Source organism: Helianthus annuus, chromosome 12 (assembly GCF_002127325.2).
Source record: "Helianthus annuus cultivar XRQ/B chromosome 12, HanXRQr2.0-SUNRISE, whole genome shotgun sequence".
In the NCBI taxonomy this organism is placed as follows: domain Eukaryota; kingdom Viridiplantae; phylum Streptophyta; class Magnoliopsida; order Asterales; family Asteraceae; genus Helianthus; species Helianthus annuus.
This window is the reverse complement of record NC_035444.2, coordinates 146,623,247-146,695,335: the sequence shown is the minus strand read 5'-3', so window position 1 is coordinate 146,695,335 and position 72,089 is coordinate 146,623,247. Positions and strand designations below refer to the sequence as shown.

Sequence of the window (72,089 nt, the reverse complement as noted above, 5' to 3'; positions counted from 1 at the left end):
TGAATTTATACCTCTGATTGATCTTTTGGCAGCCCCGAAGCTTTGTAATGATAGAATATACTCACTAGAATATGTGATAAAAATTTCATGAAGTTTCGTTATCGTATGAGAAAGTTATGGCCAAAACCGTACTTGAAGGGTTAAAAGCGTCAACGTCGAATTTCATGACTTTTCGGGTGAGCGCAAAGTTAACCGAGGACTTTACCATGTTGGTAAATGTCCCAAGGTTCCTAAAAATCAAGTTTGGGGGTCTAAGAGTCAAAATAAATGGCCAAAACCTCGTATACGAAGACCAGGGACCAAACTGCAAATGTTAAACAAACTTTTGGGCCTGCAGACCCCAGGCGGCCCGCCTGGGCTCCCTTAAGCGGGCCGCGACCCACTGCCAGTACCATAAAATCGCAAACAGAGCTATTTGGGTCCATTTTTGTGAGTTGTTTACAGCTTGCATCACCTCCCAAGCCCTCCAATCGAATTACATGCAATATGGGACACCTGTAGCACTCTTACAACATCTGAAACACATTAAAATCAGATCAAAGCTTCATAATTTGGGTCTTGTGTTAGAAACCAAGAACTCTTGCAACTTCAAAAATTCACAAGGCAACTTCTGGAGCTTTCTGGACGACAAGGCTACTTCATAGTGATCTCTAAGCTTCATTAGGACTCTTGTAAGCATTCATAACCTTCTCTAATTCGTTCTAGCTTAGATTATTAGCCAAAAGTCAATCTGTCGTAACTATAGTTTGACTTTTCGATTAAACAAAAATGGCTCAGCAATTTCTCAAATTGAAAGTACCTACAAGTTGGTATTTATGTGGGAAACAAACCCTCAAAAGGGTATTTTCTGATTCCCACTCTAAGCATGATTATTGTCGAGTCAAAGTTGTTCTTAAAAAGTCAACAGAACTTGTTTTTGCAAAATCTAGCATAAATAATAATGTAGATGACATGTAATCAGTTTGATCATCAAATAAACTTTATAATGAATGTAAGAATATGTTTTATCATAATCAACTCGACAATCTTGGGTATAAACTCGGATCGGAACCGAAAGTCTTATAAAATGACTTTTTCTTTGACTCTCGATTCAGATCCGTGCATGCATGTTTGAGATCTGCATTAGAGCTTATTTTGGACCATTTTTATTTATGTGCAACTCTCTGAGATTTTAAGACTTGGTTCAACACTTGTCCGATTCATATGCATGTTACCGGTTTATGCTTAAATATGACTATTTTGCCCTTTTTGCTATAAAACGTGATTTTTGGAAAAGTGAGAGAGTAGAAACCTTTATTACTGATTTATAAACTTACACCGAAAATTTGATATCAGTTGGAGGTCCAGATTTAGAGTTATGTCCGATATCGTAAATCTAAAGCTTTATGTTAAATAAACGACGTAATTAGCATATAACCTATTTAAGCCCACTTTTTGATACCAAACTTTTTACCAACTGATGTTATATAATATTTTGGGATTTTTGAAGATTTTTATTTAATTTTTGGCTGGTCGTATCATAGGTCTCTAAGTTCGATTCGGTTAATACCGGTTTTGACCTTTTAAGCCATAAAATGAGTTTTATAAACCTTTTTGACCCAAAACCTTTTTCTACTGATTTTATTTGTTAAATAAAATATTTTGAGCATTCTGGAAATATAAAAATATCAGCTTTCCTTTGAAAACCCGGAAACGGCTCTAAATCGCCTATTTTAGCGTTTTAAACGCCTAGTATGTACTATAACCATGTTAAGCGTATAAGGGTTATACCTGCTGATGTATTTAGCATATTTTTATATAATAACAGTAAGTATAAGTTTTTGAACTCAGGTTTCCAGTTTTGACATTTTTAGCCCTTGTGAAATTACCAAAATACCCCTAAGGTGCATAGTTTGGTTTTAAATGATAAGTTTTGTATATGGGTCATACCCTACTGTTATAATATGTCAAATTAAGTATATTTACTATATAAATCAGACCTGTAACTCAGATTTCCAATTTAACTCTTTTATAATCTTTTAAATGACCAAAATGCCCTTATGAGGCGCAAATTGAGTTTAAATCCGTATGAGGCAAAATAGAAGTTATCTTACTGATATTATAACATATTTAAAGCATATTATCTCAGGGAACTTGCATATGACTCTTATGGTTACCCGTAACGCTCTTTTAGCGTTCGGTTCGGTTTATGTAACTAGTTTGCATAAATTGACCGAAACGGGTCAAACATTATCATTTTTGTCTCAAAATCCGGAATGTATTTAGCATACCCAAATTATACAAGTATTTAAACTTTTCGGGTCTAAATCACATTCTATCCGGTCTTCGCTTAATCGTGCGCTTGAACCGTATCGTCCTTAAAACTAACCGGTCTAAGCTTAGGCTTAAATAAAGACCCGTTAGGAATCTAATAGGTTATTATAAACCTTTGTTCCAGAATAGGAGACCCAGTAAAAGCTACCTCCACTTGCTAATTGTGATTCATACTTACCAAGGTAAATACTTTTAACTTATTTTCCCTATACGGGCTTGGGGTAAGGTATATAAAATACCGCTTGGTCCGGCATCGAATTCTTTAATCGTATAGTGGTTAAATTTATTGAGATGACCTTGTTTTGAATGTGTTTTATTACTTAAAGCCTTTGGGGGGTTAACGACCATGTCCCGGATATCCTTGGCATCATCTTACGAGATGGCCACGACCTGAGCACGGGGTGTAGGCGTACACCCGTCAGTGTATAACTCTATATTGTGGTGTGTCTATTAATCTTTAACCCGGTCTACGGATCGGGCTACTGAACGCGGAGTAACATGTAAATCCATTACAAGATTATATTGCATAATTATCCCAAGTTATAAAAATATTTTATGCCATGTGCATTTAAATCAATTTTCAATCATTTTCAAAATGAGTCAGTTAAATTGTATTTACCAGTGTAAACTGACATATTTTCCCAAAAGGTTAAGTGCAGGTACTACACGTAATAGGCTGGCTGTCTTCTAGAGCGTCCACAATAAGTCTCGCAAGCTTGGACGACAATAAACTGTTGAACAATATCTTATTTTATTTTGATCCGCCTGTGGATCCGTTTCAACTACTAGTGATATTTAATATTACATTCTATTAAAGTTGAAATGAATCTATCTTTGCTTCCGCTGTGTATTTATACATTGTGTTGTTTGTCTATGATGATGCCAACTACGTCACTATACTCCCCACCGGGCCCACCGGTGACACGTGGAAATTAGGGGTGTGACACGGGTCCTTATTTGGTTGGGCTGGGTATGTAGGTTGGCAGCCCATAATGTGTAAGTGAGTGGTCTCGACTCACTAATACATATTTACACATATATGTATACTACATATATATATAACTTAGTGCAAGCGTCACATAGAACATCATGATAAAACACAACTTTCATTTAATAATATATACACACGCATTGTCACTACAAGATATATGCTCGGGAAAACCCAGAGTGTCACAATAAAAGATCTATCAGAGTTTACCGATCAAGAATGAAATATGTACAAAGCTGAAAAAATGATGATCAGTTTACTTCAACAAGCCATCAAAGAAGACATCTTCATACTGCTTCAGCATGACAAAACATCGAAATCGATTTGGGATGCTCTTCGTGTGAAATTTGAGGGTAGTGAGAACATGATTAAGTGCAAGAAAGCATTGCTCAAGAAAGAGTTTGATCTGTTCAGTAGTTTACCAGGAGAAGATACGAAGAAGCTGATTGAACGATACTACCACTTAGTGCGATCCATGTCAATGCTGAGTATTACAAAAGATCGTGAAGAGTGGGTAGACAAGTTAGCCGATGCGTTACCGCAGAAAGAGTGGGGAACCTACTTGATGATTCTGAAAAATACCGAGGTTTATGACGGGTTAACGATTTCTCAGTTCATTGAGAAGATTGAAAGTCAGGGTTTGGAACAGCAAAAGTTCGCGACGATGAACAGTCTAAGTGGTCAACAGGATGTAAAGATGTATTACAAAGGTAATATTCCGGTTCCGGAGGCTAAGAGAAGTCCAAAAATCCAGACTACATTTAGTGCTGGGGATTCAACGGAAAATGTTGATCAAAATTCAAACAAAAGCAGTAGTGGATTCTCGTCATTTCCAAGTGTTAATCCAAAGGAATCAACTACAAATTTTTATTCTCAAAGCACAAAGACAGGAAATGGTTATGTGATTCAGTGTAACATCGCATTGAATCTTCCAGAGGGTCAAAGTTTTTCAGAAGAGGTTGCAAAAGATCACATGGCTCTTCTTAGATCAGTGTTGCTATCTTATGAAGGGTTAGTGGCTGGGCGGATCGGAAATCCTATGCTCACAAAAGAGGATTACGATCAGATAGACGCCGAAGAAATGGAATTAATGGATATCAAATGGTGTCTAGCCAGTGTTCTTAGACGAGCAGAAAAGTTCAAACTGATTACCGAAAGAAATGACTTTCTTGATGCACATGTTTCTACTTTAGGTTTTGATAAATCTAAAGTTACTTGTTTTCGTTGCAGGGAGAAAGGCCATTTCAAGAGGGAATGCAAGAATAGGGAAGCTAGTGGAGCTCAGAATCCGTTTGGAAAAGACGATTACTACCGGAAAGCCATTTATCAGCAAGTGGGTCAGCAACAACTACAAGAACCGCAGGTGGCTCATGGTAGAAAGATCGAGGATTCTAAGAGAGCATGTTTGGTGGATTTTAACTGGAACGACTACATATCACCAGAAAGCAAAGTCTGTTTAGTCAATCAGGATGATGAAAGACTACCTGTAGGCTTTAGCTGGGATATGTTTGTTGATGAAAAAGGAGAATTCAAAGCGTTCATTGCTAAGATTGTTAGAGAACCAGATATGTTTGCTACATGGATGAAGTCTATTGGTGAGACTGTGAAGAATGTGGAGAAAGATTCTGTTTCATTTGATGAAAGCTCAGAAAATGCTGATGAAAGTTCATAGAGTTCAGATGAGAGTGTAAAAAGTGATGATAGTTCAGAAAAAGAAATTGTTTTTGATAAAACTCCATCTGATACTGGTTCATCGGATGATAGTTCTGAAAAATCTGTAGAGTTTGATCAGTCACCAACTGATGATAGTAGTGACGATGAAGAAGAGAAACACATGAACATTGCAAAATCTCATCTTTCTCCTGAAAGTTTTCATTTCTATTTTGCAGATCGATTGGAAAACTGAAGGAAAAACGAGCTGCAAAAGAGCAAAAAGAAATGAAGACTGAAAGTGTTGCTGAGGAGATTGTTGAGACTGAACAGGTTAATGAAGCAGGAAAGGTGACTGGAACTGAGAAAGTGATCGAAGTAGAGAAAGTTGTCGAAGTTGAGAAGATTATTGAAGTCGTCAAGCCATGTTCAAAGTGTCTTGAACCATGCAAGGAATGTGCAGTAAAAGATGAGATGATAGCTGAATATGAGAAGAAGAAAGAGCAGTTGTTGTTCAATCTCAACTATGTAAAAGAATCTTATGGTGTCTTGAACAAAACCATAACTGGTCTTCAAAAGACAAACTCTAAAAGAGAACAAGCTTTGACAATGATGAATGCTGTGATGATGTCGAAGCAGAAAGCTATCAACTTCTACATCAAAGAGAGTGCTAAGTGGAAGCAAGAGTTGGAAGCTGAAAAGATTGAAAATGAGAGAATCAGAAGATTATTACAAAGCTATTCTAGTTCTAATTATCTTATTGATCGAATTTATCCAACTGTTGCAGGTATGGAAGCTTTTCAAAACGAGAAGTCAAAGAAGAAAGATACTGGTAAGAAACCGGGTGTTAGCTATAACAAGTGTCCGCCTCCGATCTGGGAAGGGTATTCTCCTAGAAAACCAAACGAGGAGCAACTTGAAAAGGCAGTCAATATAAAGCTAAAAACTGATACTACTGATGAATTACCAGAAAACATTGACGTCACGTTTACCTCGTCTGACACTGATCATGAGTCTGAGTTAATAAAAAAGGTGGTCGATCAGGTGTTGGATACTGATGAGGAGTCTGAGTCAAAGTCTGAATCTGGAGGGTCAAGTTCGTCAGTCAATGGTCCAAAGTCGTCGGTTAAACGGTCCTATAGTAAAGAGTTTTTGATATCCAAATCGAATTTGAATGATGAAACATTCGAAGTAGTTTATACTTTGAATGATTCTGACAAATTATATTACAACAAAGAGTTTCCTATAATGAGTGTTGAAAAGGAATTGATTAACAAGACTTTCAAACTAATAGAAATTAGTGTTCCAGAATTAAAAGTTTTGAAAAATCTTGAAAAATCTAGAAAGTACACTTCAAGAGTTCAACAACTTTTAAACAAGAAAAAGGGTTACAATTCTGGTCCTAGTTTTCAAAAGAAACCAAACCAAAATCGTAGCTACAAAAAGAAAGGTTTAGGTTTTATTCCACCAGAAAATTATAAAAATGAGAAAAATTATAAAACAAAAACAGAATTTGTTTCAGGTGGAAGTTCAAAAGATGAACAGAAGAAACCGTTCTGGAAACAATCTAACTAGGAGTTTCTTGCTGAGAAGAAAAGGAATGGAACTGGAGTGTTTCATCCAAGAGAGACTCGCACTTGTTTCAAATGCAATGAAGCTGGTCACATTGCATGGAACTGCCCGAAAAATGCCAAGACAAAACAGGGAGTTTCTGGGAAATTGAAAGAAAAAGTTGTTGATGTTGAACCACCAACCGAAAACGTTAAAATTTTTGAAAACTCAACTTATGAGGTTGGTGAGTGTTCTAAAAAGAATCTTTACAAAAAGAAAGCAAAAAACAACCAATTGTGGGTTGTTAAGAAGGTTAGTGAGAATGTTGGCGATGATTCAGTGAATGATGATGAATTTCCATCACTGAAGTTTGAAGAGATTAAGCAAAAAGTTGGTAAGGTTGAGATCTCGGATCAGTTTTACTCCGAGAAAAATGAGTTTGATGTCGAGAAAACATTCAATGGGAATGTTAAGAAAATTTTTGGGAAAATGCTTAATGGGAAAGCAAAAGGGGTTAAAGATTTTTACGCAACTAAAAAGGCAACATTTAACCCAACTGAACAAGAGCTTAAAGAGCTAAAAACACCCAAGGTTGGTCAGACTTGGGTGGAAATTCTTTTCCCATGAAACATCTGACTATGCCAGAGATCCCAAGTTTGTAATTGCGGATCAGGAATCGGCATCATTATAGTTTTTTAATAGAGTGTTTTTGTGAAAGATTTGAAAATTTTTGAAATTTTTACAGGTAAAGGACTACGCCAGAGCTTCCAGGTTGGTAAGTGAGAAGCAGGAATCAGCATCTTACAATTGGTAAATGATCTAGTGTATATGTTCTATTCCTACACTGGACATTGGTGATGGGTTTTACAATTGGTACAAAGGGTGCATACTTGCATATGGTAAATCAGGGACATTAATTTGTACTTGATCTACTACAAATGTTTGATGAACAAAATGATGAACCATATCCCTGGTTATTAATGACGATTCTACAATTAGTAAAAACAAACTTATTTTCCAGAAAAATCATTTTGATTAAAACAAACTAAAGTGTTTTGAAATCTAAATGAGAAAATAGTTTGTTGAAAGGGGGAGTTCTGATTGTTTATGCCTAATGGATGACGAATTGATGCGATTCGAAATCAGTTGTCACTTTTTCTGTACAGTTTGTTTTGAATTTTCTGTAATTAGGTCAAGAGCTTAGAAAGTTTTCGAATTTCCTTTGAAATGTGTTTGCATTTTAGGGGGAGTAGAAAATTCAGAAAATCCAAAAACATTAGAAAATTTGAAAAAGCCAAAAACATGATAAAATGTAAAAAGAGTTTTGTTGTGAAAAAGAGGAAATGATAGTACATCAGTAGACTGTCACAACATGCTAAAGAATTGAAATGTAAAATGTGATAAACAATCTCACTGTGGATGTGCCAGTAGATTTTTGCACATTTAGTAGATTGTGACGAGATATAAACCTAAAAATTCAAACTTGCTTATTCTGTGGGTAACAATTTCTTGGATATATAGGTAACCCCTGAAATCTTGTTTGAAAGGTCCCTTATTCTGAGATACTAGGTCTTTATGCTCAGTGATATCTGGGGTATTATCCCGGGACTTCTGCTGTATGGAAATACTGACCTAGTCCCCGGATAATGCTTTTTGCAAATGCTTTGAAATATAAGCTCGCCCTCAGCAAGTTGATTAAACAATAAAATTGATAGTCACTGCTGTTGTAACAAAAGATCCTCTAAAGGGGACACACCAAAAGTCGAAGTCGTCATCTCTCTGCGTATACGGAAGTATCGACCTGAGCTCTCACGGCCCTCGCAATTAACCCCTGACAGATATCATCTGTGGTACACTCACCTGTAAGACTGAATATTGGGATCTGGATACGGGAGTATATTCAAGTAGTGGGACACGCAAATAAGTTTAAGTTTCTAAGACATTAACATCGTATCTCGAAACAATTGAACTTTGTGTGAAAATTTAAGTGTACAAATATACTGACAATCTAGGTGAATTGTTTAGAAGCTTAAAATGAAATGAAGCTTAACGGTGTTAGTGACTTGTCTCATAAACTGATATGATCCTCTTACACAAACTCACAAAAATATTGTCTGTAAATATTTACTTTACTGCATTTCTTTACTTTACAAAATCCAAAAAGATTTTCGGTGTGTTTTAGCATAAACTTTACAAAATCCAAAAAGATTTTCGACAACTGGTATTGAAAAGCTGATTTTCAAAATCCCAAGTGCTAAACATGATGAACAAAATTTGAGGGGGAGTGTGTACTTTGAAATTAATTGTTTTCAAAATCTAATCTTACAATTGGTTCATCAAAAATCTTTGTTTGTTCTGAGGGAAAGTAAGTGTTGGTGCATATATTTGAAATGTTTAAATGTGTAAAACTTACTGTGAGGTAGAGTTTATGCAGGTTAAGTATAAGTTGGGTTATCGATCCTGAGCAAAGCTAGAGTCAAGTTTCGATCTTGAAACAATCTTCTGAAGAGCCAGGTCATTCGATTCTGAGAAGCTTGTGAGAGCTAGGTTTCGATACCTGAGACTCTGTGGATAGAGCATGTGCCAGGTTTCGATTCGGAGGACAAAGCTTGAGCCAGGATAAAGATCATGTACTTGTGAAAGCCAGACAACGATCCTGAAGCAGATGATGTTGAAGAACTAAAGGAATGCCAGCATATCGCAAGGGGAGTCTGAAGATGTACAAGAGAAGAGAGAGTGAAGCCCAGAGGCTGATCAAGACTGAAGTTTGAGAAGACTCGACACAGTCAGACTCGTCAACATCTGAGGGGGAGTCTGTTGGTGCATACATCTGTCGACTTCGTCTTGTATCGAGTCTTAGATTTCAATGTATAGATCAGGGCACATTTTACGAGAAAATAGGAAGTCTTAGTGTGTTGGAAGTTTGATTTCGCTCATAGGGTTAATTTCCCTCCTAATGTCATGTTGGTGATTTCGAGCGAAATCAGAATGTTGTTGATTTCGCTCCAACTGACATGATGTCGTCTCGAGCGAAATCAGAACCCTATATATAGGGTATTCAGGAGTGAAATCAGCAGTTAGAGCCTTGTATTCCATGCCGAAGTGCTGCCGGTTTGAGGATTGAATGTAATTGCTGTCAAATCAATACAAACAGTGATTTAAGTGAAGTGCAAGCTGTTTCTACCTTTGTTTCTTGTTTTCCGCACCTGAAACACAGTAAAACTCCTCTGAACGACTCATTTGGGCCAGTCGCACGATCCTACACATACGTTAAAATAAAGTCATACATAAAATGTAAAGGTGAGCATACAAGTTTGATATAGCATATAGAGTTCGAAATAGTTTACACATAACCAGCACGTACACAGAGGAAAACGAAGCATGTTAATTATCGACATGGATCTATCGATACCAATGACTGTGGGTTGACTGTCCGAGACAGTTCGCAATACATGATTACCACCGTAATCCATGCAAGTAATTGTCCTTAACAACCCCCGTGTGAACGGGTGCTGAGTCCAAACTATAGTACTACGTCGTTAAGGCAGGTAGACAGCATTCCACGTGTAAACATAACAACAAGCATTCATTTAGTTACGTAATACATGCAGAATGGTTAGCGTTTAAATAATTGAGTAGTGTGTTCGAATGTGATTTTAGATAAGTAACGTATGTAACACCCAAAAGTGCTAAAGCAAAAAGGGTTCGAGTATACTCACGGCGATTGATTGATGGATTAAAGGGAGCGCTTGAGAGTAGGGTTAGCCTGAATAGTACGATAGCATAACGATGAGTAACGCGTGAAATGGCAACAAGTGATGATGGGTCGAACAGCCTGGTCGATCGAACTGTAGGTTCGATCGAACGGGTTGTTCGTTCGGTTAGACAGTCCGTTCGGACAGCCTGTTTGATCGGCCGATAGGCTCGATCGGTTGGACTGTTCGAGTGGATTGTTTCTTCCTTTGAGTAGGATGTGTTTGTGTATGATGGCTTGTCCTTTTGAAGTTTTCGTTGTAGTATTTGAGAACATTGAAGTGTTCTTACCTTTCAGGTCGATCGATCGAACGGGCCATTCGATCGGCCGGCTTAACCGATCGGTTAGATACTTCAGTAGTAGTCCTTAGCAGGATGTCACCTGATCGAACAGCATGTTCGATCGGGCGGCACTTCAATACGTCGAACGAGTTGCAAAATCGATTAAGGGTTGAAGCATAGTATCTCATGATCCGATGAGTAATGTTATCGAACAGCTCGTTCGATCAAACATCACTTCGTTCAATACTATACATCATGAAATTGTCAAAGTGTGGGGCCATGTGCTAGCCGATCGGCTGACATGTCCGATCGGTTGGGATGTTCGTTCGAACAGCCTGTTCGATCGGTTAGCATTCTGACCTGTCGGCCTGTTCGTCTAACACTTGTCTGTTCTGATTGTTTGACGTTATATCGAGGTATTTTGGCAACGAGCTGAACCATGGCGCCTTCGTTCTTACTTGTTTCCCCTGCTCGGACAGGAATCACCCAAGTCCGGCTGGTGAACGCTTCGGAACGGTAGTTTAACGTCTAACCCGAAATCGGTGAACCTCGTAGATAGAATCCAAATCTTGAACCACACAACCATTAGAATGAGTAGTGAGTTGGCTCAAGCTCCGTTTCTACCGGTTTGAAGGCATTGAGTGTAAAAGAGTTGAAAGAAAGTTGGAAATCTTTCTTTCAATCCTTCATATCATGTAAATGTTCAGATCTGTGATAGATCTTAGTTTGTTTATGTGGAAATCGGCTAGATCCAAGTGATTCTTGGTGGACTGAGGCCAAAACATGAAGTTCTTGAAGAACACCCTGATGACATCATCCTAGAATGCTTAGATCTTGATGATTTCACGGTTGGAAATCAAGATTTGAAAGCTAGAAAGGTGTAGGAGCATATATTGTTCAAGAAAGTACAAGGTTTAGGATGAAATCTTACCGGGATTGAGAGAAATCTGAGAAATAGTGAAGAACACGAGCTGGCCGGTCAGAGGGTTTCCAAAAGTGGAAAGAATGACAATGACAGGCCTATTTATAGGCTTCCAAAAGGGGAAAGGGCTGGCCGATCGGCCAGGCATCCCGATCGGACAGCCTGCTCGATCGGACAGTCCGTCCGATCGGCTAGGCTGTTCGATCAGCTAGGAGCCTGATCGATCCACAGCCTGTTTTGAGCGTTCGGTGCGACGATTTCTAATATTTCGATTTCGATTGAAGACAATACGAATACGATAGAGTTTCCTATTCAAATTACTTTTAATCCCAACCACTATATCTACATACAAGCATCTACATTCCATATTTGATTTCGATTTCGATTGAGTTCGATTGAGTTTCGAGTTTCGATTCGATTGATCACCACACATAGCATAAAGAAAACACGCACAGGTAACACATAAGGCACACACACGCGTAATATAACACCAAATTCGCATAATTCGAGTTTCGAGTTTGATTGATGGTTCGATTAGCTTGATTATTGATTGATTAACTTTATCGCATTGTTGCTTCCTACTATTCACAGTCGTAAAGCGTTCACGTCGATTAAACATTCGGTTACTTCGATTCCTTGGATTGACAACACTTACTCCACATAATACAAAACATAAAATAGACTTTTTACAGTCAAAGAAGTCAAACTTGACTTGGACTTTGACTTTGACTTTGACATTCAAAAACACGGGGTGTTACATGTCAGCCCATACGTAAGCAACAGACTGACACCGCAGTAGGACGTGGCTTCATCTCCACAACCGACAAGCCTGACACACCTGCATAAGGGCGGCACGTCGTCAGTTTAGCCACTCAATTACCCTCCTTCACTCCTCAGCTATAAATACCCATCCCAAACCAGGTTTGAGGTATCTCTTCTCAACTCTCTCACAACTACTACTATCGCACACTTTGCTTCTCAAGCAAATTACTGATTCTCACGCCGGAGAGTGGTAACAAGGAGCATCCCCCACCCCTTCCTCCTTGTTACGAGTCACGGTGTGTTTTCCTTGTGCAGGAGACAGACCAGCGGACGATCCAGCCACCGATCCTCGGAAAGAAGGGATTAACCCTACTTGACGAGACCAGTGAATTAACCTATCTTGGTTAACCACTGTGTCATCACTCACATATGTATGATATCTTACTGATGTTACTTGATAAAATAAATATTTTTACTGAATATTTTAGACCAGAACCTCAGTTTGCTATTAAACCTCTTTTATAGACATTAAAATGACCAAAATACCCTTACGGGGCTTAAATTGGTTTTAAATTCATTTTGGGCAGAATCATTGATATTCTACTGATATCATATCATATTTAAAGCATATTAACTTGTGAAACTTGTATATGACTCAACCGGTTACCCATTATGCATATACGCATTCGGTACGGTTTATGTAACTAGTTTGCATAAATTAGCTGAAACGGGTCAAACCTTATCATTTTTACTTCAAAATCCAGAATGTATTTAGTTTACCCATTTTATACAAGTCTTCATACTTGTTGGGTCTAAATCACATTCTATTCCGGTCACCGCTTAATCTTGCGTTTTGTACCGTAAACTTTTCCTTAAAACTAACCAGTCTAAGTTATTACTTAAATAAGACCCGTTAGGAATCTAATAGGTTATTAAAACCTTCGTTCCAGATTAGGAGCCCAGTAAAATCTACTTGCACTTGCTGATTAGAATATATGGCTGAGTATAATTTACATTTTTAGCTCAGGTAAATACTTTTAACTTATTTTCCCTTAATACGGGCTTGGGATACGGTAAATTATTACCACTTGGTTGGGTATTGAATATTTAATCGATTAGTGGTTAAATCATTGAGATAACCCGTTTTAATCAGTTTTGTTTAATACAAAGCATTTAGGGGTTAATATGACCGTGTCCTGGATATCCTCGGCTCATTCATTTGAAATGGCCACGACTTAAGCACGGGGTGTAGGCATACACCTCACAGTTGCGTATGTAAAACGGTATCTCACTCATGAGGAAACTTCTTGTGGGCTTATACTAGTGGTGTGTCTATTAATCTTGTCTCGGCTCTTCTATTCTGGGCCCTGAACGTACGACAAACATATAAATCTATATACAAGATTATTTTAAATAATTGTCCCAAGTTATAAAAGACTTTATGCCTTGTGCATCCAAACCAATTTTATAAACACTTTTCAAAAGAGTTAGTTAATTGTATTTACAAGTGTAAACTGACGTATTTTTCAAAAAGATTAAGTGCAGATACTACGCGAAATGGGCTGGAAGCTCCTGAGTATTAGTTAAAGAGTCTTGCAAGCTCTTAATACTTAAAGTCTGTCGAACAATATTTTACTTTATGTTTTAGATCCGCCTGTGGATCCATATACAACCGTTTGTATAATATTTAATTATACTTTGTGATTCGGTTTGTATTAATATTTTACTTTCAAGACTTCCGTTGTGCATTAAACTGTGATTATTTGACTATGATGATATCAACTACGTCACAATACTTCCCATCGGGCCCACCGGTAATACGTGGAAATATCAGGGTGTGACAGGTTGGTATCAGAGCCAACATTGAGGGAATTAAACACTAGCCTTTTGTGTTTAATCTCAATAACACAGTTTGCACATTCCTTGACTTCCGAGTCTAGGCAAAAGACTTAGGACTAATCCTAATCTTAAATTGTTTTGTTCTTTTTATTTTTGTTTTGACAGGAATAGAAGCAAACATGCCACCTAGAGTGAGAGGACATGGAGGACGAGGAAAAGCACCGATCTTAACTAGGGACGATCACGAAGCTGGGCCATCTCACCGGCGCACACCATCTGCATCACTCAGATCAAGTCCTCATGAAGACTGGAGGACATACCTCGAGCCCGCGAGACGCTCTGTCACGCTTAGCTCCTCACCATCTTATCATCATTCCTTTGGACCACAGTAAGAGGACGAGCCTAATGACTCTCACCATTCTTACATTCCTCTACAACGATCGGGTTCACACCATTCCTTCCAGAACCCGACACCTTACTTTCAGAGCCGGTTCAACCCGATGAACCAGATTGAAGAACCAGAGGGTCAAAACCCTTTGGGACCGGCTGGCCATTTTCCAGAGTACCAAAACATGGATGTGGACAAAGATCCAGATCCTGAGATGCCGCCATCTGGGACGCCGACGCATCCCATTGAAATTTCTAGCGGATCATCTTTTCATGGTTCGCCTTACAGGGGCCCTGATATGTGGGCCGAAAGATGGGCTTCATACAAGTGGGAGTATACTCCCCCTCACCGCAACTCGCCACCACACCAGCATGTCCCTTCTGAGGACCCACATTTCCAGGCGGTCACGCCGCTGCCACCACCAGCGCCAGAGCAGCCACCGCCTCCCAAACCATCGAGGCGACGAAGAACTGCACGGATGTCCATGCTTGGGGGTTTCCATTTTCAGCACCCCCCAACACTCCAGCAACAGCAACTACCCGCCGCTCTATGAAGACACACAAATGGGTGGGCCTTCAAATGCAGTTTCTGAAGTCGACTCTGCACCAGTCGAACCAGCACCATAAATGGGTTATGAAAACCCAATTCCTTCTTACCCAGGTGCAGCTGGGTACAACCCGTTCGAGCAGCAAGCTTATTCGGGTTATAATTACAACAATGCCCCTGCCGTTGACCCATACATTGAGGCAGCAAACTACAATGCTCTCTACCCTGGACCCTTTCCAGCTACGTACCCAACTGGGTACCCTGCATATGGGTATCAATACCCACCGCCTCCTCAACCTCAGCAGCAGCAGCCGCCGCAGCCTCCACAAATTCAACCACCGCAGCAGTAAGAAATCCTTCAAAGGTTGCATGAGGTGGAACAAAGGGTAGACGAAGAGCGTAGGAGTCGTCGCGGTCTTCTAAAGGGTTTGGCAAACCTCATTAAGGGGAAGAAGAAGAGGGTTTATTAGAAATCCTCATTTATTGTTTTGTAATTTCATTTTCAATTAAGTCCCTACGTGGACATTTCATTTATGTATTTGGTCCCTACGTGGACTTGTCTTTCCTATTTTAGTCCCTGCGTGGACAAGTTAGATATTTAAAGTCATATTTAGGGCAACTATTGTACTTCTTAAGACAATTTATGGAATGTTTCATTTTAAAATTTTTATTTGTCATTATATGCATGTACTATATAAAACAAATCAAAATATCATTCCAATTTACAATTGATCTGCCATTAAATATTAAAAGAAAATCTTGAGGGTATAACCTAGCCCATATGTTGTCACGACCCCCGACCCACCCTGGACGGAATCGGGTGCCGTGAGCAGTCCCGTGGTACCGGTGATTATTTTTGAAAAATATTGCAGCGGAATTTTCATCAGGACCGTGAGTTAGGAAAAATATCAGAGTTTAGAAAACACCGGATTTGATTTAAATAGATGGGATAAATCCCTATTTTAAAAAGATAAGTTTTATTTTATAAAACAATATTTCTTTAATAAGCCATTTCTTGATGCCTTTCAGTGCCGTATCCAGCCTTATGATAATTACCTGAAACATGTTTGAAAAAGGTTTTGTCAGCGGGAAATGCTGAGTGAGATCATTCCATTTTTATAAAATATATTGTTATACCTTACAGTATTAAGGTTTTATATTTATTTGCATTTACCTTACTCAATCAGTATTTTGTCACATAATGGCAATTCCAATATAACAGCAATAATATCACTCATTGGTTTACTTTCATCCAATAGTGAATTAATCAATTAACTATACTTTACTGTTATTCAATTTATCTGTCATTAGGCGATTCCCATGACTGGGTCATATCACTGTTCATAACACTGTTGATCATTCTTTCAACTAGTGTTCCTGGACATTATCACTGTTGATCATTCTTTCAACTAGTGATTCTAATTATAACACTGTTGATCATTCTTTCAACTAGTGTTCCTGGACATTATCACTGTTGATCATTCTTTCAACTAGTGATTTTAATTATAACACTGTTGATCATTCTTTCAACTAGTGTTCCTGGATATTATCACTGTTGATCATTCTTTCAACTAGTGATTCTAATTATAACACTGTTGATCATTCTTTCAACTAGTGTCTTTGGACATATCACTGCTGATCATTCTCTCATATAGTGACTTTGGACATAATGATGTCTCATAACATTACCTTGTCAATATATATTATCTATAGAACAAAATCATGCAATCCAGAGTAATGACATTTCATATCAATTATTATAACTTATCAAAATATGTTAATTCACTAATTGTAATATCAGGGTATAGTAACCTGACTAAAAGTATTATACTTGACTATTTTATTATGGTATGTATCTTTTAAATTTATACATAATAATTTAATGTTAAGAATAATATTAGTTATAATTGTGGTCATGCTAACTTCCTGGGTAATAGTAACGAGCATCAAATAATGTATATTACCTCCCATACCAGTAGTTATTTATAAAATATAATAACTTAATCACTGTAAGTATAACTGGTAACCATTTAGGATTTTAGAAAGCATTTTGTAATATAATTGTTTCACAAAAGGTGATAAAACTGTGATAAAGGAGTATGGACTCACAAACGGTGAGAAAAGAGAAATGAACTCACATTGCAGATTTCTACGGGCAAAGTTTAGTCTACAGATATCCTTGATATACTGCTGATTCAATTTGGGCAGAGTCTAGTCTACTGATTAGCCTAATTCACACAAACGGGTTTGTAACTAATACAGCAATTACGACAATTCACGAGATTAAACCTTCACAACAATTAATCAGTGCAATACTCGATAATTCAATCGGATTCACAACGAATAACAGAGCATAGTCCGAATTCGAACAGCACTCTAATATTCAAGTCGAAATCACGACGAATAATCAAAGTATAAGCTCAATTGAGCAGCACCTGGACTATCGTTGGATAGTTACAATCGATCGGACGTTGAATCGTAATAGCGATCGAGTTATTACCCTGATTGCGGCAGCGTTTCGAGGTTTGTGTGTGTTAATTGTGGTAAACAGAGCATAACTCCGTGTATAATTCGACTTTTAACGTCGATTTTGTGCCAGAATTCAAGTCCCAACCTCTACTATTTATACACGAAATTTGACCCTGTCGCGTAGCGCGAGGGGTACCCCCCATGGGCGTCGCGCTACGCGAGGGGTAACCTAGTTTCTATAGGTAGCCACGTCCCTAACTAGGCTTGCTGAGTTGATGAAATTGTAAAATTCAAAACGGCCAACAAGTTATTTAGATAATCGTAACTAGGGTTTTGCCCCCCCCCCCCCCCCTGAGTTTTAGGGGCCCTGATCCTGATTCTGATTGTTCTGGAAATTTTAGGGTTAGTGCAGAGTTACTTGGGTTTCTCAATTAGGGTTTCCTTAATAGCTAATTACCATCCTAATTATGGATTTTAGTGACAGTTGTTACATATGTCATTTTAGACATGGCCATGATGGTAAAAACCTTTTTAAGATGCAAATCTTTGTTAACATCTGAAAACATGTTAGCACTCCTGGCAAATGTGATTCGATAAAGTCACACTAGTCATCCTTATATTGGATTTTTCCAATTCCTTGTCTAACTTGATGATTTATACATCCATTAGTGATGAAGTGCCTACGGGCCATATTTACAAATGACAGTGTAGTCTATGACTTCCTGTCAAGAAAAGGTGATGAACTATGTTCGAGCCTTAATGCCTCGATCCTATGAGATCATGGCTTATAAATTTAAAACTGTCCTCGTGACTAGACCTTTTGTGCCACTTTAATATCCTTAATGATTTATAACTGAGATTAATTATAATGAAAATTAAAATAAATATGATTAGCAAATTAACTAATATGGTCTATGTTTACCATGGTTAATGAATCATCGAAATTGATGATTCCATAATAAACTTCTGAACAAATTATTGTCAATTGTTTTATAGCAATCAAGCTTCAGCATGTCTAAATCAGAAGAGGTTAATAGTCATCCAAGGGAGAGAAATGATACCACCAGAATAAATGTAGCTAGTGCAGATCTTCAAGCATTGATAGACAATGCTGTCACTAGAGCCAAGGCAGTTCAAGGAACCAAGTAATACTCGCACAAAGACTCAAACTGTGGCTCATAGTAAGCCCCCTTCTAAAACGCATGAGTCAAATAAGGAAAATTCTCGTCACTCGTTGAATCAGAAGAGTCTCCCATCTAAGCAAATTGTACTTAATCAGGAACCACGTGTTAAGACTTGTTCTTACAAATACTTCATCTCTTGCGAGCCAAGGGACTTTTCAGGAGAAAAAGGAGCCATTGAATGTATGACGTGGCTTGACGAGATGGATACTGTAGTAGATATCAGTGGTTGTGCAGAACAAGATATTGTGAAGTTTGTTTCACAATCATTTAAAGGGGAAGCTTTGGCTTGGTGGAGGTCGTTAATCCAAGCCACAGGGAAGATGCCATTATACAACTTGTCTTGGGAACAATTTGTTGCACTGATTAAGGAAAACTTCTTTCCTCAGCATGAGGTAGAGAAAATCGAAACTGACTTCTTGACTCTGGTCATGAAGAATTTGGATTGTCAGGCATATGTGACGAGTTTCAACACCATGTCCCGATTGGTTCCTTATTTGGTCACACCGGAACCAAAGCGCATAGCACGTTTTATTGGAGGCCTGGCTCCAGAAATCAAGGGTAATGTGAAGGCTTCCAGACCTACCACATACAGGTCCGTGGTGGATCTGTCTCTATCTCTCACACTCGATGCAGTCAGAAATAAGTCTGTCAAGGCTTCTGATGAAGGAAAGCGGAAACGGGAGGATGAGAGTTCTCATCGCTCCGATAAGAAAAGAAAGGGAAACTCTGAGCATAGGAGGAGTTCTGGGTTTAAGGACTCCCAGCAGTCAGGTGAGAAGCCTAAGTGTAAAACCTGCCAGAAGCACCATTTATGGAAATGCAGACTCGAACCGCAATCGCAATCGCAATCACAAACGAAGCCTAAAGTTTGTGGGATCTGCAAGTCAAAAGAGCATAGAACTTTGTGAAGGATGCAACCTGTTATGGTTGCAATGAGAAGGGGCACATAAGGACCAATTGCCCTAAAAACCCAAAGAAGCTTGAAGAGGCCAAGAAGACCAATGCTCGAGTCTTCAAGATGAATGCTCAGGAAGCAGTACAGAATGACAATGTTATAACAGGTACTTTCCTTATCAATGATGTTTATGCTAGAGTTTTGTTTGATTCTTGCGCAGATAAGTGCTTTGTAGACAATAAATTTTGTAAACTGTTAAATCTGCCTGTTAAGACTCTAAGCATAAAATATGAGGTAGAATTGGCCGATGGTACCGTAGAGACTGCTTCAACAATTTTAGATGGATGTTTTATATCCATTAGGAATCACTCTTTTCCGCTATCTTTGCTTCTGTTGAAATTGGCAGGATTCGATATAGTGATAGGCATGGATTAGTTATCTTTTAACCAAGCACAAATTGTATGTGATAAGAAGCAAGTGGTTATCAAGACTCCTTATGGTGAATCAGTTACAATACAAGGAGATACGTAGTACGGATTGCCTAAGCAAGTGTCTATGCTTAAGGCATCAAAGTGTTTGAAGAAAGGTTGTGTCATTTACATGGCAGAGGTGACTGTAGATGAGCCAAAGCCCAAGATTGAAGATATTCCTGTCATTTATGAATATTCAAATGTTTTTCCTGAAGAATTACCTGGTTTACCTCCAGACAGGCAAGTGGAATTCCGGATTGATATCATTCCTGGAGCAGCACCAGTTGCAAGAGCACCTTATCAGTTAGCACCGACTGAAATGAAAGAATTAAGAACACAGTTGGATGATTTGTTAGAAAAGGGTTTTATTCGACCTAGCTCATCCCCTTGGGGAGCGCCGATTCTATTTATGAAGAAGGATGGATCAATGCGTCTATGCATTGATTATCGTGAGCTGAACAAAGTTACAATCAAGAACCGATATCCATTACCCAGGATCGACGATCTGTTCGATCAACTTCAAGGGGCAAGTTACTTTTCAAAGATCGAATTGAGGTCGGGATACCATCAGCTGAAGGTCAGAACCAAAGATGTAAATAAGACTGCATCCAGGACTCGATATGGCCACTATGAGTTTTAGTGATGCCTTTCGGGCTCACTAATGCACCTGCAACATTCATGGATCTCATGAATCGCGTTTGCAAACCATATCTAGACAAGTTTGTCATTGTTTTTATTGATGACATACTTATTTATTCGAAGAATCAAGCCGATCATGAAAAACATCTCCGTTGTATTCTTGAACTTTTGCAACAAGAGAAACTTTATGCAAAGTTCTCTAAATGTGAATTCTGGCTCCGAGAAGTCCAATTTCTTGGGCATGTAGTGAGTGAGCGTGGTATCCAGGTGGATCCCGCTAAGATTGAAGCGATTATGAATTGGCAAGCACCAAAAACACCTACAGAGATTTGCAGCTTTTTGGGTCTAGCAGGATACTACAGACGTTTCATTGAAAACTTTTCTAGGATTGCTGCACCTTTAACTTCGTTAACTCGCAAGAATGTAAAGTTTGACTGGGGTCCCAAGCAACAAGAATCTTTTGAGATCCTCAAGTAGAAATTGAGCAATGCCCCTGTGTTGACATTGCCAGAAGGGATTGAAGAGTTTGTTGTGTACTGCGACGCATCGCACACCAGTATGGATTGTGTACTCATGCAGAGAGGCAAAGTCATTGCCTATGATTAACATCAATTAAAGGTGCACAAAAAGAACTACACCACTCATGATTTGGAATTGGGTACCGTTGTATTTGCACTAAAACTTTGGAGACATTATCTATATGGAACCAAGTGTGTGATTTATTCTGATTATAAAAGCCTTCAGCACTTGTTTAATAAAAAAGATCTTAACATGAGGCAGCGTCATTAGATGGAGACTTTGAATGATTATGATTGCGAAATTCGCTACCATCCAGGTAAAGCAAATGTTGTTGCTGATGCTTTGAGCAGAAAAGAAAGAATCAAACCCATTAGGATCAACGCTAAAAGCATCGAATTAAGGAACAACTTTAATGAAAGGTTGTTAGCCGCTCAGAAGGAAGCTATATTAGAACCTAACTTTCCGAATGAGAAGTTAGGCGTAACTATTGATCAATTGTCTTGTGGCAAGGATGGAATCCTTATATTAAATGGTCGAATCTGGGTTCCAATCCATGGAGGACTCAAAGATGTGATCCTTCAGGAAGCTCATAGTTCAAAATATTCAGTCCATCCAGGCAATGATAAGATATACCAGGATCTAAAGGCAAATATTAGTGGATAGGTTTGAAGAAATCTATAGCCACTTATGTGGCTAAATGTCTGACGTGTGCACATGTTAAAGCCGAGGACCAGAAGCCATTAGGTTTACTGCAACAGCCTGAACTTCCCACTTGGAAGTGGGAAATGGTAACTATGGATTTTATCACTAAGTTACCAAGGACGAAGCATGGGAATGATACGATTTGGGTCATAGTAGACAGGCTGACCAAGTCAGCTCACTTCTTGCCTATTAAAGAAACGTACAGCTCCGATAAGCTAGCTCAACTGTACGTGGATGAGATAGTATCTCTCCACAGAGTGCCAGTATCTATTATCTCTGATAGGGATACTAGATACACATCTCATTTTTGGAAAAGCTTTCAGCAATCCTTAGGCACTCGTTTAAATTTCAGCGCTGCTTATCATCCTCAGACGGACGGACAAAGCGAGCGTACGATTCAAACGCTTGAGGATATGCTTAGGGCTTGTGTTATTGACTTGGGTGGAAGTTGGGATGACCATCTTCCTTTGATTGACTTTTCATACAATAATAGTTATCATTCGAGTATCCAAGCCGCGCCTTTTGAGGCCTTGTATGGAAGAAAGTGCAGAACGCCAGTTTATTGGGCGGAAGTTAGAGAAGCCCAACTGTCAGGACCTGATATAGTCCTGGAGACGACATACAAGACTGTTCAGATCCGTGATCGTCTCAAAGTTGCCAGGGATAGGCAAAAAAGCTACGCATATATGAGGCGTAATGTAACACCCCGCCCCGATTAGGGCTGACGTGTTACACAATTCGGTAATCAGAGACAATTAATAACTTAATTAAAACATAAATTCCATAGGTTTAAAAACAAAAATCCCCAAAATGGCATAACGGTCTCGACAGAAAAACATAAGTGTCTAAATTTATTGAATATAAGGTTTTATTAAACTCCTTGTTCCAACTCTAGCTTTTTATTATCACTCTTCACACATTTCCCCGATTTCCCTGAGTACCTGTTTAAGACATAATAAAAAGAAACAACAAAAAGAAACGGTTGAGCCAAAAATTGCCCAGTAACGGAGAAACAATAGCACTAACACATAAATGAAAGAAGAAGTACACTAAACACTTTAACAATGCCAACAATACAATATGCGGAATGATCACTGATGAATACCATAAAGGTATGTTAGAAATACCCATGTGAGCCACTAACAATAAACACTAACACTTTGTACATTAGCTGCAGTTCCAATGCACCATTATGTAGAGGGGATGTGGGCACTCACACCTATCCCACTACCACTAACACTTACACTTACACTCCTAGGATCGATCCATACGCCTCTCAATAATCAATAAGTGCAATCACTTAGCACACAATACAATATAGAGACGCCGTGGGCCTTTCGCACCGCCACGGATGGTGCACGTCAACTGTGCCTATGATGACGCCCTATGTCCCCATAGGTGGATATGCTCGGGTATTGAGGTCAATAAAATGATTCACTCAAGTCAAGGCAAAATACACTAATGATACACTAAGGCTATGTCACATCTAGCCAATGAAAAATAATAAATAATAAAACTCATGGGAGCATGCGAGAATGAGTGAAAAAAATGTAATCCTATCACATGCATATATTATAGGCAATAATTCAATACGACACGTGTAACAATGAATCATGGAACGATGATGATGGGTGTCTCATGTGACGATTTCAAATAACGATTTTCAATAACTATGATATTATGAAACGAGCAACCATTTTACGCTAGAAGTGACGGACCGAATATCCGTACACCATGAGAATAAAAGACAATATAATGCTAAAAGTAAGAGAACACAAAATCCGTACCTTAATGTGCAAATAATAATAACTGTAGCTTCCAACTAACGTAACATTAGCGTCTCTCTTGAATAATACGGTGACCTAAAATATACCGGTTGGGGTTAAAATTGTTTCGAAACCATTATAGTAAGTTTGTACGTGAAATTACGTATATATATCTATATACATAAACCGAGGTTGGTTTGGAAATGTTTGGACGATGTCTCGATAATCGTTTTTTTTTCAGTTTCATAGAAAGATGAGTTTTTCACCAAATGTATATAGTTCTCATTAGTCTTAGAAGTTTTAAACAAGAGCCATTTATTTATTAAAGACCAATTGTTTCTCAATCAACAGAAATAAACTTAAAAATAAAAATAATCATTATTCTATCAAGTTGTGTATTATGAAATGTTGAGAGAATGCATGACGGCAAGAAACCCATGCTTTTATAATCAATCCTTAAATACTGAACTTTCTTTGATTAATAAAAATTTATAGAACCTTCGTATCATTTTTGAAACCTTTCTAATCATAAAAGATTTTTTTTTTTTTTATTCTTTCAAAAGAGTAATGTTTTTCAACCTTATCTTACAAACTAAATGAATATATATATGTACAGATTTAGTCTTTTATACATATTTAGGATCAACACTAGTTGTCCACTTATTATTATTATTATCATCTTTCTAAAGACAATAATAAATATTTAAATGGACTACTCATAATTTGTGTGGACAAGGTAGTCACGGACAAGTTATCATCTCCGGTGATCGGAAACGGTTTAAAAACATGTTCAATTAGTATTCTAATTTTGATGGTTTCAAATTATGAAAATAGAACTAGTAATCCAAGATTGAAACAACCAGAGATGGTTTTCTTATCTTATTTTCCACTTCATCTATGTTTGATTTCCAAAAGGATTCAACAGTAGATGTAGCGGCTTTAATTTAGATAACATATAGACACTAAAACAATGCAATTTGCGGAATTTTTAAAAGGGTTACCTTCGTCGTCAAGTGAGATGGATATTAAAGCAATGGATGGCGGGTTGCGGACAATCGGGTCTGGAAAAAAAAAAAGAGTGTTTGATGGGGCTGTGCAAATTAATGGAACAATACCGGATACGTAAGTCGGAAAGTCACAAGAACATGGTTCGACAACAGATACATGGTGATTTCAGTTACCTGGTTCAAACGCTTCAAGGGCTAGTCGGTAGAAATCCGTGACCGGTAGGCTCCTCCGACAGTTCTCCGTGTTCAACAGTGGTCGGCGGCTGCAGAGGTTGCGGTGATGCGATGTAGTTTTGGTGCCGGGAGACTAAACAGTGACTTCTTGTTAGCGTAGCAGTTGTGATTGTGGATTGATTCAAAGTTTTGATTATGCTCCTATACATTTGTAGAATGATTAATATTGTGATTGAGCCCACAAGTTTAGAAAAGATCACAAGTGATTCGGTGATTGAATACGGAAAAGGAATGCCGACGTTAATTGAATCGAAAATTTTAAAGAGGATGAAGATGGTAACTGTGTAGTTGACTTCCTCCATATATGTATTTCATTCAATATTTTGTTTAAAATATTATTATATATTTATGTTATTATGGAACCAATTTGGAAGGCCTTTTTTTTTTTTCACATAAGCTCAAGATATAAAACTAATTATTTATTTGTACCTATATAATGTTACGATATCATTTTTTTTTTGTAACAATTATATTTTTACAATAAAGGTTTTAGATGCATATAAACCTTTTGTAATACTTATAGCATTAATTATTTTAGGGTCTAGAAGTTTCGTATATTACAATTCTACCTCCCTTAAAAGAAATTTCGTCCTCGAAATTAACGTTATATTACACTACACGGTACGGGTATTTCAACTCCCTACCCCTTAAAAATAATTTCGTCCACGAAATTAGCGATGAAGAATAAGGTATACTATTCATGTTACACATTTAACGATGCGAAAACGATAACGAAGTTGCAAACACAATTAGCAAAAGAGTCGAACAGACACACAAATGAGTTTGATACACGAAATTTAACCATTAGGAACACTAACCTTAGGTTTCGAATAGATATGGATATTGAGAACGGATCGCTTCCTCCGATTCCCAAGTGGCTTCACGTTCTGGATGATTCTTCCACAAGATTTTAACAAACGGAAAAGACTTCTTACGCATCACGCGTTCTTGTCGATCCAAAATAGCCGCTGGTTCCTCTTCATACGATAAGTCCTCACGAATCTCGTGTAGAGAATAGTTCACAACATGGAGTGGATGATAATTATACCCACGTAACAGTGAAATATGGAACACGTTATGCACGTGCGATAATTGTGGTGGTAGAGCTAACCGATAAGAAACTTCGCCAACTCGTTCCAAAATTTCAAATGGTCCGATAAAACGAGGACTCAATTTTCCCTTTATACCAAAACGTCGGACACCCCTGCATGGTGAGACTTTTAAGAACACTTTTTCACCAACATTAAATTCCAAAGCCCTTCGGTGGAGATCAGCATAACTCTTCTGTCTACTTTGGGCTTCCTTAAGTTTCTCACGAGCAATAGCAACCTTTTCATTCGTGATCTGCACCAGTTCAGGACCCTCAATCATCTTTTCTCCGACCTCGTCCCAACATGTGGGAGCTCGACATTTACGCCCGTATAACAATTCGAAAGGTGCCATGTCAATACTAGCTTGCCAACTATTATTGTAGGCAAACTCCACCAAGCACAAGTATTCATCCCAGTTTCCGTCCACTCAAGTGCACATGATCTAAGCATATCCTCTAAAGTCTGAATAGTACGTTCAGACTGTCCATCAGTTTGCGGATGGAAAGCAGTGCTAAATCGTATCTTCGTATCCCAAGCATTTTGGAAACCCTTCCAGAACCGTGATGTGAAACGTGGATCTCTATCACACACAATAGATGATGGAGTACCATGCAATCGAACAATCTCACGAAGGAATATCTCTGATAGCTTACTCACCAAGTACCCTTTTTGAATGGGTAAGAAATGAGCAGATTTTGTAAGTCTATCTACCACAACCCAAATAGCATCGTTCTTCATACGGGTTCTTGGTAGACCAGTTACAAAGTCCATAGAAATATCATCCCACTTCCAGACAGGAATATCTAAAGGCTGTAACAATCCACTAGCCCGTTGATGTTCAATCTTCACTTGTTGACAAATCAAACACTGGCTCACATGTCTAGCTACATCTTCTTTCATACCACTCCACCAAAAATGTTGCCTCAAATCCCTATACATCTTTGTGGATCCAGGGTGTATAGAATAAGGTGAACTGTGTGCCTCAGTCAATAATGATTCACGAAGAGCGGAATCATCTGGTACACATAAACGCTTCCCACACCATATTGTTCCATGTTCATCCACTCGAAATTCAGATTGTTTTCCTACTCCCAAATTTTGTAAGACTGCCCAAAGCTCACCATCTTCTTTTTGAGCTTCCTTTATCTGAGTGATAAGGTTCGGTTCGATCTTCAGTCTAGCCAAATAACCACCAGACTCACCAACCTGTATACCAATATCCATGCGTCTCAGGTCTGATTGAATTTGCGGCTGAACAGTCAAGCATGCCAAACCCCCAGAATTCTTCCTACTTAGTGCATCTGCAACAACATTTGCTTTACCGGGGTGGTACTGAATGTTGGCATCATAATCCTTGAGTAGCTCTAACCATCTCCTCTGCCTCATGTTAAGCTCCTTCTGAGTGAAAATATACTTGAGGCTCTTATGGTCGGTGAATATGTTACATGTCTCCCCATACAAATAATGCCTCCAAATCTTAAGTGCAAAAACAACCGCCGCTAACTCTAGATCATGCGTGGGATAATTCACCTCGTAGGGTTTAAGCTGACGTGAGGCATAAGCAATAACCCTTCCATGTTGCATAAGAACACAACCAAGCCCTTTCTTCGATGCATCACTATATATATCGAATCCGCCTGTGCCAGAAGGTAGAGTAAGAATAGGAGCGGATACTAGCTTCTGCTTCAGTGCCTCAAAACTCTTTTCCCGATCATCGTTCCAAGTAAATTTTACCCCTTTCCTCAAGAGTTGAGTGAGAGGTAAGGCCAAAATAGAAAATCCCTCTACGAAACGTCGATAATAACCCGCTAGACCAAGAAAACTTCGAACTTCGGTAACTGAAGTTGGTCTGGGCCATTTAGTGATAGCTTCCACCTTTGAAGGATCCATTGTGATACCTTCAGCTGATACAATGTGACCTAGAAACGCCACTTGTTCAAGCCAAAAGTCGCACTTAGAAAATTTTGCGTATAGCTTCTCTTGGCGTAGAGTTCCTAGAACCGTGCGAAGATGGTCCTCATGCTCTCCTCTACTTTTAGAAAATACCAAGATGTCATCGATGAATACAATCACGAACCGATCCAAGTACTCATGAAATACTCGATTCATAAGGTCCATGAAAACAGCAGGAGCATTTGTCAAACCAAAAGGCATGACTAGAAACTCATAGTGACCGTACCGGGTACGAAATGCTGTCTTATGGACATCTTGATCTCTGACCCTCAACTGATGGTACCCTGATCTGAGATCAATCTTTGAGAAAAACTTCGCTCCTTGGAGTTGGTCAAAAAGGTCATCAATACGCGGTAAGGGGTAGCGATTACGAATGGTGATCTTATTCAACTCCCGGTAGTCGATGCATAAACGCATGCTACCATCTTTCTTCTTCACAAATAAAACCGGTGCTCCCCAAGGTGAAACACTAGGTCTAATGAATCCAAGTTCCAAAAGTTCTTGCAGCTGTTCTTTCAATTCCTTCAACTCCAATGGGGCCATACGATAGGGTGCTTTAGAAATAGGTTCAGCTCCGGGAATCAAATCAATAGTGAACTCAACTTCACGTTCAGGTGGTATCCCTGGTAATTCTTCTGGGAAGACATCAGAGAAGTCTCGAACAATAGGAACGTTTTCGACACGTGGTGTATCCACTGTGGTATCTTTAATAGCAGCTAAGAATCCCACGCATCCATGGGATATAAGTTTTTGAGCTTTAAGAGCAGAGATGATTTTAATGGATTTTCGAGGTTGAGATCCTTGATAAATACATTCAGGATTCAGAATATCACCAAAAATGACTCGTTTGGAATGGCAATCGATGGTAGCGCGATGCGTGGATAACCAATCCATGCCTAGTATGACATCAAAATCTCCCATTTGCATGGGATAAAGATTCGCTATACGAATAACATTTTCGATCACAAGCGGGCAATCCTTATAGACGTGAGTAATAACCGAAGGATTTCCCATTGGTGTAGAAATAACTAAAGCTTGATCCAATGGAGAAGGCGAAATTTTAAGATGTCGGGCAATTAGTTGTGAGACTATCGAGTGGGTTGCCCCAGTATCAAATAACACATACAAGTCACGCTCACCCAAATAAATACTACCCGAAACGGTACCTAGTGAATCGATAAACAATAAGAAACAAACGATTGTATGAAAACCAATAAATAACTAAGCAAGCAAAAATAATAATACTAAAAGAAACATTTATCAGAGGCTGTACCTGGAGCATTAGCAGCTTCCCCTGCAGTCAATGAGAAAACACGCCCTCCAGTAGTAGGTGGCACAGTAGCTCCCCTAGTGGTATCAGTTGGTCGGTTACCAGCCTTTGGGCACTCACTAATCTTATGCCCCATATCTCCACACTTAAGGCAAGCCCCAGTAAGTCGACGACAGACGCCTGGGTGACGCTTGTTGCAATGGTTACACACTGGAGGCTGAGTAGGGTTCTGGTTACCTCTCTGGTTTACAGGTTGAGCTTGGGTTGGTGGCTGGTAGGGTTTGATCTGACCCTGATTTTGGCCCCTTCCCTGCCATGGTCTATTATTCCTTCCCGATGACCTATTCCCCATATTGATTTGATTATTTCGAGTAGGTGCTTGAGATGACTCACTAGTGAACGGAGTGCGGTATTCGTCTCTGTTTCTCTTCCTACTATTATTGGAACCACCCAAAAATTCTTTGTTCTCCATATCAACCTTTTTGGCAGCCTTAGCGGCCTCTGCAACAGTAGGGAACGTTGACTGGATGATTGCTCTACGAATCCGATCACAAACTGCCCATTGATATTTCTCTGCTTGTTCCTCTGGTGTTCCAGCAGCTGACCCAAGAAATCCAACTAGTCGATAAAATCGATCAGTGAAGTCAGAAAGTGGTTCGTCATTCCTCTGACGGATATTGTGATACTCTCGTGTGTAAGAACTCTTATCCACGCTGTTAAAATATTTTTCGAAGAAAATAGCACGAAAATCTGCCCAAGGTAAATTCTCCACAAATGGGTCTCCTCCTCTTTCCTCCAATACACCTTCCCACCAAGTTTGCGCATCTTCTTCTAGTTTATACGATGCTAATCTCGATTTAAATTCATCGCCAACTCCTAACGCCCGAAATATTTTCTCGATATGAGCAATCCAATCCCTTGCTACAATTGGAGTGGTTGCCTTTGTGAAAGATCTCGGTTTCTGTTTTATGAACTTATCTAGCCAATCCCCAATTGCACCATTTGGGTTTGGATTTGGGTTGGGATTAGGGTTCGGATTAGGATTGGGATTAGGGTTCGGATTAGGATTGGGATTAGGGTTCGGATTAGGATTCGGATTCGGATCAGGACCACGTACGGCCTGAACAAGTGCAGGCAACATAGCAGTAAAGGCCTGAGTGATAGCAGCTACGATATTTGGATCAGGCTCATTTGGTCCACCACCATTACGACGACCAGAGTTGCGTGTCTCACGACGAGGAGGCATCTAAAAAAAGTCACATTAAGAATTTAGATAAAACAAATAATAAGGACTAATCACATAACGGAATACCTAACCCAATGTCTACCCAATCCTCACGTGTCTTAATTATTTATTTAATGTTTTCTACAGGATAGAGCCTAAGCTCTGATACCATAACTGTAACACCCCGCCCCGATTAGGGCTGACGTGTTACACAATTCGGTAATCAGAGACAATTAATAACTTAATTAAAACATAAATTCCATAGGTTTAAAAACAAAAATCCCCAAAATGGCATAACGGTCTCGACAGAAAAACATAAGTGTCTAAATTTATTGAATATAAGGTTTTATTAAACTCCTTGTTCCAACTCTAGCTTTTTATTATCACTCTTCACACATTTCCCCGATTTCCCTGAGTACCTGTTTAAGACATAATAAAAAGAAACAACAAAAAGAAACGGTTGAGCCAAAAATTGCCCAGTAACGGAGAAACAATAGCACTAACACATAAATGAAAGAAGAAGTACACTAAACACTTTAACAATGCCAACAATACAATATGCGGAATGATCACTGATGAATACCATAAAGGTATGTTAGAAATACCCATGTGAGCCACTAACAATAAACACTAACACTTTGTACATTAGCTGCAGTTCCAATGCACCATTATGTAGAGGGGATGTGGGCACTCACACCTATCCCACTACCACTAACACTTACACTTACACTCCTAGGATCGATCCATACGCCTCTCAATAATCAATAAGTGCAATCACTTAGCACACAATACAATATAGAGACGCCGTGGGCCTTTCGCACCGCCACGGATGGTGCACGTCAACTGTGCCTATGATGACGCCCTATGTCCCCATAGGTGGATATGCTCGGGTATTGAGGTCAATAAAATGATTCACTCAAGTCAAGGCAAAATACACTAATGATACACTAAGGCTATGTCACATCTAGCCAATGAAAAATAATAAATAATAAAACTCATGGGAGCATGCGAGAATGAGTGAAAAAAATGTAATCCTATCACATGCATATATTATAGGCAATAATTCAATACGACACGTGTAACAATGAATCATGGAACGATGATGATGGGTGTCTCATGTGACGATTTCAAATAACGATTTTCAATAACTATGATATTATGAAACGAGCAACCATTTTACGCTAGAAGTGACGGACCGAATATCCGTACACCATGAGAATAAAAGACAATATAATGCTAAAAGTAAGAGAACACAAAATCCGTACCTTAATGTGCAAATAATAATAACTGTAGCTTCCAACTAACGTAACACTAGCGTCTCTCTTGAATAATATGGTGACCTAAAATATACCGGTTGGGGTTAAAATTGTTTCGAAACCATTATAGTAAGTTTGTACGTGAAATTACGTATATATATCTATATACATAAACCGAGGTTGGTTTGGAAATGTTTGGACGATGTCTCGATAATCGTTTTTTTTTTCAGTTTCATAGAAAGATGAGTTTTTCACCAAATGTATATAGTTCTCATTAGTCTTAGAAGTTTTAAACAAGAGCCATTTATTTATTAAAGACCAATTGTTTCTCAATCAACAGAAATAAACTTAAAAATAAAAATAATCATTATTCTATCAAGTTGTGTATTATGAAATGTTGAGAGAATGCATGACGGCAAGAAACCCATGCTTTTATAATCAATCCTTAAATACTGAACTTTCTTTGATTAATAAAAATTTATAGAACCTTCGTATCATTTTTGAAACCTTTCTAATCATAAAAGATTTTTTTTTTATTCTTTCAAAAGAGTAATGTTTTTCAACCTTATCTTACAAACTAAATGAATATATATATGTACAGATTTAGTCTTTTATACATATTTAGGATCAACACTAGTTGTCCACTTATTATTATTATTATCATCTTTCTAAAGACAATAATAAATATTTAAATGGACTACTCATAATTTGTGTGGACAAGGTAGTCACGGACAAGTTATCATCTCCGGTGATCGGAAACGGTTTAAAAACATGTTCAATTAGTATTCTAATTTTGATGGTTTCAAATTATGAAAATAGAACTAGTAATCCAAGATTGAAACAACCAGAGATGGTTTTCTTATCTTATTTTCCACTTCATCTATGTTTGATTTCCAAAAGGATTCAACAGTAGATGTAGCGGCTTTAATTTAGATAACATATAGACACTAAAACAATGCAATTTGCGGAATTTTTAAAAGGGTTACCTTCGTCGTCAAGTGAGATGGATATTAAAGCAATGGATGGCGGGTTGCGGACAATCGGGTCTGGAAAAAAAAAAGAGTGTTTGATGGGGCTGTGCAAATTAATGGAACAATACCGGATACGTAAGTCGGAAAGTCACAAGAACATGGTTCGACAACAGATACATGGTGATTTCGGTTACCTGGTTCAAACGCTTCAAGGGCTAGTCGGTAGAAATCCGTGACCGGTAGGCTCCTCCGACAGTTCTCCGTGTTCAACAGTGGTCGGCGGCTGCAGAGGTTGCGGTGATGCGATGTAGTTTTGGTGCCGGGAGACTAAACAGTGACTTCTTGTTAGCGTAGCAGTTGTGATTGTGGATTGATTCAAAGTTTTGATTATGCTCCTATACGTTTGTAGAATGATTAATATTGTGATTGAGCCCACAAGTTTAGAAAAGATCACAAGTGATTCGGTGATTGAATACGGAAAAGGAATGCCGACGTTAATTGAATCGAAAATTTTAAAGAGGATGAAGATGGTAACTGTGTAGTTGACTTCCTCCATATATGTATTTCATTCAATATTTTGTTTAAAATATTATTATATATTTATGTTATTATGGAACCAATTTGGAAGGCGTTTTTTTTTTTTTTCACATAAGCTCAAGATATAAAACTAATTATTTATTTGTACCTATATAATGTTACGATATCATTTTTTTTTGTAACAATTATATTTTTACAATAAAGGTTTTAGATGCATATAAACCTTTTGTAATACTTATAGCATTAATTATTTTAGGGTCTAGAAGTTTCGTATATTACACGTAAACCTCTGAAATTCGAGGTAGGTGACAAAGTGCTACTCAAGGTGTCACCCTGGAAAGGGGTAATGCGTTTTAGCAAAAAGGGCAAGCTAAGTCCAAGATACATAGGACCATTCGAGATCATCGAATGTGTAGGAGCTGTAGCCTACAAGCTAAATCTACCTGAAGTGCTTAATGGAATACATAATGTATTCCACATCTGCAATTTAAAGAAATGTCTAGTCGATGAATCGCTAGCAATGTCCCATAAGGACGTGCGGATTGATGAGAGCTTGAAGTTCGTTGAAAAACCTTTGTCGATCGAGGATTGATAGGTTAAGAAGCTTCGAAGAAAGACTGTGCCGATCGTAAAAGTAAAATGGGATGCCCGTAGAGGCCCAGAATACACGTGGGAGGTTGAATCCATGATGAAACAGAAATACCCTCATTTATTTCAGTAAATCTCGAGGTCGAGATTTCTTTTAAGGGGGGTGAGGATGTAACACCTCGCAAAATCATGTCCAATATTATAAAGACACGTGTTATGAACTTTAAACGTGTAATGAATTGATTTCGAGGGACTAAAGTTGATAAACAAGGAAAAGATACGTGTGAAAGGATCCAAAGTGTCAACATATGAAAACCATGCCTTTCAACAACCCGACATGATGTTTATACTCTTAAACGAATGAATTGTGAAACGTATAAAGTCGTTTGAGAAAGAAAGTGAAAGTTTACAAGACGCGGGGGTTAAACGTGTCAACATGTTAAATTACTTCCTCTGAGTGACCTTTTAACGAACCCGGGGCTTTGTAACGATTGATTATACTCTCAAGGATAAGTGACGAAAAATTCACGAGGTTTCGATATCATTTGATATTAAATATGTTAACTTTCGTAAATAAAGGGTTAAAAGCGTTAACTTGATGACTAGTGTTTTCGGTTATCGTTTAACGAAACCGGACCTATCGATGTTTGGTTATATCCTAAAGATCATCCAAATATAAACTTTATGGGTTAATTGTGCTTAAAATGGAAGTTTCAAAGAATTAGAAGGTCCAGGGGCCAAACTTGTCAAGTTTCAAATTTGTTGGCTGGACACTTGCAGCGTCGCACCGCGCGACCCCGGACCACATCTGTCGTCGCGCCACGCGACGACCTGTTTTTCACAGCCAACATGCACAGGTGCAGGTTCTGCACCTCACCTCTCCTCTTCAATTCAGCTTTACACTCACAATATTTCAAAACTAGGGACTGTTTGATATTATCTAAAACCACTTGGGACACATGTTAACATCTGGAAACAACATAGAACACCCAGGAAGATTTGGTGATGGCCTCTTGTAGTATAAATAGGGGCTTGGTGTTGCTTCATTCATTGCACAAATTCAAATTTTCATACTCTCTCAACTTCTAAAGCTTTGGAGCATTCTCTGGAGCATCCTAAGCATTAAGGAAGCTCTCTTAAGTCTAATCTTCGTGCTAAGGACTCTTGTAAGCGTTCTTAGCTCCTGTAGTTAAGTTTTTATTAGCTTAATGACCGAAAGTCAAAGATATCGTAATGATACTTTGACTTTGTGATTAATCACTAACGGTCCAGCCATTATTCGAATTGAAAGTGGCTATGTGTGGTAATTAAGTAGGTGATAATCCCTCAAAAGGGCACCTCCTAATTATCGCGTTTACTCAATCAATTGTCGGGTCAAAGTAATGAACAGAAAAGTCAAACGAGTCAGTTTTTATAAAATAATTCATAACTGATAATGTAAAAGCTATAAAATACATTGAAAGTGCCTTGTGCATCAAACCAATTTTATAAACACTTTTCAAAAGAGTCAGTTAATTGTATTTACCAGTGTAAACTGACGTATTTTTCAAAAATATTAAGTGCAGGTACTACGCGAAATGGGCTGGAAGCTCCTGAGTATTAGTTAAAGAGTCTTGCAAGCTCTTAATACTTAAAGTATGTCGAACAATATTTTACTTTATGTTTTAGATCCGCCTGTGGATCCACATACAACCGTTTGTATAATATTTAATTATACTTTGTGATTCGGTTTGTATTAATATTTTACTTTCAAGACTTCCGCTGTGCATTAAACTGTGATTATTTGACTATGATGATATCAACTACGTCACGATACTCCCCACCGGTAATACGTGGAAATATCGGGGTGTGACAGTTGTTGATGATGATATATGAGTCGGTGAGGCTTGGTTCCTTCCTTCTTCAGATGAAGAAGACTAAGTTTTGGAAAAATCGGAAACTTACACACTACTTTTGAGTTAAATATTATGGTGCCTTTCTAAAATACCTTCATAAGTCTAAAGTAAAGTATAAAAAGAATTCTCCGTCTTTTGAAATATTTTTTCATCAATACCTGATTGAATGCTTAGTGGTTTATAAAAGATATTTCTTAACACACACGCATGCTTACACATACTCATATAAATTAATCATCCATAAATTATGATAACTTATATAACATAAAAAACGACGTGCCAAATTTTTTATGATTATATTTGTGTGTTCGTGCTTAAACGTTTGGGTTTATGAGCTAGTCATGGTTCTCGTCAAGGAAAGCCTCAATTATTTTGAGAGTATAGGTGCCCCAAATTGCTTGCACATCTAGTCATACCACTGATCGTGAGATGTAGTTGCTGCCATGATGCGACCACGGCAAAATGAAACCATTAACCCATACCTTAAGCGGGATGGAACAGTTGGCTCTTGGGCAAGTGGTATTAGAGCGGAACTATACTTGGACAAGTTGGGACATTCATATATCCCAAATGCTCTTAAAGATGGCTAAACAATGGTGGTGTTGTAAATCAAATATTGGAGCCTAATTGGTTGGTTGGTTTGGTAGGCTATGTCAAAGACTAGAGAAGGTGTCTAAGAACTCGCGATGAAGTCATGAGTAGTTCGACGATGGTGGCAACTTCAACCATGTCATAGAAGTAGGGTAACATCATGCTCAAAGACGGTGAAGGTGTCTTGAGGACTCATTAAATAGCATACATTGGTCCTTCAGAGGAGTGCAATTAAACATTTAATGACATAGATCTCAAATGATGTAAGAAATCAGATCCTTGATACACATTCAAAGCACTAAAATTCGGGTTACACCTTAATAAACTCACACTAAAACTTGTAAACCTAAAATGTGCACATACTACAACTATATATATGTGTCCTTGCCGACGTACTTAACAAATACGCCTGTGCCCTTTAAATACACCACCCCAATAAGGAAGTTTGCCTTATTTACAAAAACAAGCCCATTGGCTTAAATTTTCCCACAAAACACCCTAAACTACTAATCTAGTAACTACGGTCTTTAACGGTTCCAACACAATTTGACATGATGCCGCAAAGAATCTACCGCACCGCTCATCTAGTTGCTAGAAAACAAACGTGGGGAGGCTAGTTAATTGTGTTCAAAATGGGTCAGTAACGCCACAAGCCTGTTAATGACAGGCTAAATCCTGGAGCTCGACAATAAGGTCAGGGGAGTCGTAAGTCATACAATTGGCCATACCAATGTCGTAACTCTAATAACTATTGAACCATTTGTGTGGAAATGTTGGTCATTGTGATCTAATACTAAACAATTGCCCCATAGAGTAATGGACTTGCCCGAGTGGATGATCCGAGGTAGAGAGATCCCGACTAATGAAAGGTTTATGAAGGTTGGGATTAAGTTTCGATGACCATCCTTTTAGCCGATGTCAAAGTAAATTCAATATTAGGGGCGTTGCCCCTGATGTGTAGCAAATGCACCAAGACATGTATAGTTTAGTGAAAAGACAATGTGAAATGTGAAATGTCAAATGTATGACAATCGTAGTTGCTTATTTGTTCTTGAACATTTGGATTCACTAGCTAGTCCTTATTCTCACTGGTGAAACTCTTAGCAATTTGGAAATTGTAGAAGTGCTTGCAAAATTGGTCATGCCATCGGTCAGAAATTATGGTCGTTCTCCTGGTTAGCCTATTATCAGACGAAACCAGTAACCTTTTTGTAACCTTTTTCATAACTGGGATTTAAGTAATGAATAGCTCTCAAGAAACCTAGAACACTACACGAGGCTTGAACCCGTAACAAAAATAGCTAGATATTTGTGAGGAAAATTTTTACACATAAATTACAAAACATAAATGACAAAGGAGGCTCTTTTTGTCTTATTTTCTATAACATATATAGAAACTTTGTGAGTAAATACCACTTCCCTTGTTCAGCCCATCTCCTTGGAACTTGAACATCATTCTCTCTCTCACACACATATCCTTTCATCCCCATGAAGCAGAGTGGTGTTCATGGCAAGAACTATCAAAACACAACCCATCTAACCACCTCCAAGATCCTCTTACTCATAACCCTAACCCTAATCACCCTCACAGTCATCCCTCTCTATTTCCCTTTCCACAAATTCCCATCTCTCTCCTCCACCACCCATTCTTCCACCTCTCCGGCCACCACCACACTACCTCACCACCCACTCATCACCGTCGACGACAACCACTACAAATGCGATGTGTTCTCCGGCGAGTGGGTTCCAAACCCTGAAGCCCCTTATTACCATAACACCACGTGTTGGGCTATACATGAACACCAAAACTGCCAGAAATATGGACGACCCGATTCAGATTTCATGAAGTGGAGATGGAAACCGGATGAATGTGATCTACCCATTTTTAATCCTTACCAGTTTTTGGAGATTGTGAGGGATAAATCTTTGGCTTTTGTTGGTGATTCTGTGGGTAGGAATCATATGCAATCTTTGATTTGCATGTTATCTAGGGTATGTTATTCTTTATCCCTTTTATCTTTGTTCATTGATTATTATTTGAATGATTTCAATGAGTTACAGTTAATTATTATTTGCAGAATTTGTTTATATGTTATTGTAAAGATCAAGTCTTGATCACATTATGTTGGTGATTTGCTTGAGTGTTTTTTTTAATATTTAAATGATTTACAGTTGATTATTTGCAGAATTTGTTTATATGTTATTGAAAAGATCAAGTCTTGATTGATCACATTGATGGTGATTTTCTTGAGTTTTTTTAAATATAAGTTTTTATTTATAGAAGTTATTTTACAGGATTAAAAAGATTTTTTCTTTTGAATCTTGATCAAGTTTTGTTCTTGGTTTTTTCAGTTTTTTAAGTTTTTTTTTTTTTTTTGATAAATTTAGAATATATATTATGAACAATCTTGCATTGAGCTTTGAAAAATGTACATTAGTGGAGGCTCTGGTTAATTTTCTTTTTCACGTTCACTGTGTGGAGAAAAAAAGGAAGCAAGATTCGGAATTGTGGGAACAAAAATCGAGAGCAGTTGAGCTCTCATTTTCACGTTATTTTATATTTAAATAGTTTTAAATAAAAGTTTTTTAAAAGTAATCTTTTAATAAATGAAGAATTAAACGTTTCTATAGTTATTTAAAATCCTTTGTAATGATAGACATATAAGATAATATGACATATTCAACTAGAGTTTTATGTCATTTTAGTCTCTGAGTTTTGTCTAAATTTGCCATTTTAGTCTAAATAATTTTTTTTGTCTCTGGGTCCCTGACTTTTCCCTCTTATTGCCATTTTGATCACATACACTAACTCCATCCAAAAACTTCATCTTTAACCAGGGGTATTTTGGGGATTTTCTTTTAAATGTTTTCAATTGCGATTTTGATCCAATTCCAAAAAATCAAAAAAATTCCAAAAAATCAAAAAAATTCTAAAAAATAATAAAAATTCTAAAAAATCATAAAAATTCTAAAAAATCCGTTTCGGCGCGAACCGTTTCGAACCCGAACCGTTTCGAGCTGAACCGTTTCGACGCGAACCGTTTCGACCCGTACCGTTTCGAAGCCGAACCGTTTCAAGCCGAACCGTTTCAACCCGTACCGTTTCGAAGCCGAACCGTTTCAAGCCGTACCGTTTCGAACCGAACCGTGCCTTATCGAACCGAACTGTTTCGAGCTGAACCGTTTCGACGGTTCGCATCGAAACGGTACGGTTCGAAACGGTTCGCGTCGATAAGGCACGGTTCGCGTCGAAACGATTCAGCTCGAAACGGTTCGGGTCGAAACGGTACGGGTCGAAACGGTTCGCGTCGAAACGGTTCAGCTCGAAACAGTTCGGGTTCGAAACGGTTTGCGTCAAAACGGTTCAGCTCGAAACGGTTCGGGTCGAAACGGTTCGCGTCGAAACGGTTCAGCTCGAAACGGTTCGGGTCGAAACGGTACGGGTCGAAACGGTTCGCGTCGAAACGGTACGGGTCGAAACGGTTCGCGTCGAAACGGTTCGCTTCGAAACGGTTCGGGTTCGAAACGGTTCGCGCCGAAACGGATTTTTTGAATTTTTTAGAATTTTTATTAGTTTTTGGAATTTTTTTGATTTTTTGGAATTTTTTTTGATTTTTTGGAATTGGATCAAAATGGCAATTGAAATCATTTAAAATGAAAATCCCTAAAATACCCCTGGTTAAAGATGGAGTTTTTGGATGGAGTTGGTGTATGTGATCAAAATGGCAACAAAAGGGAAAAGTCAGGGACCTAGAGGCAAAAAAACTATTTGAACTAAAATGACAAATTTAAACAAAACTCAGAGATTAAAATGACAATTTAGTCAATCAACTATGATTGATACTGTATGGTAACACATGTATCATCATAAATATGTATGTATGTATATTATTTTTTATTTTTAAATCCTTTGTAATGATAGACATATAAGATACATTCAAGTATGATTGACTCTGTATGGTAACACATGTATCATCATAAATATATGTATGTATATTATTTTTTTAATTTTTTTTTGGAGAAAGTGAAGCCTCGAAGAAAGGTGATATAAAGCATTTTAAAATTATCATATAGTTTTGTATTCTAGTTTTCTTCATTGACTAGTAGAAAGTAGGTGACCGACTGATACGTACGTTTGATGGGGAAATAATTATAATAATGACAACGTTTAATTTGAAATTATGTAAGCTTTAACCTTTTTAGGGGTTTATACATAACCTAACTATTCACATGTCACATGTTTATTTAGATAACATCTGATAAAAAACAAAATAAATAACAAATTTAGTATTAAACGTTTTATTCATTTTAGTTTATATAACAGTTAGTTTATAGCTTAGTAACAAGGACTTAAAAAAAGATCTTCATATCCTTCTCTAATCTTTGTCCCAAAAATCCAATCAATTCTTGGAATATAATATTTTTACACTACAAAACTTATGACAATGGACAACACAATCTACCATTTTTTTTAGAGTTAAATGTTTGAAATATTGTCATTTTAGTCTAAGTAGTTTCAAGCGTTGCTATTTTAGTCTATTGGGTTAACTCCGTTCATTTTTTCTGTTAGCTAGAAGGGTAATCTGATCATTTTATATGACCGAAATGTCCTTCTAGTTAACAGAATTACATATAAAATGACCGAAATGCCCTTCTAGTTAACAGAATAAAGGGATGGAGTTAACACAGTGGACTGAAATGTCAACATTTGAAACTATTTAGACTAAAATGACAATTTTTCAAACCTTTGGACTAAAGTGACAAAATGACCCAAACCACATAGATTAAAATAGCATTTAACTCTTTTTTTTTATCTTTAACAAGATTCTATGATTGAAAGTCTATGATGATACTCATTTATGTAGTGGTTTTATAGGAAAATAAATTACAATTACTTGGTGACAAAACTTAGGGAATATATTCTTGTGGGAACATGCATGGATCCTTCCACCATGCTTTTATTTTTCCTGTCTTTTTTCCAGAAGTTTCATCGTCTTTTTCACTGAAACCATGATCACAATCTCTGCATTTGCATGTGCATTACTTCATACAAATGGCTTCATCTTAAGCTATGCATGTGAACTTGACAATGACTTACATTGGTGTCTTGCAATTAAATTCTTAGGTGGAGTATCCTATCGATATCTCGACAACAAAAGACGACGACTTCAAGCGATGGTACTACGTCTCCTACAACTTCACCATGGCCACATATTGGTCACCATTTTTGGTGAAGTTTGATCAACCCGATACTGACGGTCCAACTCACACGGGCGTGTTCAGTTTATACCTAGACGAGTTTGACAAGAAGTGGACCAACCACATTGATGAGTTCAATTACCTAGTAATAAACGGAGGCCATTGGTTCTCACGGCCTTCGTTCTACTATGAGAACCATCGCGTGGTTGGTTGCAAATTTTGTCAACTAGAAAATGTCACTGACTACCCAATGACATTCGGGTATAGAAGAGCGTTAAGGACCGCATACAAGGCGATCATGAGCAGGAAACAATTTAAGGGTGTGACGTTTTTACGCACATTCGCACCGATGCATTTTGAAGGTGGGGATTGGAATGGCGGAGGGGATTGTATTAGAAAAAAGCCTTTCAAGAGCAATGAGATAAGGTTAGAGGGTTCTAATTTGGAGTTGTATTTGGCCCAAATGGAAGAATTTGATAAAGCCCTAAAAAAGGCGAATGAAAATGGGCTGAAGTTTAGGCTTATGGATATAACACAGCCCATGTTGTTAAGGCCTGATGGACATCCAAGTAAATATGGGCATTGGCCCAATGAGAATGTGACTTTGTATAATGATTGTGTGCATTGGTGCCTACCTGGGCCCATTGACACGTGGAGTGATTTCTTGCTACATATGTTGAAGATGGAGGGTAGGATAACTGCCCAAGAGAAGCTTGTCAATCAAAGGAAAAGGAAAATAGCAAGTTAAACTTTTTAGTTTTTTAAACACGAAATTAAGGGGACAGAAAAAGTGAAAAACCCTTTTTTATAGAAAGTTTGATTATTATCATTTTAATTGTTGTTAATTTTGGGAGTTTTCTTTCTTCTTGTAATATGATTTATATCATATCACATCGAAGTATTTACACGCAAAAGGGGTTGAATGCTTAGAAGAAATGTGTGTTTGAAAGTTGAAATAAACTAGAAAAGTAACACGCCGCGATGCGACGGGGGCTAAATTTATATTTCCATTAAGTTAAATACTTGAGTTGCAACTTAGGATGTTAACACCAAGCATGTTAGTTACATAAGTTGCGCAAAATACATTTTCGTAATCAATCAAGTTATTTGACGAATTGAACACATACGACGTATACAAATGTCAAAATGTTTGCATCTCTGCACCAATGCCAAAACGTTTGCATTTTTTTGTTTAGTTCCATTGGCCTTTGTCTCCACCAATCAAGTTATTCGACGTTTGATCAACTCTTATAATACATATATTATCGAAGAAACTTGTACGGAGTGACATTATCATAAAATGAAATATTCGTTTTACAAAACTGAAATGATGTGCTTTGAGCCGAAGGTACGCATCTACTCAAGTAAAAAAGTAACTAAAACAACAAAGAAAAGATGGCAACAATCAAGCTTAAAGCTTAGCCTAAGCTTCCAGTTAAGTCAGTTGAGGGAATCTTACAGACATTAATGAACTTTTGGACTGCATTGTGATATTGTGTTTTGCTGCATTGATCCATACTTGAAAGTTACATGTGATGAAATACAAATGAAAAGAGCATGGTGGTTAAACATACATTCCTCCCAGTAAAGTTGATTGCAGTTTGTGCATTGCTAGAACTCAATATTCATGTCGAATAAACAGTTGGGGGATAACTTGATCTAAGGTCAGAAAATTAAACTATCCACTTTTCAGTATTTATTGCATCATTTCGTAAGATAATCCCATAAGCGTATTCCTTTTTTTTTCTTTTACAGTAAAATGAAACCCTAATTCCCCTTTGAAAAACACTAAGTCGTCACTCAACTAATTTTATGTCTTATTACCTCAAAACCTTAAAAATAAAAACATTAAGCCGTCACACCTTCTTCTTCATTAGCACAGCCCCGATCAATCTTTCGCTAAAAACAATCCTCTTCCTCACATGTTCAATTTAAAGATTTTAGGCTCAGATTCTAATTTCATGGCTGCAATTCTGGTTGCTTGATTTCAAGCATCACAGTTGCCATGCCAAGAATGCATCATAATCATCATCACCCAATCTAAGAGGAGAGGGGGCGGTGCGTGATACAATCACGAAAACCAAGTTCAACGCGTGGAAATCACTTTTTTCCCACCGCCACCTCTCAATTTAATGTGTGATGGCACCACGAAATCTGATTTCGTTATTTTCTTCACGGCCCGTGATGGTTTTTTTTAGGGTAATTGTTGGTTGGGGGGAAATTGTTGGGTGTGATGGTGAGTGATGACCATTGCCACCAAAAAAGGTTGTGAGTAATGGAAAAATGGTTGATGACATGGCGGAACTTGATTGGGTGCTTGTGAGTGATAGAATTCTATCACTAGTGACCACCCCCACCCCCTAAGGTCGTTACAGCCACGAAGTGGGTACAACCCAGAACAAAATATAACAACATAAGACTAGTGGGTATGGGGAGGCTCATCCCCATGAGGATGGGCTGCCACGTAGGCGCCACATCACCATCTTATGGAGGATGGGCCTCCTCCATTTTTGAGGGGGGATGGAGGATGGGCCTACCTCACATAATTTTTTATTGTTTAATTTATTTATTTGTTTAACTTTTATTGTTTAATGTTTAATTTTTATTGTTTAACTTTTTTATTTGTTTAACTTTATAAAAACAATTCAAAATTTAAATAAAAATAAGACATAAAAGAAGATAAATCCTGTTGAAGGTTTGCATGCGTGTAGTCGTTGGTTAGCGCGAACGAGTTTAAATCCTGTTGCGTTGGATCTACCGGGACAGTATTCCCGTAAGATGCATTCTCATCATACTCACAAATCGCCCGACCTTCGTCTTCAATAATTATGTTATGGAGCAAAATGCAAGCATACATACAAAGGCGCAACCTCTTCGGTGCGAACGCACGCTTTCAGACGAGACGTCTTTCTCTTCCTCTTCCTCCTCCATAAGAATCTGCGCCGCCTTTACCACAGCGTTTGCGAAAAACATCTCCTCTTCGTCCGAAGAACCCGAGGACCACCAAGAATTAGATGCCATTGTGGATGAAAAGATATTTTTTTTATAAAATAATGGTATAAAAATGAGAGTGTTTTGGGTTGAAAGTGGGGAGAAAATGATGAAAAATGGTATAAAATGAGATGGTTTTATAGAAAAAAGGAAAATTTTTTTATTAAATGCATATAGCCGTTGAGCGGCTATATATTCAAAATATGGGCCCGTCAACATCGTCTTGGGGAAGCCGGTTATCACAAGCCGGGCCAAGGGGGGCGGTGTGGGGGACCGGCGCCGGCCTTCGCCGGGCCTAAGCCGGCCCCCATACCCTTGGTCTAATGCACACAAAGGTTAACGAAAACACACATCCAAGGCTCTGGAAACCATCACAGCCAGTTAAGCATCGCTATATCAGACAACCAAAAACTTCATACAACATCATCATAGCTCAACACATCGATATCCATGGAAAAAAAGCAACAATCGTAGCTGGTTTGAAACTCACGTGCAACAATGACACAAAAGCTAACCACGAAACCCCCAAAATAAGGTAAACACTATACATTCACAACCACCGTTCGTCGCCGTCATAAACGGTTCGTAAATTGCTGACAACATCAAAATCCCAAATCTCACCCTCTACGTATCTCACAGTAAAAAAAACACCGCGATTCACCACCATGGGGAAGGCTCAAGTGACTTGAATCACCATCATGGCCGAAAAATAATCACAAAAATCAAGTGAATGTCGGATTTGTAAGACCCTAACACGTTTAACCTTAAAACGACGCAGCGGAATTACGAACCTTAAAATTTATTTCTTTGGTAACGACATTACTTACATGACTGTTCAAGTTACAAATTGTCAAACGTTTCATAAAAAGTAATCGCAACATTCGTACTCAATTTTAAGACTTCAAGGCAATACATAACCTAACTATGTGACCGCACTTTCCGTACAATCCTTGCTCTTGACTTGATCGCTACTCCTCTTGATGATAATCTGTGATTCGTACAACCTGCACCCACCACATACATTCGCAACATTAGCATACATCATATACAAACAAGGTTCATAATCATGTAGTCTCGTTACGTTCTATCCACGTATACTTTCCATCCGTTATCTTTCTAGATTTAATCGTTCCATCTGGGTGTCTAATCCTTGATAAGACATCAATAATGTACCTGCATTACATTTCATTCTCAAGGCACACGGTTAATAACGTCAATACTTAAATGTATTGAAACCATGTATACAATACGTACATATCTATGAACTATCACGACCCCCGACCCACCCTGGACGGAATCGGGTGCCGTGAGCAGTCCCGTGGTACCGGTGATTATTTTTGAAAAACATTGCAGCGGAATTTTCATCAGGACCGTGAGTTAGGAAAAATATCAGAGTTTAGAAAACACCGGATTTGATTTAAATAGATGGGATAAATCCCTATTTTAAAAAGATAAGTTTTATTTTATAAAACAATATTTCTTTAATAAGCCATTTCTTGATGCCTTTCAGTGCCGTATCCAGCCTTATGATAATTACCTGAAACATGTTTGAAAAAGGTTTTGTCAGCAGGAAATGCTGAGTGAGATCATTCCATTTTTATAAAATATATTGTTATACCTTACAGTATTAAGGTTTTATATTTATTTGCATTTACCTTACTCAATCAGTATTTTGTCACATAATGGCAATTCCAATATAACAGCAATAATATCACTCATTGGTTTACTTTCATCCAATAGTGAATTAATCAATTAACTATACTTTACTGTTATTCAATTTATCTGTCATTAGGCGATTCCTGGGTCATATCACTGTTCATAACACTGTTGATCATTCTTTCAACTAGTGTTCCTGGACATTATCACTGTTGATCATTCTTTCAACTAGTGATTCTAATTATAACACTGTTGATCATTCTTTCAACTAGTGTCTTTGGACATATCACTGCTGATCATTCTCTCATATAGTGACTTTGGACATAATGATGTCTCATAACATTACTTTGTCAATATATATTATCTATAGCACAAAATCATGCAATCCAGAATAATGACATTTTATATCAATTATTATAACTTATCAAAATATGTTAATTCACTAATTGTAATATCAGGGTATAGTAACCTGACTAAAAGTATTATACTTGACTATTTTATTATGGTATGCATCATTTAAATTTATACATAATAATTTAATGTTAAATTAGTTATAATTGTGGTCATGCTAACTTCCTGGGTAATAGTAACAAGAATCAAATAATGTATAATACCTCCCATACCAGTAGTTATTTATAAAATATAATAACTTAATCACTGTAAGTATAACTGGTAACCATTTAGGATTTTAGAAAGCATTTTGTAATATAATTGTTTCACAAAAAGTGATAAAACTGTGATAAAAGAGTATGGACTCACAAACGGTGAGAAAAGAGAAATGAACTCACATTGCAGATTTCTACGGGCAAAGTTTAGTCTACAGATATCCTTGATATATTGTTGATTCAATTTGGGCAGAGTCTAGTCTACTGATTAGCCTAATTCACACAAACGGGGTTGTAACTAATACAGCAATTACGACAATTCACGAGATTAAACCTTCACAACGATTAATCAGTGCAATACTCGATAATTCAATCGGATTCACAACGAATAACAGAGCATAGTCCGAATTCGAACAGCACTCTAATATTCAAGTCAAAATCACGATGAATAATCAAAGTACAAGCTCAATTGAGCAGCACCTGGACTATCGTTGGATAGTTATAATCGATCGGACTTTGAATCGTAATAGCGATCGAGTTATTACCCTGATTGCGGCAGCGATTCGAGATCTGTGTGTGTTTGTGTAGTATATAGCTGATAACTCAGCGTGTATTTTGACGTTTTACGTCGTTTCAACTCTCAAATTCAAGTCCCAGACACCCCTATTTATATACGAAATTTGACCCCCGTCGCGTAGCGCGAGGGGTACCCCCATGGGCGTCGCGCTACGCGAGGGGTCACCCTACTTCATAGGGTAGCCCTTCGTGCATGTAGGCTGGATGAGTCGACAGTTTCTTAAAATTCGATTTTGACAGATAGTTGTTAAGATAATCGTTGGCTAGGGTTTATCCCCCCTTGAGTTTTAGGGGCCCTGATCCTGATTCTGATTGTTCTGGAAATTTTAGGGTTAGTGCAGAATTACTTGGGTTTCTTAATTAGGGTTTCCTTAATAGCTAATTACCATCCTAATTATGGTTTTTTAGTGACAGTTGTTACATCCTCCCCACCTTAATAAAAATCTCGTCCTCGAGATTTGGGTTATGATATTTCTGTTAGATTTATGTCATAATTTAGTCAATGGAACTGGATTCTTTTAAGGTAAATGACACAGAGTCAAATTTTGTGAATACTAGTTGTATCAGTAGGGTTTTAAGAAGTTCAACTGAAATAGTTCAAGAAATTGATGACCACTGAATGAAATGAAATGATATAGTTTCGAATGGGACTAGGTTCAAGTCAACAGATATATGATCAAATAGATATCTGTTTACAGTTAGTGAAATGACTTTTTAGAATAAAATTCATGGTCAAAAGAAAACTTACTTTGATTGGCAACTGAGGAAAACTCAGAATCAATAAGGTCAGAATAATAGCACGAAGATCATTGTTATTTATCGAATCATATCAAGAGAAAAATTAGTGTATTGACATTGCAAGGATACACTGGAATACAATAGAGTTTAGTGTATCATTGTCTTAATACACAATTATATCAAGATTACTTTCATATGATGAGTCAAATGAAAGACATACGTGGTTTTGAATGGTTCGTATGATTAGGATTAGCCCAAGCTACAAGTTTGTAACGACTCCGCAAGGTGTCGTAATGATTGGAATAATTTCAATAATTACGGTGTTCGAACAATTTCACCGTATAATCAACTGAAAGTTTAAATGAAGAAAACTTGGATATTCATTTCAAATAGGAGTTTCAATTGATGATGAAAAGACAAAATGAAATATTATAAAATTTTCGATGATAGAAGAAACGTTTAAAAAGTACACCGGAATATGATACGAATTTGTGTACTTTTATCTTACACATAGTTGTATTAAGATTGTTAAGAATATGAACCAAAAATTAAAATTCGTATATTAGGAGTGAAATTGAAAATAGTTCAAGCTATAAATTTATTATGACGCCACAAGGTGTCATAGTAGTGGTGAATGAAACGAGTTTCACCATGATGTAAATCAAATGAAGTAAATCCGAATGTTTCAAATAAATACATTAGGATTTTGGATTGAAATTGAAATGATCAAAGATGATAAAGCAATAAAGATTGCGAAGCGCTCGATAGATACACGGAAATATGAAATGAATTTGTGTATCATTATCTTAGCACACGATTGTGTTAAGATTGTTTTGATAGAATAAATCAAAGTGATTCAACATGAATGAATAATTAAACCCGTATGTAAGAGGTGCAACGAGATTAGCACAAGCTTCAAATTTGTGAAAACGTCACCACAAGGTGATCGTGACCAAATAAATGATTCAACGAAAGTGAAAACCAAATAAGTTTGGTATGGATCTGAAATAGAGGAAATATTTGACGGAATGTATTTATTTATGAACTTTTATTTGTACTAGGGTCAAATAATAACTTAACTTAGATATATATCAGTGTCTACGTCTGGAATCATCTCTACTTCTTGTGTAGTAAGTGCGTATGCTAGCGCGTTCTTCTTAGCTCCGTTTGTTGTTCTAGCCTTGTTGTCAGACGCTTTGGTTAGTTTTGGGCAATACGGTTTGATGTGTCCGGTTTCCCCGCAATTGTAACAGATGTTAGTTTTCCTTCTGCACTCTTCCTCTGTGTGCCCGGTCATCTTGCAGAAGTCACAGTAGGGTGTGTTCCTAAAACGACATCGTCCTGAATGCGTTTTGTTACTATTTCTGCAGATAGGTTGCTCCAATGACGGTTCAGTTTCTTTCTTCTTGAGTTCTTGGGAAATTTTCTGGGCTAATTCTTTCTTCTTGTTTTCTTCTCTTGTGCGGATTAGTCCATCTGTCAGCATGTTAGCTAGTTCAACTGCTTCCTCAATAGTCTGTGGTCTAACGGCCTTGACTATGTCTCGGATTTCGCTAACTAATCCCCAAATATAACGAGAAATTAGTACGGGTTCTGGCGAAGCCAGAGTTGGTACCATTCTTGCATATTCGAAAAATGTTGTCGTATATTCACGACAATTCACATCTAACATTTTATGATTTAGGAACTTGTTAGTTATTCGTTCCTTTTCATAAGGAGGACAAAATTTTCTTTCTACTACTTCCTTGAATTTGTCCCAGTTCATGGTATAAGCCATGTCACTTCCTTTTGCCTGAAGAATTGTATTCCACCATTCTAAGGCTTCTTCCTTAAAGAGGTTAGATGCATACATCACCTTATCTTCCTTGGCACATTTGCTGATTGTAAGAACAGCTTCCGTCTTTTCCAACCATCGTAGAGCAGCCGTGGCACCTTCACTGCCCGCGAACTCAGTTGGTTTACAGGCTAGAAATTCTTTGTAGGTACACCCGAGAGTCATCGCCTTCTTCTGCTTAGGAAATGGGGTTTTGATAATATCATTATTATCACTATTGACACTATGGTTAAAACTATCGTCACGGGTATGCTTACTGCTCATAGCTTTGGTGGGTTCTATGGGATTTTTAACAGCTTTAATTATTAAAGGTAAAGCATTAGCTATTCCTTGAGCTATTAGATTTTCTATAGCATTTTTATCCAAAAGATTTTCATTATTAGCATAAACTTCTGGATTATGTGATACTTCATTCGACATCTGGATTGCAAATATTTTCACTTATTAATATCACAAAATAATTAAAACAAAATAATACCTCCAGGATATTATATGTGCATATTGACATATACATATTCATGTATAACACATAAGTTAATTTGTATTAATTTTCTAACTTTATTGTTTAGGTATTAAAGAACACCTAATTAGCTTAAACAAGTGGCTTAACTTATACTAAGGCATCTTTTCTTATTCAACCTTTGAATATTATCAGATGTGCTACCAGTTAATAGCAATCTCCTAACTCTTTTATTTAAGTTTAAATATTATTATCACAACACTTATAGGATCAAAGTAGTGGCTTAGCTCTGATACCACCTTCTGTCACGACCCCCGACCCACCCTGGACGGAATCGGGTGCCGTGAGCAGTCCCGTGGTACCGGTGATTATTTTTGAAAAACATTGCAGCGGAATTTTCATCAGGACCGTGAGTTAGGAAAAATATCAGAGTTTAGAAAACACCGGATTTGATTTAAATAGATGGGATAAATCCCTATTTTAAAAAGATAAGTTTTATTTTATAAAACAATATTTCTTTAATAAGCCATTTCTTGATGCCTTTCAGTGCCGTATCCAGCCTTATGATAATTACCTAAAACATGTTTGAAAAAGGTTTTGTCAGCGGGAAATGCTGAGTGAGATCATTCCATTTTTATAAAATATATTGTTATACCTTACAGTATTAAGGTTTTATATTTATTTGCATTTACCTTACTCAATCAGTATTTTGTCACATAATCAGTATTTTGTCACATAATGGCAATTCCAATATAACAGCAATAATATCACTCATTGGTTTACTTTCATCCAATAGTGAATTAATCAATTAACTATACTTTACTGTTATTCAATTTATCTGTCATTAGGCGATTCCTGGGTCATATCACTGTTCATAACACTGTTGATCATTCTTTCAACTAGTGTTCCTGGACATTATCACTGTTGATCATTCTTTCAACTAGTGATTCTAATTATAACACTGTTGATCATTCTTTCAACTAGTGTCTTTGGACATATCACTGCTGATCATTCTCTCATATAGTGACTTTGGACATAATGATGTCTCATAACATTACTTTGTCAATATATATTATCTATAGCACAAAATCATGCAATCCAGAATAATGACATTTTATATCAATTATTATAACTTATCAAAATATGTTAATTCACTAATTGTAATATCAGGGTATAGTAACCTGACTAAAAGTATTATACTTGACTATTTTATTATGGTATGCATCATTTAAATTTATACATAATAATTTAATGTTAAGAATAATATTAGTTATAATTGTGGTCATGCTAACTTCCTGGGTAATAGTAACAAGAATCAAATAATGTATAATACCTCCCATACCAGTAGTTATTTATAAAATATAATAACTTAATCACTGTAAGTATAACTGGTAACCATTTAGGATTTTAGAAAGCATTTTGTAATATAATTGTTTCACAAAAAGTGATAAAACTGTGATAAAAGAGTATGGACTCGCAAACGGTGAGAAAAGAGAAACGAACTCACATTGCAGATTTCTACGGGCAAAGTTTAGTCTACAGATATCCTTGATATATTGTTGATTCAATTTGGGCAGAGTCTAGTCTACTGATTAGCCTAATTCACACAAACGGGGTTGTAACTAATACAGCAATTACGACAATTCACGAGATTAAACCTTCACAACGATTAATCAGTGCAATACACGATAATTCAATCGGATTCACAACGATAACAGAGCATAGTCCGAATTCGAACAGCACTCTAATATTCAAGTCAAAATCACGATGAATAATCAAAGTACAAGCTCAATTGAGCAGCACCTGGACTATCGTTGGATAGTTATAACCGATCGGACTTTGAATCGTAATAGCGATCGAGTTATTACCCTGATTGCGGCAGCGATTCGAGATCTGTGTGTGTTTGTGTAGTATATAGCTGATAACTCAGCGTGTATTTTGACGTTTTACGTCGTTTCAACTCTCAAATTCAAGTCCCAGACACCCCTATTTATATACGAAATTTGACCCCCGTCGCGTAGCGCGAGGGGTACCCCCATGGGCGTCGCGCTACGCGAGGGGTCACCCTACTTCATAGGGTAGCCCTTCGTGCATGTAGGCTGGATGAGTCGACAGTTTCTTAAAATTCGATTTTGACAGATAGTTATTAAGATAATCGTTGGCTAGGGTTTATCCCCCCTTGAGTTTTAGGGGCCCTGATCCTGATTCTGATTGTTCTGGAAATTTTAGGGTTAGTGCAGAATTACTTGGGTTTCTTAATTAGGGTTTCCTTAATAGCTAATTACCATCCTAATTATGGTTTTTTTAGTGACAGTTGTTACACGAACATACATACATACACGTATACATACCTGCATACATACATACCTACATACATACCCACTCACATATATACATTCCTAGACGCGTTTGTGATGCGTGTGTAGTGTAATATATTTTTTTATAATATAATTAAGCCCTTTTTTACACCTCTAGCCAAGTTTTAAATTTATAAAACACGATATTTACTAACACTAAACACACATATGGGCAAGTGCACCCATCGTGGACGTAGTATAGTGTTGGTAAGATACCGAGGTCGTCCAAGGACACAAGAGCTTTTAATACCGGTTTATCCTCAACGTCTAATCAAATCAAAAAGTTAGAAAAATGATTTTAAACTAAGAAAATAAAAACTAACTAAATGCTGAAAAATAAAAATAAAATAAAAACAGATAGACAAGATGAATCACTTGGATCCGACTCGTGTATTAGTATAACCTTTGATTATTTTCGCACTTTTGCACTTGTTTAAGAGATTATCTTAGTTATTGTAGTAGGCCCCTCTTTTGAAGGCGACGTTACCCTCAACCCAGTAGTTTGAGTCAGCAAGGATACAATCCTAAAAGGTTGGATTATTGGAAGATAATGAATTAAGTTATTAATGCAAATTATGGTAGGCCCCGCTTTTGGCGGTGACGTTACCCTCGACTAAGTAGTCTGAGTCAGCAGGGATACAGTCCTAAATAGCCGGGTTATAGTATTAATAGTAGTTAACTTATGAGGGGGTCAAAGAGTTTGGATCCCCGCCATCCAATACCTATGGGCATTGAAGGAGATCCTACTAAATTTGACCCAGGTCCCTTGCAGGACCTCTAAACGCTGAACAAGGGCAAGACCCTTACCAAACCGTTCCCTTAACCCCCGACCAGGTAGCCAACATATCTCCATATAGACCGTGGAGATATGAATGGTGAAAATCTTTTATTTTATATAGACAGTAAAATAATGCCAAGACACCACGGACAAACGATAAGGAAAGATCACCTTCAACATAAGTAACTAGTTATTAAAGTCATTAATACAAAACCAAATAAAAAGTGCAAAAGATTAAAAATAAAAAAGTATTATACTAAACACTTGTCTTCACCAAGTGATGTAAGAGACTTAGGCAAACATGGCCTTGATTGTCAAGAACTCTTACTATCAATCTTGGATCCCGAGAAGACTCATACACTCTACGATGGACAATGGATGATGGTGGTGGATGATGGTGTTATGGTGGTGGTGGGTGGTGGATGAAGTGTGAGAGAGGTGGTGTGCCAAGGGATGGATTGGAATGAAGCCAAGCACTCCTATTTATAGGCTGAACAGAAGGCTTGGCACGGCCCCGTGTCCGCTGGACACGCCCCCATGCCCGTCTGACACTATCTCTCTTCGTTAATTGTAATTCGCAATTACAATTAATGCGCCTGCTGTACTTTCGCCACGCCCCCATGCTCACTGGACACGGCCCCGTGGTGGGCAATAGAAGCTTCTACAGGTTTGTTTTTTCTGCTACTTCTTGGGCACGGCCCCGTGCTGGCTGAGCACGGGGCGTGTTCAGGCTTCTGTTTTCTCTTCTTTGCTTGGGAAGATGCCGTTGAGGGTTCGGGCAGTCTACTTTTATTCCTTTTCTTGTATTTGTGTTAGAATTGGCTGTCTTTTTGCTTCTTTTGTGAATTTGAGCTCATTTCATCCTGAAAATACAAAAGGAAGACAAAAACACTCTTTTTCCAACATTAGTACTTAAAAGGGTTAGTTTTATGCCTTATTTGATGTAATTTATATGTTGCATTTTACACACATCAGTTTGCCTATGGATTCCCTTTACTAATCGAGTAAGTAATTCCATACTTATACTTACAAATACCTCTATACTTATTTTTTCGTTCCGTTTTAAGCTTGCGTACATGCTCATTGCATCTCATAAACACTCTATAACAAACAAGCAAAACAGGAAAATCGGATAAGGAGGGGCCGTCGGGTGAAGGGGTACCGTCGCCGACGCCACAAGGGGCCGTCGCCGACGGTCTCTGCATTGTGCATAAGTTAAAAGGTGTTCTGTTGAACTCCTCTTATGATAAGATGTGTTTCTTTTGCGCTCCTCTTAAGTTAAGAGGTGTTTCTTTTGCACTCCTCTTAAGTTAAGAGGTGTTTCTTTTGCACTCCTCTTAAGTTAAGAGGTGTTTCTTGCTGCAGATTCGTTTCGTCGTCCGAAAACGCTAAAACTTGCGTAGCTTTTAAACCGTTTACCCGTTTAACCTCCCGTTTCTTCCTACATGCTTGTAAATTCACATTCTATGATATGGACCTGGAATCCCATATCCGATTTAAGGAAATTCCTATTTTACGCGCTTTCGACTTATTAGTCATTTTCTATTTATTCGACCCATTCATGTTTTCATCAAACCACTCATTTGTTCTAACCCGAATCATACACGAACATTATGGCCATAATATTTTTACCTTATCCGGAGTTCCGCACTTGGGGTTTACGCACCCGACACCCGGTATTCATTAAACTCATATGTTTCATTCAAATCTACGAACCTAACTTTGTTACTAAAATTTCCACTTACATAGTTGTTTATCTATTAAAACAAACTCACATCCGATTCTGTTGACTATTAAACCGCATCTCCGATTCCCGGATTGCGTACTTATAAGCAATTCTACCCATTAACCGGTTATAGTACCGGTGTAGCCATTTCTTATGCAACATTTCAATATAATCATAAGACCTTATTTTGACCCATTGGTCTACTTAGCGAAATTCACCGATTTCATACAATCTAATCCACATTTAACTTTAAACATCATGTTTTATTAGTTAAAACGCTACATTACTTAAACAACTAAGAAGTGATTACGGAAATCACTTACCTCATGCATCCGTGTTCATATTCGTTTCCTCGCCACTTCTTGACCCGTTAGCCTTCCGTGCTTGATTACGTCTCGACATGATTCCTATACTTCCATGTCATCGAAATCACATTCTTATTAGCATACATAATTGTACATGTTAACGATCATATCGATTGTATATTTCACATTTTTGACTTTCATTAGTGACGACTAACAAGCATATGACATATAATCCAATTCATATCCTTTCAACCTCATGAAATTCATCATGTAATCACAAATAACGCATATTAACATAACATGTACCATACAACTTCCTATAATCCTACCTTTACGACAACAAACCAAATCATGCTTCTTATGCGTAGTTGACCTTCAAAAGTCAACAGTTCATCATACAAACTTTCGGCTTATCCTCATGTATCCGTATCATCATTTGTGCTATATCAATGACACTATATACATTTCTTACTTACAATGCAAATATGCTTACAACCACATGATCACCTAGTGATATTAAACACAACGTACAAGTCCTTAATGCATAGTCTTGACCAAGACATACATTCAACCCGAGTTCTTGAATAAGTTCCATCTAAAGCACCTTCTTCACGTTAGTATACTACTAATTACATCATTACCTAATCTCAATCATATATCAAGCTATTTCATACAATCTCACATATAAACTTTACTTAGACATTTCATCATACACTTGGTGTGCGTACACCATTTAGTGCATATTGTACAACTAATTAAAGCACATTCTTCCTAGTTCATCCATGCATTAACATAATCCTTCACGAATCATTATCATAAACAAGCATCATATGTTTTATATCAAATTATCCATCTAACTACTTTCTATAACACTATTCTTACATCAACATTACATAGTTTACCATAAATCTTCACTAAACTTCATCTTCTTACAATTTCTAAGTGGGTTTTATCCTAACTCATCGATACAATCAAAATTGCACATAACACAACTTCTATATGATGATTCTAACACATACCTAAACTCAATTTCATACAAATTCGCGATTTACATCAAAACCCACTCCGTGAAAGATCACCAATCTAATTTTTAAGGTATACCTTATGATTCCCTTGTGATGGTGATCATTAATCCATGTTCCTTCACGAATTTAAGCCATGAATCATCCTTCAATTTGGTGATTTAGTTGAGTTTAGGGTTAGAGCTCTTTGGAGCTCCTGAACATCCGTGAACACACACGAAGTGTGTGTTTGTGTGTGTTGAACTTTCATTTTAATAACTCAACTTCCATCTTGTTCCATTTAACCCCTCATGTTTGCCACTTAATACAATGTGCACTACTTCCATCTTTTAATAATTTTTACCATACATTTAACTAGGTTAAATTGCCTAGTTATTTATTTCATGACGTGTCTATTGAATGGGACATTATTTTACATCGACAAACAACAAGTAAAGGAAGAAAGAAATGATTTAGCGCCTCTTTCCAATACTGATCGAAAGTGCATTGCTGTGTCAGAAGAAGGATAGCTATACTGATTCGGTATACTCTAAAGACGCCCTCGGTACAATATTGACGATCTCACAAAGATTTTTTTTTCAGTGAATTTACATTTACTGATCCAATCTTTTACGGAATCGATCCCCTTTTGACTGTACAAGAATATGTGGAGCTCAGCATGTCTGGAAATAGGAACACACGGCAAATATAAACATTCGGATTTAGGGGCGTTACAAGTCTACCCACCTTAAATGAGGTTTCGTCCCCGAAACCTTTCTTATCTTTATTAATCACTAACTTTCTCTCCTCTACGTCCCCTTGACACGACCGCTAGCCCATCACAATGACTATCCTTTGTTTTTCAAGAACCCATCCGAGAGTTCTTATTAATGTCACTTTCACTAAATAGTGTTAGCTTCTAACGCACTTCATAGCTAATGGTCCATTCATCATTCTAATACTCGTATATCATGTGCAATATTTCATTTTGTTTACTTGAATCAATTCCAATATCCTGTTAATAATGGGTCAATATACATGCTTCTTCAACTTGTAGTTATACATACATTCATATGATCCGTTCATGACGGATCTAATACCTTCATCTCGTTTCTTAAAATTGCATTCTCTTCATGTACTGTATAATATTTAACTATTGTTTTGTTATCACAACAAAACTACTATTTCATAGTCACAGCTACGTGCCCAGCTCTAATTTGACATCATTCTACGTTTTCTACAATTACCTATACCTTGCATACCTTTACATTGCCTTCAAATCATTTCATGCATTTCATTTTACTATTGCTTTCGCTTCATGCATTACATAATTTATATAAATAAATGTGTTGTGCAATTTCATTGTACAAAGTTCATTAGATACTCAAAATTTCCTCCTCAAACTTTTGAAATCCACTTTTTAATGACATACTTTCTTTTTACATCAATTGTTAAAAATGTTAACATTCCATACCATACCATACATATCCTATCAGATCAGTCATTTCGTAGGTCTTTCTCAACCTACCAATTCACACCTATCCAACATGAATTACACATTTTACTAACCTCGATTTCTTTGCATAATTCAAAGGTCCGTAAACCAGATCTATCCGCCTCTTCGTGAGTACTAGCCGTACTAGGCTATGTTCCATTCATCCTTGTAATGGGCTTCCACTCGTGCGCATTCTTTCACCAATTCGATTGGTTTCATAACATTCATAGTTCTACCAGTAATATCTACAAAATCGGCGGTTAGCAGCTTTCATTCAAACATTCATTACTTCATTTCGGTATTCTTGCCAAAACTCACCCTTCCCAATCATACTTAGATTGTTGTCCGGGTTATAGCCCGTCATTCATTACGACTCCTAAGAGTCGATTACTAATACACCTAACACATATCATGTTCAAAATTTCTTTCTTTCATCAAAATTAGGTTTGCGTGCTAAACATTATGCTCACCTATAAGTATAAAACTTAACAAATCAAAACATTAAATATATCGGGTTTGAATGGCGATTACCCCTTGACCCGCATGACTTGTTCGTCTCTTTAACCCTTCTTACATAAAAACACATTCGCTTATATATATACATATATATACACATTTATTCACACATATCTATATATACCAGTTTAAGGTATAGCTTGGATAATATTTGCTTTTTAAAAAATATTTACTTGCTGATGTGCGTGAATTATATATATTTTTAATTGAGTTTTTCTTCACACAAATTTAGTTTTAAAATGGTTTTTCACCTAGAAACTAACTACACACACAAAGGGCAAGTGTACCCGTCGGGTGGTAATATAGCTAATCGGTAAGAACCGGATATCAATCCGTGGATGCGGTGTCTCGATACTAAACTTTTGTTACTTCAAAGCCTTTTCAAATGATTGGATTGGTTTTTCTAACTTATCATGCAAAATAAATAAACTACTAAAATTTCTAACAAATAACAATAACTAAGAAAGGTTGCCTAAACTAAGTATCCACTTATTCACATGTGACAATAAAGAGGAAGGGATTGTGATGATGCAAGCTCCAATTTTAACTAAGTCCCCAATCAAGGCTTCCTAGTTTATAATTCTTAGGAAAATTAAAAATGAATTAACATTCTAATCACCTAAAAATTATTCCTTTAAGCTCACTTGCTAAGTTGATGTTAATCTTTGATGATGAGTTATTCATTTGTCAAAACTCCTAACTCTACAAATTAGGGAAAACTAATATGAGAAACACACTAATCACCCTAACTTGGTTTTAAGTAGTTGGCACTATCACCATGTTCTTGATATGAACCACAAGCATGGTCATGCTAGCTAACAACCTTGGCCTAAATCATCAACCAAACATGAACACAAACTATAGAATTCATATAAACATACTTTTGATCTTTCCAAATCTAGATGCAAGAATTCACACACAAGCTCAAATCATTGTTCATATCATATTAGCACTCACCATTCCTAGTTTCATGCTATGAATCATACTAACAAGTTAACAAGATTCAATAATCATAATCTCTACATGGGCTTTCCAACACAACATGTAAATACTTATGAGCAAACATTCAAGAACAAGAACTTTAAGCATGCATATGAACTCCAAGAACAAAATCAAATGACAACATGAAGATTAACAAGAACAATCATCACATCTACTTCCATATTATCACATGTTCATAAGCTTCAACATAGTTTAGACAACACAAATGTTTAGCCTACAAGGCTCATAACTACCAAATCAAGCATAAATAAACATAAATTGTTCATAATGTAGTAAGCTAACCAAGTTAAAGACAAGAATTAAATGGTGTTTGAGTAGATCTTCAAGTGGTTTAATCCTCTTCAAGGCTCCTTCTTGGCTCCAACAAGCTTCCAAGACCAGATTCTTGAGAGAAAAAGTCACCAAAATGCTCCAACCCCCTTGCAAATGAGCTAGAAACTCGTATTTAAACTGCTGGGCGTTTGGCACTACCATGCCACCTTTTGGCACGGTCGTGCTTGGCAAGTGTCAGAGCTACTTTCTTGAGTGTTGACCAAGCAAGCTACCATTTCCGGAAAAATCGCGCTCAAATGTTCCCGAGGTCGCACGACCGTGCTCGGAGATCCTCTGGTCGTGCGAGCCGGTAGTGCTCGGTAACAGTCACCTCGTTCTCGGAAACAAGCTGATCAGAGGCTAAGATTGACTTGGCACGGTCGTGCCACTGGTTGGCACGGTCGTGCTTCCCTTGATTTTGAAGATTTGGCTGCTGGGTGCTAGTGCTGATCGAGAGTGCCGACGTCGGGAGGCTTGGCACGGTCGTGCCACTGTTTGGCATGGCAGTGCCATATCTGGCAGTTTGTTGGAATGCACCATTTTAGCTCTATTTTGCTCCAAAAGCTTCCGTTTCATCACCGGGCCGAAGCCCGGACCTGTATTTTCACAAACAACTCAAATAAGTACCAAAATCAATGAAAATACAAAGAGTTTTCGCATAAACGGGGCGTATTTGACGTTTAAAAGATGTATAAATTCTTATACATCAAACATCCCCACACTTGAACTTTGCTTGTCCTCAAGCAAACTAAAATCAACGAAACTCTCTAAATGGCAATCATCTCAACTAGCATTTCATAAGCACAAACAAATAACTTGGGTCAAAACAATCAAGGAGTGCTCAATATAAAGAAATAACCGAAAAGAGATATGTAAAATAAGTTTATGAGCAATGGTCCATCTTAGAAATCCCTACCAATTCACCAAGCATCCTCACAATGTTCACACACACTCGGCTTAATATAGGAACACATACAATTCATGGAGTATGTTTAGAACACTCGATGCCAAGACGATAACTATGCGATATCATAAGCTTGTGGAAGGATCAAATCTAATCACTAGACAAAAATATAGCATAAATCATGAGGTCTTGGTTGGGTTGTAACTTGGCTTGGGCTAGGGGTATGGAAGTGGATTTTGAAAAGTGGCTAAAACGGTTGTAACCCGACGGTTTGACTAACTTAAAGCATAAGAAAAATAAAACTATACAACTAAATAGTAACTAACCGAGAGCTCACCAACAAGTATTTCTTTTTGCTCCCAAAATCGCTCTAACAAAGCCATTTGATAAGGCTCTTTCAACTATATTTTTTTTTCGTTTTTTTTTTTTTTATAACTTTACAAGAACTAACCCATGCTTTGGAGAGAACTAAGTACGTCTACCTAGCTAAAAAAATCTTGAACATGAGGGATATAACAACTAAGAAGAACTATACAAAAGCTACAAGTTAATCAAAACCGAACCGGGCTTCCCACCAAAAATGGGCTAAAAAAAAATATAAAAGGCTAATTTGGCTAAGTGGCTAACGTTTTGGGGTTTTTTTTAAGAAACGAACGAGAAAGGCTCAAATTGGTTTAACTAGGGGAATAATTCGGGTAGGGAGGTGAATGAAAATGGCTAAAATGAAAAGGTTTCCTAATGCCTCAATCACTTCTATGCTTGTATTCTCGCTTTGTGGCCTCGAAATGCATGCCTAACACAAGTTCTAAATCGCAAAAGTTATCCGGCTCACTCAATCTTTGCCCGCAAAAACATGAGCAAAAATAATCTAAAGCTATAAGGCTCAAAAATAACTCACGGAAACGGGCGTATTGGGTAAATATGCAAGGCAAACAAGTAGGTCAATCGCTTGATTTCTCATGCTCAATTTTATACAAAAAACAAGTTACTTAACGGTCTTTTTTTCCTTACACGAGTGAACCCCCTTTTTGTGTCAACCCAATTTTATTTATCAAAAATTTTGGTGCTTATTTAGATACTTATGTTGATTTGATTTATATGCCACAAAAATTGTTAAAAGAGAGCTTTGCATTGTTATTTTATTTTATTTATTATTATTATTATTATTTTTTTTATATATATATATGACAACGACAAAGCTCAAGCGATAGACCACCTCCCCACACTTGAATTGTACATCGCCCTCGATGTACAACAAAAAATTGAATAAGCAAAAGAATTGCGAATTCAATACAACTAAAGGAAGGCGGGAACACGAAAACTCCCCTGAAACATGAAGCTAGAAGCGGAACAAGATGAAGCAACTAGGAGCATCCACAACGAACTACCAACCCTTCCAACAAGCCGACACCTCATTTAACCCAACACTGCACATGTAGCAAACAAGATCAAACACATAGGAAATTTACCCAACCCATTTCTTCCCTTGCCTTTGTTTATTAATTTAACCCACTAATAAAGCGATAAAAACTAACACCTAAAACGGAGGGATGTACGTACGATGGAAAATGGCACATCCCTCAAACACGAAGTAGTAATACAAAAACGAGATGAGGGCGGGACTAAAACCTCCCACCGGATCCCGAAGGACCGGTGTCGTCCCTGCGATCAAACTTGGATCTACGCGCAAAATGCGGAGGCGGCTGTGTGTATGGATGGTTGAGTGAGTTCGCGATATGCTGCTGCGAACCGAACAACCAATCCATGCTTCGTCGATGCTGCTTGTGCAACTCCTCCAAATAGTTGCCCTGCCGATGTTGCTCCGCGCGTATGAGACCCACATCTCGCCTCACTTCTTCTTGGTCCAATGCCAGTCCGTCCATCCGCCTCCAGAGGTCCAACGATGACGGCTCGGAAGGACCGTAGGCGCCATAACCACCCTGTGCATAACCTCCACCACCAAAGCCACCATACACATTATCCCAATTCGGGCTATCAAACCCGTGAATCACATGTCCAACCTGCATGTGGGGGTCCGCTCCCCCAGCGCCCCCATGCTGGCCCTGAACCGGGATATCGTGCATATGCACATCATGATCGCCGCCATCACCATCATCACCGCCATCACCACCACCCTCCTCAACTACAGGTAGCGGGTCCCAAATCCTTCCATGTCGGTCAACGAGCTTCGGAATCCCGTTCACTTTCCTGGTAAGATGCATCGAGTTCAGCTGTTGCAAGTCGAGAAGGCCGTAGTCACAGGCTTCGGTCAGATGGTCTAACCGAACCCGATAAAATTTTGCAAGCTTGGTTGCAAAGGCTCCTCCGCAAATCCGTGACGTGGGCGTCGAACCAACGCCTCGAAATATCGACTCTGCAACGCTGACCGCTAAGTTGCAGTTTGAGCCCGAGATGATGCAGTACAGGTGAAATAGGTCGCGGGTGGTGATGTTCCCTGTGCTATCACCCCGACCACCAATCACATGAAAGATGGCGCGCTCGATGACTCTATGAAGCGGGTCAAGTATCCATGTAGCTTTGGCTCTACGAGGGTCCCAAATCCGACCCGGCACCGTAATCTGCTCCCAAAAGGCTGCCTTGTTTGCATCAGGCTCCCAATCCTGCAGGCTCCCGTGAAAAAGTTCCGAGTCGATTTCATCATCTTCATACAACCCCAACACCATCCCGAATCGACTTATTGACTGGTGGTGCCATTTCCTCCCCAACCGGAATTTAACACCAAGTTTTTTGTCGTAGACATCCGGACATGGAAAGGTGAATCGGAATGACGCGAAAAACTCGATAACAAGCTCCACATATTGCGGTTCCGCGATCTCAAAGAGACGAGACCACGGGGGAGTCATCAGATCATCGAACCTCTCGGCCTGTCCGAGCAGGTCCAAATCCACCAATTGCAGTTTCCTCATAGGCTCGATAAAGTGTCGTCGGGCCCACAATCGTTCCACCTTCGGGATACAATACCCTTCCCTGGCATTGTTTGAGAACTGCAAGTAGGGGTGATCCATCTGCAAGATTGAAACAAGATTAATCAGCAACCAAAACAAACAGGCAAAAATTTCGGGACTGGACAAAATGGCACGGTCGTGCCACCATATGGCACTACCGTGCGAGACCTGCAAATCAGTGAAATTATGAAGATTTCTGGGAAAATTATGAAGTCTGGGTTTTTATTCCCCAGGAGCACGACCGTGCCATCCCACGGCACCATCGTGCTCGGCCGTAAACGGCTCGGATTTGAACCACAATTTTGAGAAGCACCATCGTGCCGCACATTGGCACCCTCGTGCCATACCGATTACCGGGAGGAAATTCAAACAGTTTGAGCGATTAGGCGCGTGGCACGATCGTGCCATATATCGACACCCTCGTGCCTCCTTGAAGATCTGGGCAAATCCGACATGGGTTATGAAGAGCACGATCGTGCGTCCGGACGGCACCCTCGTGCCATCTGAATTTCTGGGCAATTTATGAAGTTTTAAAGAATTTTTGAAGATCACGACCATGCTGTCTCAAAGCACGACCGTGCGTGACGGAAGCCCAGATCGCGAAAACGCCCAAATCACTCCCGAAACCCCCATTTTTTCACATTTTTGCTTAGGGGTTTTGTAAATCGGTTCATTGTGGTTCAAATCAACACTAAAAACACTAAAAACGGGCTTGAATCGGGTGATTTAGACCAAGCCCTAAAAACCTAAAGAACTAACTATGAAGAACATGAAGAACACAATAACAAAACACATGAATCTAACTAGAAAAAGGATGAATCCGTACCTGGAATGATGTTGGGATGAAAGAATTCCTTGGAGGAAGCTAGGAGATGCAGAGGATCCGTGAGTGCTTTGAATGGGTTCAAGGAGGAAGATGAAGTTATGAAGAAAAAGATGGTGGTGGTTGGGTTTTATTCAAAATGGCCCTATTATTGATCTGCAAAGGGCTGACACATTTCTGGTAGTGCCAGATTTTGTTGGTAGTGCTTTAATTTTCGGATTTAAATTTTTTTTTTTTTAAGGGTGTAGAAAATGGACATCTTTATAGACAAACTCCTTGAACCCGGGGCACTCACGAAGCATCTCCTACCAAGAAAAAGAACCGAACTAACATACCTGAGAGCCGGCAACAAGCTCTAACATCCCTCGCGACCAGAACGAACCGCAACCTGAAAAATAAAAAGACAACCACACACAAAAATAATAACAAGATAATATACACAAACATGCTAAGTTTATTTACGAGTCTTTAGCTAGACTCACCACCCCGAATTCATTTGTTCCTGGGGTGGAGGCTAACAACCTCCTCACTCGGGTCAACGGGCCCTCCAACATAAGCCTTTAACCTATGCCCGTTGACTTTAAACAACCGGCCATCTTCATAGCCTATCTCCACGGTCCCGTAAGGAAACACTGACCGCACAGTGTAGGGACCCGACCATCGAGATTTAAGCTTGCCAGGAAACAACTTGAGACGCGAATTGTACAACAACACACGATCGCCCACTCGGAATTCTTTCTTGTCCTTCAAGCGGGCATCATGGAGCGTCTTCGTACGTTCCTTATACAGCTTGGAGCTTTCATACGCATCGTGGCGAAGCTCCTCAACCTCGCGAATCTGCACAAACCTGTTTTCACCCGCAGCAGCCATGTCAAGATTAACTGTCTTCAAAGCCCAGTATGCTTTGTGCTCGAGTTCAACAGGCAAATGACAAGACTTCCCATAAACCAATTTAAACGGTGTGGTGCCTATAGGAGTCTTGTAGGCTGTCCGAAAAGCCCACAGTGCATCGTCCAATTTCTCGGACCAATCCTTACGGCTAGAATTAACCGTCTTCTCCAGAATCCGCTTGATACCCCGATTAGTAACCTCGACCTGTCCGCTCGTCTGCGGATGATATGGTGTGGAGAATCGATGTTGCACACCATATCGGGACAATGCTTTCTCAAGCTGCGCATTACAGAAATGCGTCCCACGGTCACTAATCAATGCCTTCGGGGCACCAAAGCGAGCAAACAGCTTTTTCAAAAAACGTACCACTACCCTCGCATCGTTAGTGGGCAAAGCTTGTGCTTCAGCCCACTTTGAAACGTAATCAACAGCGACTAGGATGTAGCGGTTGCCAAAAGAGGTCGGAAAGGGGCCCATGAAGTCTAGCCCCCATACGTCAAAAACCTCACAAACTTGGATGCCGTTTTGTGGCATCTCATGGCGTGCAGAAATGTTGCTCGCCCTCTGGCAAGCATCACAGGACCTCACCCAATCGTGGGCATCACGGAAAATAGTCGGCCAAAAGAATCCGGCATCAAACACTTTCCTCGCCGTGTTGTTCGCTCCGTGGTGGCCTCCCGTGGGTCCCTCGTGACAGTGGCGTAAAATGTCCCTCGCCTCGTCACCATACACGCATCGCCGGATCATCCGATCCGCTCCTACCCTAAATAAGTAAGGGTCATCCCAGAAGTAATGCTTGACATCCGCAAAGAACTTTCGCTTCTGCTGGTGGGTCATCCCCTTGATCAGGATGCCACTAGCTAAGTAGTTTGCAAAGTCAGCAAACCATGGGGAATCATCACTAGTCTCGATCCTCATGAGGAACTCGTGGGGGAAATTGTCATTGATGCTAGGCCCACGAGTTTCCTTTTCCTCGGAATGCTCAAGTCGAGACAGATGATCGGCTGCTAAATTCTCAGCCCCTTTTTTATCACGGATTTCGATGTCAAACTCTTGCAGCAGCAAAATCCAACGTATCAGTCTCGGTTTAGCATCCTGCTTGCTAAAAAGATACCGAAGAGCTGCATGATCCGTGTACACAATGGTCTTGGAAAGGACAAGATATGACCGAAACTTATCGAAAGCAAAGACCACAGCTAGGAGCTCTTTCTCTGTCGTGGTGTAGTGCTCCTGAGCGTCATTCAAGGTCTTGCTCGCATAGTAAATCGGGTGAAAGTGTTTATCTTTCCTTTGACCCAAGACAGCCCCGACTGCGAAATCACTCGCATCACACATCAACTCAAATGGCAGCTCCCAGTCGGGAGCAACCATGATCGGGGCATTCACTAACTTCTCCTTCAACAACTCAAATGCCCGAAGGCATTCATCGGAGAAAACAAACTGGGCATCCTTCTCGAGGAGCTGAGTCATGGGACGGGCGATTTGGGAAAAATCCTTTATGAATCGCCGGTAGAAACCTGCATGACCCAGAAAACTCCTAATAGATTTCACGGATGTGGGAGGCGGGAGCTTTGAAATAGTCTCGACTTTGGCTCGGTCAACCTCGAGCCCCGCCTGTGAAATCTTGTGCCCAAGCACAATGCCCTCCTTCACCATGAAGTGGCATTTCTCCCAGTTTAATACAAGGTTGGCTTCTTCACATCTAGCCAACATCCTTTTCAGATTCCCGAGACACTGATCAAAAGAACTTCCAAACACAGAAAAATTATCCATGAAAACCTCCATGGAGTCCTCGATCATGTCGTGAAAAATGGCCACCATACATCTCTGAAATGTGGCCGGGGCATTGCACAGTCCAAAGGGCATCCGCCGGTAGGCGAATGTGCCATAGGGACATGTGAATGTCGTCTTCTCCTGATCCTCAGGAGAGATGGGAATCTGAAAATATCCTAAAAAACCATCAAGGAAGCAGTAGTACATCCTTCCCGACAACCTCTCCAACATCTGATCAATGAAAGGGAGTGGGAAATGATCCTTCCTTGTGGCATCATTGAGTTTGCGGTAGTCAATGCAAACTCTCCATCCGGTGACAGTACGAGTAGGAATCAACTCGTTTTTCTCATTGGTCACCACTGTCATGCCTCCTTTCTTCGGGACTACCTGTACAGGGCTAACCCACGGTGAATCAGAGATCGGGTATATCAAACCTGCATCAAGTAGTTTGATGACCTCTTTCTTCACAACCTCCTGCATGTTGGGGTTCAAACGCCTCTGATGCTGTACTACAGGTCTAAAGTCCTCCTCCATCAAGATCTTATGGGTACAAAAGGATGGATTGATCCCTTTTATATCCATAATCTTCCAAGCAATCGCCTTCTTGTGCTGCTTCAGGACTTCAAGCAATCGATCCTTTTCTTCCTTCGACAACCCAGCAGAAATGATAACGGGCAGATGAGTCTCACCCTCCAAGAAAGCATACTCCACATGATCTGGAAGCTCCTTAAGCTCGACCGAAGGTGGATCCTCAATAGAAGGGCGTGCTTTAGGCTCAATCACGCGATCCACGACCTCAAATACCTCGGGACACGGGGGAGATGCGTGACCTATCAGACAGGTCACCTCCTCAACCATTCGGTCCACACTAGGTGAACCAAAAGTCTCCCCTCCAAGCAGCTGTGTGTCCATAACATCCTCCTCGAATGTAGCATGAAGATGATCACTCACATAAGTATCGATAGTCTCAATGAAGTAGAGTGTATCATCCTGACTCTGTGAGTGTTGCATGGATTTCCCTATATCGAAGGTAACCTCCTCATCATCAACTCTGAGAGTAAGTCTACCAGTGCAGACATCAATCAAGGCTCTCGCAGTGGCTAGGAATGGGCGACCTAAGATAAGGGGAACGTTTTTATCCTCATCCATGTCCAGAATCACGAAATCGACAGGAAAGACAAACTTGTCGATTTTCACCAGCATATTCTCAACTATGCCTCGAGGGTACTTCACTGAACGGTCGGCTAGCTGAATGCTCATACGAGTCGGCTTGGGCTCTCCCAAGTCTAGCTTAGCAAAAACCGCATATGGCATGAGGTTTATGCTAGCTCCAAGATCAGCCAACGCATTGCTGATCGACAAACTACCGATCAAACACGGGATAGTGAAACTCCCAGGATCATTCATCTTCTTCGGTAGTTTGTTCTGAAGAACCGCTGAACACTCCTCATTCAAGGTCACTTGCGAAAGCTCCTCAAGTTTCTTTTTGTTGGATAGGATATCCTTCAGAAACTTGGCATACTTAGGCATTTGAGCAAGTGCCTCGACAAATGGTAAATTTATATGAAGTTGCTTAAAAAGCTCGAGGAATTTACCATAGTGTTCTTCCATTTTCTGCTTCTTCAACCTCCCCGGATATGGAATGGGAGGGACATACTCTCTCACTGGCTCCTTGGGTCGTGCGGTACTTGCTGGGACTCGCCTCTGTTGCACCTCACCCGGAGACTCAGCCTCAATCTACTCATCAACCTCCTCGTCATCGACTGGCTTTTCTGAAACAGCCGGAGGGATGGCTTGAGCGGTCTTGCCGCTCCTCAACATGATGGCCTTTGCTGTAGCATTTGGATTTGGCTCTGTGTTGCTCGGAAGGCCCCCCTGTTGTCTCTCAGACAACATCTTGGCAATCTGGCCAACTTGGTTCTCAATGGCCTGCATGGAAGCCTTTTGGCTTCTCAACTCACCCTCGTGCCTCGTGAAACGCCCGTCATACTCCCTAAAACGCTTTTCATTCTCCGCTTTTTGAGTGTTTTGACCAGCTAAGATTTGACTAAGCATATCATGCACACTAGGATCACTAGAAGGAGGCGGCTGCTGAGGACGAGGTGGACCATATGCTCCATGGGTCGGAGCTGTGGGACGTGGAGCGAATCCGGGTGGATGCTGGTTAGAAGCATCGGGCTTCCAACTAAAGTTTGGATGATTCTTCCACCCCGGATTATAAGTATTGCTGTAGGGATTGTTTTGAGGACGGTATTGGTTTCCCATGAAATCAACATGCTCGTGTGACATCTCTCCCGTCGGAAAATCACCTACCTGATATGCTCCCCCACTCGAAGAACCTCTCGAGTGCATTTCCATCACTCGATCAAATTTCGAAGACAAGGCATCCATACGTGCTGTCATGGCTGTGTAGTCGTCCACATGATGAACTCCCTGCCGAGAACTCTTTCCCCTCGGGGGCTGTTGCGTCCGGTTTTTCGCGGCACACTTTTCAAGAATCTCAAATGCCTCGGTGGCATTTTTCGTGCCGATATCACCACCCGAGTATGTATCAATCATCATCTGTCCCTGACTGTCCAAACCATGGTAGAAGATCTGACACTGTTGCCACTTGGGCAACCCGTGATGTGGGACCTTTCTCATAAGCTCTTTGAAACGCTCCCATGCCTCGTATAGGGACTCGTCCTCGTCCTGACGAAAGTTCAGAATCTTGGTTCTCAACCGAACAGTTTTCTCTGGAGGGAAATATTTCTGAAGGAACTTCTCAGCTAATTGATTCCATGTAGTGATAGATCCAGCTGGAAGTGAAAGAAGCCACTCCTTGGCTCCATCCCGTAAGGAAAACGGAAAGAGCCGAAGGCGGATAGCATCCGCTGATGCATCACGAATCCTAAATGTGGCACAAACCTCTAGAAAACCCGCGATGTGAACACTAGGATCCTCGTGATCCTTGCCATAAAACTGCACCGCATTCTGCAACATCGATATGGTGCCAGCCTTGATCTCGAAATTATTATTGTCGATTGTCGGTGCATTGATGCTCGCAGGCAAACCATCGAGTGACGGTTTTCCAATTTCATTCAAGATCCTATTCTCCTCCGCGTCCGCCATGTCTACCCGAACCTCGTAGAAGGTGTCGTCGTCCGCTGCGTCTGTATCAATCGCCTCGGCTACCACGCGAAACCGCTCCCGCAGTCTCCGGTGAAGATCACGCTCCGGCTCCGCTGAAGGCTCAACGATATCAGTAGCAGGGGTTGAGGACATGCACGACCTGTAGGGAATAAGGAGCACAATGCACAAAAATATATACAAAAATAAAAACAACTAGCAAATAATCATTTTTTTTTTCAAATAATCAAGCAAAGGCAAATAAAACAAGTAGACAAAAACTTTGTACACTTTTCACAATGGCTAAATAAGTAACTCGAATTGTTTACAAGAAGACCGCATCCTCGGCAACGGCGCCAAAAACTTGATGTGCGTGAATTATATATATTTTTAATTGAGTTTTTCTTCACACAAATTTAGTTTTAAAATGGTTTTTCACCTAGAAACTAACTACACACACAAAGGGCAAGTGTACCCGTCGGGTGGTAATATAGCTAATCGGTAAGAACCGGATATCAATCCGTGGATGCGGTGTCTCGATACTAAACTTTTGTTACTTCAAAGCCTTTTCAAATGATTGGATTGGTTTTTCTAACTTATCATGCAAAATAAATAAACTACTAAAATTTCTAACAAATAACAATAACTAAGAAAGGTTGCCTAAACTAAGTATCCACTTATTCACATGTGACAACAAAGAGGAAGGGATTGTGATGATGCAAGCTCCAATTTTAACTAAGTCCCCAATCAAGGCTTCCTAGTTTATAATTCTTAGGAAAATTAAAAATGAATTAACATTCTAATCACCTAAAAATTATTCCTTTAAGCTCACTTGCTAAGTTGATGTTAATCTTTGATGATGAGTTATTCATTTGTCAAAACTCCTAACTCTACAAATTAGGGAAAACTAATATGAGAAACACACTAATCACCCTAACTTGGTTTTAAGTAGTTGGCACTATTACCATGTTCTTGATATGAACCACAAGCATGGTCATGCTAGCTAACAACCTTGGCCTAAATCATCAACCAAACATGAACACAAACTATAGAATTCATATAAACATACTTTTGATCTTTCCAAATCTAGATGCAAGAATTCACACACAAGCTCAAATCATTGTTCATATCATATTAGCACTCACCATTCCTAGTTTCATGCTATGAATCATACTAACAAGTTAACAAGATTCAATAATCATAATCTCTACATGGGCTTTCCAACACAACATGTAAATACTTATGAGCAAACATTCAAGAACAAGAACTTTAAGCATGCATATGAACTCCAAGAACAAAATCAAATGACAACATGAAGATTAACAAGAACAATCATCACATCTACTTCCATATTATCACATGTTCATAAGCTTCAACATAGTTTAGACAACACAAATGTTTAGCCTACAAGGCTCATAACTACCAAATCAAGCATAAATAAACATAAATTGTTCATAATGTAGTAAGCTAACCAAGTTAAAGACAAGAATTAAATGGTGTTTGAGTAGATCTTCAAGTGGTTTAATCCTCTTCAAGGCTCCTTCTTGGCTCCAACAAGCTTCCAAGACCAGATTCTTGAGAGAAAAAGTCACCAAAATGCTCCAACCCCCTTGCAAATAAGCTAGAAACTCGTATTTAAACTGCTGGGCGTTTGGCACTACCATGCCACCTTTTGGCACGGTCGTGCTTGGCAAGTGTCAGAGCTACTTTCTTGAGTGTTGACCAAGCAAGCTACCATTTCCGGAAAAATCGCGCTCAAATGTTCCCGAGGTCGCACGACCGTGCTCGGAGATCCTCTGGTCGTGCGAGCCGGTAGT

General features: G+C 38.7%; 2 protein-coding genes and 1 long non-coding RNA gene across 3 annotated transcripts; 1 reads left to right on the top strand and 2 right to left on the bottom strand.

Moving 5' to 3' along the window:
• Window positions 1–27,987: 27,987 nt before the first annotated feature.
• LOC110884195 lies at window positions 27,988–31,027 on the bottom strand. Its single transcript, XM_035981386.1, has 5 exons — window positions 31,002–31,027; window positions 30,774–30,837; window positions 29,197–30,439; window positions 28,371–29,089; window positions 27,988–27,999 (listed from the first exon to the last, which is right to left on the bottom strand). The coding sequence occupies exons 1-5, from the start codon at window positions 31,025–31,027 to the stop codon at window positions 27,988–27,990; spliced, it is 2,064 nt and encodes a 687-aa protein (XP_035837279.1).
• A 6,636-nt stretch (window positions 31,028–37,663) lies between these two features.
• Window positions 37,664–42,369, top strand: LOC110884196 (protein trichome birefringence-like 19). Its single transcript, XM_022131880.2, has 2 exons — window positions 37,664–38,248; window positions 41,382–42,369. Exons 1-2 carry the CDS (start codon window positions 37,745–37,747, stop codon window positions 42,201–42,203), a joined length of 1,326 nt encoding a protein of 441 aa, XP_021987572.1. The 5' UTR covers window positions 37,664–37,744; the 3' UTR covers window positions 42,204–42,369.
• Window positions 42,370–45,280: 2,911 nt separating this feature from the next.
• LOC110880949 lies at window positions 45,281–45,700 on the bottom strand. Its single transcript, XR_002559519.1, has 2 exons — window positions 45,528–45,700; window positions 45,281–45,450 (listed from the first exon to the last, which is right to left on the bottom strand). It is a non-coding gene; the product is annotated as an uncharacterized LOC110880949 (long non-coding RNA).
• Window positions 45,701–72,089: the final 26,389 nt, after the last annotated feature.

Coding starts and splice junctions, on each gene's coding strand:
- LOC110884196 (XM_022131880.2), top strand. CDS start 37,745: ATGAAGCAGAGTGGTGTTCATGGCAAGAACTATCAAAACACAACCCAT. Junction 38,249..41,381: donor TGATTTGCATGTTATCTAGG/GTATGTTATTCT, acceptor TTAAATTCTTAG/GTGGAGTATCCTATCGATAT.
- LOC110884195 (XM_035981386.1), bottom strand. CDS start 31,027: ATGGGTATTTCTAACATACCTTTATG. Junction 30,440..30,773: donor AGCTAGAGTTGGAACAAGGA/GTTTAATAAAAC, acceptor GACTTTTTTTAG/ATGCCTCCTCGTCGTGAGAC. Junction 29,090..29,196: donor GGAAGCTGCTAATGCTCCAG/GTACAGCCTCTG, acceptor TCGATTCACTAG/GTACCGTTTCGGGTAGTATT.